The sequence below is a fragment of the Phaseolus vulgaris genome, chromosome 7 (assembly GCF_000499845.2).
Source record: "Phaseolus vulgaris cultivar G19833 chromosome 7, P. vulgaris v2.0, whole genome shotgun sequence".
Lineage (NCBI taxonomy): Eukaryota > Viridiplantae > Streptophyta > Magnoliopsida > Fabales > Fabaceae > Phaseolus > Phaseolus vulgaris.
Window position 1 is genome coordinate 27968489 of NC_023753.2, and position 72089 is coordinate 28040577.

The window sequence follows — 72089 nt, forward strand, 5'->3', positions numbered from 1 at the left end:
CCCATATGTAATGCAACAGTCGGTCATTCATTTTCAGACTATCGGCATTTCTGAGATTTTCACCTTCAACATCTTCATGAGTCATGGACAATAATGTCAGTGCTCGATCAAAATTCAGTTCCTCAGGGATCGTCTCAAGCGTTAACTTAAGACCGTCATACTGGAGATGAGCAATGGTCATCCAATCCATTTCTTTAATATGTATCATCCTTCCGCAAATCTCAATGGCAAGGTGACCAACAGGTGTGATCTTTGCATTTGTATAAAATACTCTTATCAAGTCCTCATAATACGGAAGATTAATTCCAAGGAAAGGTTGTAAACCTTGCCAATTCAAAAAATTTTGGAATTCAAATCCTGGAGCAGCAAAAAAGGGAGTATGCATAACTTTTGGTGGTAATACTGGTCTTGCGTGAAAGTTCTTTTCAAACACCACCATTTGACGCTTGGTACTGAAGTATCTTGAATAATTAAGAACTTGTGGAATCCTCGTTGCTGGAGGAGGAACGTCAACATCTTCTGCTGGAGATTTACCCTTACGAATTCTGTTACGTTTGTGGGATGATGATGCCATGTATAATGCAATTACTACAATAAATAACTAAACAGAAGTTAACATAATATCATAAAACAATAATGCAAGTTCAGAAAGCAAAATATTACATGGCTAATGAAAGTAAAAGTTCACAAAGCAAAATATTACATGTCCAATAACTAACAAAGACAGTCAAATATTACATGTCCAATAATTAAATCTACAAAAATGAAAACCCTATAAAAATATTTTTTAAATCTTGAATTCCATTCTGTCAAAATTAAATTTTTAAAATCTTTTTTATAAACAATTAATTTTTAAATAAATAATTACTTTCTACATTTATTATTAAAATATCAATTAAAAATACCACTTCTAAAATATCAATTACTTTTTAAAAAAACCTACAAATTACAAATTTCTATTTCCTTGTAAAAATATTCATTTTAAATACATTAATTTTTTTTCTTATAAACAATTAAATCTTATAACAAAAATTACTAAAACATTTTCTTTTAATGTTTTTAATGATAACATTAATAATTTTTGTCCAATCTAAAAAAATATTAACCATATAGAATATAAATATTCATTTAATCACTACAACATTTTTTATTTGATAATTGATTACAAATATCCAATAATTTTTTTTATTAATCACTACAACATTTAATCACTATAACATTAATAATTTATGTTTAATATAATAAAAAACCTAAACTTTACAAATTTCTGTTTCCATTTGGTAAATCATTCATTTCATACAAATAAATATTTTTCTTAAATGTTAAACAAATAATAACTATCTACAAAAATTAAAACAATAAATCAAATAAAGAAGTTAATTTAATTAACTAAACTCCTTAACATATTTAATTAACTATCTACTAACTCCTTAACATAATTAACTAAACTAAAGTCTAAACAAATTATATTACAACCAACATTAATTTACTATTTCCTTAACATAATTAACTAAACTAAAGTCTAAACAAATTATATTACAACCAACATTAATTTATTAACTCCTTAACATAATTAACTAAACTAAATTCTAAACAAATTATATTACAAAACCATAATCATCCAAACATAAATATAAAACAGAAATTAAAAAAAATTACTTTACATAAAAAATTTAAAAACCTGAAGATAAGCACTCAAGAACAGCACAATAGGGATGACTGATAGGATGAAGAACACACCACGAGTGCCTGAAAACCACATAAAACAAATTAAGAAACACAGAATTTCACAAAATTTAGAACATAATCGATTATCCCATCAGTTACATACACAGGATAATCGATTATCCACGTATAATCGATTATGTTAGTAGGCAAAAAACAAGCATAATCGATTATGACAATACATAATCGATTAAGACCCTTTTTCCACACTTCAGATAATCGATTATGGGTTGAAATTTTTACAGATAATCGGTTACTGCCTTTACTTAATCGATTATCTACACCATAATCGATTATGTGACCAGTGCTAATTCAACCATAATCGATTAAGCAACATTCAAAGACATGCTCTCACCTGAGATGAACCCAGAGATGAACCAAGCACCTAAGATGAACCAAGCACCTAAGATGAACAACTTATACGTAACTCAAGCCCCTACCACACACTATGATGGCTTACGAATCTCTCCAACCACACTACACTACACACTCTAATGGCTTCGCTTTGTTTGCTTATCTGTGAATGGAGGAACCAGCTTCATGCATCATTTTATATAGCTTCATCCACACCTACCTCACCCACTGCATTCACTCAGCTTTCAAACTTTCACACGGTCAAACGATTCCTGAGCCAAGTCAGGAATTTGATGCTTTTATGTGGCATGCATGCAGGGACACTGTTCTCCTGGATTCCAGCACAAAAGCAAGGGCAACAACGTAACTTCGTATGGATGACGTGGCACTCGCTCTCCTCAGCTTAACTTTCTCTTCATCTGAAAGGAGAACCAAAATTCACTCCCCTTTCTCTTTCCTTCCACCCTCACCTGCAACAATACATGGATCCAAACGGGGTGGTGTTGTGACTTCCGTCGTCGACAACAGTACCACCCGTGGAAGCAAACAAGCCCTAAGAAAAAAAAGTAAGAAGAAAGTTAAGTTTGTTTCAATTGGAGTATTTTAAAAGAAATGTTTGAGAAAAATTTATTCAGATACGTAAATGATGTGGTGGTTGTACACTCAATTCCTTATATAACACTATTTACACTTTTATTTTTTTATTTAGCACCTTTTATTTTTATTTCTCTATCTAGCATCATTTTAAAAGTAAAAAAATTAATAAATTTGATAATTTTAATTTAAAATGCATTAAAAAATAAATATTTTAATGTTTAAAATAGTTAAAAATATAATTAATGAATAAAGAAATAAGTTTTTACAAAATAAAAAAGTAATAAATTAAAAATGTTTAGTTTATTTTTTTTAAGAATGAAGAAAATAAAAAATTAAACCTTATAACAACATAAAAGTTGAATCTATAAACAAAAATTAGTATTTATTTTTATTATTATTGATGATGTAATCATGTTAATTTCAAGTAAAAAGTACTGAAAATAATTATAAAAAAAATCAAAGTCAATTAGTATTAATTAGTAATAGACACAAATAATATTGAAGTGTCTACCTAAATGCAAAATCCTAAAAAAAAACACTAATGCAAATGTTACACTTAATGCTTAAAAATGAGAAGAAAAAAATGCAAAAATAAATAATATAGAAAATAAAAACAAAAAACAGAAATAAATAAAGAATGACAGAAAAAAATAATAACTAAAAACATAAAAGATATAAAATAAAGGCAAAACAAAATAAGATAAAGATAAAATATATATAAAAAAACAAGATAAAGATAAGAGATATAAGACGATACTAAACAGTACATGTTAAACATAAAAAAGAAAAATAGATGAGAGATGATCATTCATTTTATATTTTCTTCAATGGTACATTAAATAGTTTATACGGAATGAAACATAATTAATGACGAGAAGTAGATAATCCAGTAATGTTGGAACACGTTTTTTTTTGTCATGATGTTTGACAATATGAACATTTTTTGTTCGATCATATTGTTCTCTTATGTCCATATCAGTCCTTATGTTTATAGATTCAACTTTATGTTGATGTAGGGTTTAATTTTTTATTTTCTTCATTCTTACAAAAAAAATATTAAACTAAACATTTTTAATTTATTGTTTTTTTATTTTTATTTTGTAAAAACTCATTTCTTTATTCAATAATAACTATTTTAAACATTAAAAATATTTATTTTTTAATGCATTCAAAATTAAAATTATTAATTTTTTTATTTTTATTTTTTTTAATTTTGAAATGGTGCTAAATAGGGAAATAAAAACAAAAGGGTGCTACATACGAAAATAAAAACAAAAGGGTGCTAGATGGAAAAATAAAAGTGTAAATAGTGTTATATGAAGAATTGAGTCGGTGATTGTAAAGATATTTTAAATTACTTTTAATGGTATAAATTGTAAGATTACAAATTTATCTTTGTTAATAAAAAATATTTATTAATTTTGTACATATTTTAGTTTATTAAAATAATTTAAAGTTCCAATTATAAATAAAATAAAAAATAATGTAAAATTCAAATAAATAAATAAATAAATAAATAAATTTTAAATATAATTTTATTATTTTTAATTTATTAATTTAAATTAATATTTTTAATTAAATTAACGTATTTAGATAATTTTAATATTATTTATGATTCTTTAAATTATGTTATATTATATATATATATATATATAAATACAAAATTTGTATTAATCTTAATTTTTATTATTATTAACAAAATTAATATATTTTAAAAAGTAGTCACAATAATATATGAAGTCATTATATTTGATCCGAAAGTCATTATATTTGATTCGGATAGAGATAAAGACATGTTAATTTTTTTGTAATTTAAAATTATGTAAAAATTAAGAACATAATAATATTAATTAGAAAAAAAAACACATCCCCACTAATAATATTTTAATTCTTCTTGTGGAAACCTTCAAACATTTTTCTAGAAAACATATCTTATTCCGTTGTCTGACAATAATTGCATCTCTTTCATCGACAATGTCTTTAATGCACCATTTGAAAAAATTACAGCGTAGAACCATGCAACTTTTAATATGTTTTGAAGAAAATAATAAAATTGAACAATGAATAAGTTTAAAATAACATTCTTAAGTTTGCATCAAACCTAATTGAATAAATTTTACCTTGTACATGGGACAACCCCAAAATCGTTTTCCGACATTTTTTTTTTCTGTTGTTGTTGTTCTCAAGATAACAAACTTTCCACAATCACAAATAGGAGCAACGAAGACACTTGTGCTCCCAGCAACATGAGTAAAAGTATCACGTTTTTGCACACCACAACCGGTACAACTAGACGACAATGTGGTGTGATACGCAAACATTGAAGGCCACTTAAGCAATGCTCTTGATTCTCCAATTTAGGTAATGGAACACAAATTTGATTTATGCATAATAGAAATAAAAAGTTAAAAAAGTTGCATTCAAAACAATATCATTCTCTAAATAAGTACCATGAAAACTACCATAAAACCTTAATATTAAATAACAATTTCCCAATGTTCAATGTGAAAAATAAGAATAACAATAACAATTCATCAATGTTCAATATGAAAAATAGAAATAAAAATAATAATGACAATAACATAATGATAAGACAATCAATGACCTTGATGATGTTGAATATCATTCAGAATATCCTCAATTCGCTTCATCCTTTTATCAACCCTATTAATACGGGTATTGACGTTCCTCATACTTTCTTCCTCATACTCTCACCAAGTCTTCATAATACGGAAGTTTCATTTCAAGGAAATGTTGTAATCCTTGGAAATTCAAATGGTTCTGGAATTGAAACCTCAGTGCGACAAAAAATGGAAAATGCATAGCTTTTGGTGATAAACTGCTCTACCGTGAAACATTTTTCCAAACACCATCAAATATAAAACTCAATTTTAAGTGAACGAAAGTCATGAAAATATCTTAAACAACATCGTGGTAAAGTACATAATGGTTCAGTCATCTTAAATTATAGACCACCTTTTCCGATGAACTTTTAGTAAGCAATATCGTGGTAAAGTACATAATGGTTAATGTTATTTCACCGTAAAATCTTTTGTTGGGAAGACATTCCCTAAATAAGTTGGGAGTTGTTATCTCCTTTGTGCACCTAAAGAGGAAATTTCCTACCCTGGAAGGGTAACATGAAAATGTTACGAGAATAGTCTTCATACCCGCCAAGGTACTTATTCAATATCCACTACACCTGAAGCCTAAGCCTTGGAAACCGATCCTCGTGTCACATATGATGACAGATAAAACCAAAACCAGTTGGTGATACCAAAGAAGTGGACATAGGGAATACAAAGAAGTTCAAGATAGGTGCCACTTTGATATAATCGATGAAGAAAAAAGTAATTGAAGTATTGAGAAAGAATATTGACGTTTTCATTTGGTCGACTGCCAAAATGCCATGGATTGATTTTGATTTTTTATGTCATCGCGTATCTATCGACCCAAAAGGAAAATATATCATCCAAAGACAATGAAAGTTTGTTAAGGTGAAATAAGAGGCGATCAAGGAGGAGAACAAGAAGTTGATAGAGGCCAATCATATTTAGGGAATTCAGTAATCATAATGGTTAGCCATTGTGGTGATGGTAAGAAAGACGAATGACAAATGAAGGATGTGTGTTGATTTCACAAATTTGAATAATGATTGCCCTAACGATTCTTATCATTTACCCAATATCGATGCCTTGGTGGATAACAAGTTAGGGTGTAGGCTCCTTAGCTTTATAAACGCTTATTCATGATATAACTAGATACGTATGCACCATATGAATGAGGACAATACTACATTCATGGTCAAAATTGCAAATTAATTCTATAAAGTGATGCCTTTTGGCATGAAGAATGTCGAAGTGACCTACCAGCATTTGATAGACAAGATATTGTAACTAGTGATTGGGAGGCATGTACAAACTTATGTTGACGACATGGTAGTCACATCCTCAACAACTGAAAATCATTGGTCTGACTTGGAAGAGTTATTCATCATTATCTCAATCCTGAGAAATGTGTTTTTGGTGTAAAGGCGTTAAAGTTTTTTTGATTTTTTGTTTACTGAGCGGGAAAAAAAGGGAAACACGGATAAATGTTCAACTATAATTAACATGAGAAGTCCAACTAATGTGAAAGAGGTCCAACGACTGACAGGTCAGATGGCAAATGAAGTTGTACCTGATGACCCTAGGAAAGCTAATGAGACATGTGGATGACACCATACATTCGATACTTGGAAAATGAAGTTGTACATGACGATCATAAGAAAGCTAAGGAGCTGGAAAAAAATGCTTGTCGCTTCGCTACGATTAATGGGTATCTCTTTAGGTATGGTCACTTTCGGCTTATGCTCAACTGCATCACTCCTTCACAAGCAGATTGAGTATTGAATGATTTGCATAAGTTACATTCGAGGACAAGCTTTAGCCCACAAGGCAATCAGAGTAGGTTATTATTGGCTGACCTCGAGAGAAGACAATATGACATACACAAAAAAATGTGATTAGTGTTAGATGCACATTGATTGACATCGGGCCCCAACTAGATTGGGTATTGATTGAATTCCACAAGGAGATTTGCAGAAGTTACACTGGAGGACGAGCTTTAGCCCACAAGACTATCAAAGCAGGTTATTATTGGTCGACCTCAAGAGAAGACAACATGACGTACACAAGAAGATGTGATCAGTGTCAGATGCACGTTGATTGACATTGAACCCCAATTGAAGAATTACATTCCATCACCCGTCCATAACCTTTTCATGCATGAAAAATTGACATCTTAGGGTCGTTTCCTAGTGATCCGACAATTCAAATTTTTAGTGATGACAACGAAATATTTTATAAAGGGATTGAAGCAAAGTCACTATCAATAATACCGATTTCAAAGATTCAGAGTTTTCTATGGAAGAATGTCACTATCAATATAAATACTTAAATCTATATATCCAAACTATACTAAATCATATTTCTCCATCCATCAAAACAATACATTATGATAGAAGTGTGTATAATCAATAAATAATTATTATAACTTTAAGTTAATTATTATAGAAAATATTATTTACGATTGTTAATATATTTAATTTTCTATTTAAATTATTGGGCTTTGTTTGTTTGACCCAACTTTCCTTTTCTGTTTCAGCTAGGTCTTAATCTTTTTCTTATATATACACCATGTATTTTACTCTCTAATATACAAGTGAATAAAAGTTTCTTTTATATTTATTTTTCTCTACAATTAGGGTTCATCAAAACATCTCTTTCTTCATTACGATTACGTGCGAGCGATTACGTACGCTACATTAAAGCATCACATCAGACAAGGAATATTCATCTTCATTTACTGTAATATGGTATCAGAGCTCTTCGAATGAAGAGTTCTGCTGCGTTTCTCTCTGATTTTTATTTCCCTCTTTGTTGTTCTTGGTTATTTTTTTCCGTTCTCTTTCAAAATCTTGATTGGTTTTAAAAATCTTTTAGGCAATGTTTAATGAAAACCCTAGTCTTCATAGTCTTAATAGTAGTCACACTATTACATGCAATTTTTGTGGTAAATATGGTCATACTGAGGCTGTTTGTTTTCGCAAAGTGGGTTTTCCTTCTGTTAATGTTAAAACCTCAAAGTTTTCTTTTACTAGAAAAGTCTGCACTTTTTGTAATCGTCTTGGCCACACTGTCGACACCTGTTATAAAAAGCATGGGTTCCCTCCTGGCTACAAATTCACCAATTGGACATCCCAAGCCAATAATATGATTACTACTAACACTTTTTCTGAGCTTTTTCCTAAAGAACAGGATGTAAAGGGGATTCAACTTACATCACAACAGTGTCAATTCCTTACCAACATTTTGCGTCAGCAAAACCTTGAGGATCCTGCCCCTCACACTCAAATTAATCAAGTCGGCACCATCTCTACGGATGAAATCCCCAATACTGAACATTCTTCAACAGGTAAGTTTCTCTCTTCACTATCTTCTATAAAAGAATCTTGGATTATTGATTCTGGTGTCACTGATCATGTTTGTCACAATTTGAACGTTTTTACTACTTATACTAAAATTAAACCTGTCTTAATTAGTCTTCCAAATGGTCAAACTGTTTATGCAACATATTCTGGTTTAGTACGTTTTTTTGATAAGTTTTATTTGTCTGATGTGTTATACGTGCCTCATTTTCAATTAAACTTAATATCTGTTTCTAAACTCACACACCAACTTAAATGCACTTTAACTTTCACTTCAACCCACTGCATTATACAAGACAATCTCACCCAAGAGAGGATTGGTACAGTTAAAGCCACCGTTGGCTTGTACCTTGTCACTACCTTGCCTGCTTCTAGTCGTTCTAAACCGCATTGTTTTGCTCCTTTTATTAATTGTAATATCACACACAAAACACTATGGCATTATAGACTAGGACACCCTTCACATGAAAGATTACATGTCTTAAGCAAACAATACTCTTTTATTACTGTTGATACTCATCATGTATGTGACACTTGTAGTCGTGCAAAACAGAGAAAACTTCATTTCACTTTAAGTAATACTGTTACCTCTGCTATTTTTGATCTTGTACACTTTGATATTTGGGGACCATGTTCCATAATTTCTATGTAAGGTTTTCGTTATTTCTTGACTATTGTTGATGATTACTCGCGTTATACTTGGGTTATTCTGCTGCATAACAAATCTGAAGTGCGTCAGCACATCATTAACTTCACTGTTTTCGTTCAAAATCATTTCAAAATTAATATCAAAACGATTCATACTGATAATGGTGTTGAGTTTGCTATGTCAAATTTTTATGCTTCAAAGGGAATTATACATAAAAAATCTTGTGTTGAAACACCACAACAAAATGGCATTGTAGAACGTAAACATCAACACATACTAAATGTAACCCGGACTTTACTTTTTCAAGCAAATCTTCCTCCTATTTTTTGGGAATTTGCTGTAAATCATGTTGTTTTCTTAATAAATGTTATTCCTACTCCATTACTTAATAACATCACTCCTCATGAAAAGTTGTTTGGAAAACCATATGACATTTCCTTTCTAAAAGTGTTTGGTTGTCTCTGTTATGTTAGTACTATTACTGCACATAGGAAAAAATTAGAAGATAGATCTATCAAAGGTATTTTTCTTGGCTTCCCGCAAAATACAAAAGGTTATATTATCTTAAATTTAAAGTTTCATAGCATAGAGATATCTAGACATGTAATCTTTCATGAAAACCACTTTCCATATAAATTGGACAGTGGCTTGCCTAAGGACCCTAACACTTTATCTCTCCCTATTTCTAATGCATATAATTCTGCTTTTGATTTTTTTTTTCTGATACTGCACCTCCTGTCGAGCCATGTGCCTCTACTCCTGCACCCAATAATGTCCCTCCACCAGCCTCATTATCCTATGATCTTCCAACAAATAGTGTCTCTGCTCTTGCATCCAACATTGCACCTCCATCAGAATTATCATCGCCTGCATCTCCAGGAAGCATCTCACCCCAATTTCCAAGAAGATCAGCTCGTCCTCACCGACAACCTGCCTATCTTGCAGATTTCCACACTGCAACCAACACTGTAAGTAGTAGATATCCTATTCATAATTACTTGTCTTACAATTCCTTATCTTCCAATTTTAGAAATGTTATTTCCTCTATCAATTCTCATCCTGAACCTCAAACATATAACGAAGCCTCCAAACATGCTTCTTGGCAATCTGCCATGCAAGATGAGCTTCAAGCTCTTGCTGCTAACAATACTTGGCAACTTACCCCTCTCCCTCCAGGAAAGAAAACTATTGGTTGTAAATGGGTATATAAAATCAAATACCATTCTGATGGCACTGTTGAGCGCCACAAAGCTAGAGTTGTTTCCAAAGGGTTCACCCAACTTGAAGGACTTGATTTCTTAGACACTTTTGCACCTGTTGCTAAACTCACTACCCTCCGCCTTCTCCTTGCTATTGCCACTACCAAAAATTGGATTTTAAAACAACTTGATGTCAAAAATGCATTTCTTCATGGTGATCTCCATGAAGAGGTATACATGACCCCCCCACCTGGCCTCTATCTTCCTTCTCCCCAGCATGTTTGCAAGCTTCAACGGTCTTTGTATGGCCTTCGTCAAGCTGGTCGCCAATGGTACGCCAAACTTTCTACTTTTCTTTTATCAAATAATTACTCTATTTATGTTGTTGATCACTCTCTTTTTCTTAAATATAATAATAATAAACTCACTGTTATTCTTGTTTATGTTGATGACTTTGGTGATGACACAGAGGAAATCAATACAATTACTGCATCCTTCACCATCACTTCAAGATAAAAAATTTAGGTAATCTCACTTACTTTTTGGGACTGGAAATTGCTCGCAACCGTCTTCATTTAAGTCAACGTAAGTATACTCTTGATCTCCTTCAAGAAACTAGCATGCTTGACTCTGCACCTGTGGCCACTCCTATGACTCACACCTCCCGTCTCTCTCCCGACCAAGGCTCACCTCTCGATGCTGATGCCACTTCCCAATACAGAAGACTCCTTGGACGTCTAATTTACTTAACCAACACGCGACCAGACATCGCCTTCGTTGTCCACAATTTAAGCCAATTCATATCTGCACCCACAACTCATCATCAGCAAGCTGTCTCACGCCTTTTGTGTTACCTCAAGGGCACCCCTGGTGAAGGACTATATTTTTCTCACACTAGTTCACTTCACCTCTGTGGTTTTAGTGACTCTGACTGGGCAACATGTCCTACCACACGCAAATCTGTCACTGGATATTCCATCTACTTAGGAGACTCCCTAATATCATGGAAATCAAAGAAGCAGCCAACTATCTCCCGCAGCTCCTCTGAAGCTGAGTATAGAGCCCTTGCCACCACCACATGTGAGTTACAATGGTTGTCTTACCTCCTTCAGGATTTACATCTTCCTCTCTCCCAGGCTGCAACCCTGTACTGTGACAACAAATCTGCCCTTCAAATAGCTTCCAATCAAGTTTTTCATGAACGAACCAAGCACATCGAAATTGATTGCCACCTAGTTCGTGAAAAACTTAACTCTGGTCTCCTCAAACTACTGCCCATTACTTCTGCAATGCAAGTTGCTGACATATTCACCAAGCCCCTTGCTTCCGCACAATTCTCTACTCTCAAATCCAAGCTGAGCCTGAAAAATATCTACTCCCCAGCTTGAGGGGGTTAATATATTTAATTTTCTATTTTAAATTATTGGGTTTTGTTTGTTTGACCCAACTTTCCTTTTCTGTTTCAGCTAGGTCTTAATCTTTTTCTTATATATACACCATGTATTTTACTCTCTAATATACAAGTGAATAAAAGTTTCTTTTATATTTATTTTTCTCTACAATTAGGGTTCATCAAAACCTCTCTTTCTTCATTACGATTACGTGCGAGCGATTACGTACGTTACATTAAAACATCACATCAGACAAGGAATATTCATCTTCATTTACTGTAATAATGATAACTTGTAATTTAATGATGCAATAAATTCCTTTTATATTATCAGTTTTTTATTTAAATTTTTTATTTCAAGATGAGAACAAAATTATTTTATATCCAAAAACATGTAATTATCTTAAAATTATTATATATATATATATATATTCCTTTTTCTATTCAAACCCGTTGCATATTTTAAATTATAAAATTTCATTCAAACAGTGACCTAATATTCTTGAAAAATATAAACCTTATTTGTATTTGGAGAGATACGAAAAATGACTGAATGCTCTAAAGTAAGATCACTAAACATTCAACTGAATCAATCAACTTTTTGTTACTTTACTAAATAATAACATTTTAACACATTTTTTTTAAATAACATTTTATTGATTAAAACCTAATATTACTAAATTGAAAATAAAATTTATTTAATAAGAAATGAAATTCACACATCTAATTACATATACACACACGTATTACGATAAATTATATTTTCAGTTTTTTATCCTTTCAGTTATATATATATATATATATATATATTTTATTTTATTTTAGAATAAATAACGTTTTTAGAACTTCTTTTATATACTCAATGGACAATTTTTAAGAACAATATAATAATAGCAGTATTTGAGTTAATTACTAATATTTTGATAAATAGTTAAATAAGTATTTGTGAATTGATGATATAACTAATATTAATGATTGCTGTATATACACTTTTTTAAAATGTTAAAATGAAGATTACATAAATTTGTTATTAAAAAGTAAATTAATGTAAAAAATTAAAACGTGAGTTATATACACTATATATTGCAGGAGTTTTTGTCATTAATTTTGGTGATTCTATTGTGTCACATTTTTTAAATTATTTTTATATTTTTATTTTAATATAATTTTTTTATTAAAAATATACTTTATTAATGTTTTATTTGAATGTTGGTAATGAATATATATTTCTAAGTCAGAAAAATAATTTTCATTTTTATGATCAAAGATCTTATTTTTAATGTAATAATATCAATATACTTCAATAATTTTTTTTATAAAATATAAAATAATGGAGATTTAGGATTATAGGTAGAGATTACAAAATGCGTCAAATACAGAGTTAATGGAAGTAATGAAAATAATTTTAAAATATGTTTTATTTTGTGATAATTTTGAACTACTAATATATTTAAATTGTTGATAAAGTTAATTTTAAGTAGATAGAAATACCATTTTTGTTTATTTGTATATATAAAAAATTCAAATACATGAATCCAAACTAAACATATATGGGAAAAAAAAGAATAAAATTATAATTAAGTATATACTTTAATAAAGAGTATATTAAAAAATATTACTAACTATCCCTAAATTATATGATTAAACATTTAATTAAGACTTTATGAGGTGGGAAGGTAAGAAAGTGTTTTAAACACTGAACCGCAGTCGGTTATAAATAAGGGAGAAATTTAATGTTTATTTTTCGAAGTGTTTTAATTTCAGTATTTTGTTTCTTCTCAATTTTGTTCACCTTAAACCATATCATGCGACATTAATTAACGTCATTTATTAACATAAGTTGAGTGTCATTTAGAAATGCTTCTTCTTCTTCCATTATTATTTTCTCTTACTTAATTTTCAATTCCAAAATTTGGTATGAGTATGTCAAAGGTTGTTTTAGTAGAAATAATGAATGGGCTAAAGACGGGTTCTTATAAGTTTCTTCGTGCACTCATCAAAGTTCTTCCTCCACTCCCATTATATAGGTCAAATTATTAAATATTTTAAATTATCTAATTTGTTCTCATTTTATGAAATTATTTCTAAAACAACTTGTAAATTCAGAGGATTTTTTCTTTAAACCCAAAACGACCTCGTTTCTGAACACAAAATCAGACAAATTCACCTAGGTTACTCGCATCAGGGCTTGTGTTCGAGTTCTTCGTGATGGTGTGTCTCTGTTCCAATCGTGGTGCCAATGCATATTTGTTTCGATCGTAGTGGTGTTGATGATCGCTTTCGTGGTGACGTTTGTACTCGTGTTCTGTCTTACGTGGCCGCCTGTTCTGATCGTTGTGGTGCGTTGTCATCTGCTATCTCCGTTCGTTGTGGTTGTTTGGTAAGATTATAGATGTAACATAGTGTTTGCAGAAGCAAACACTAATGCAACATACGAGAAAAGTTATTTTTTAATAGAAAATATTGAAAGAATAGCGCAATGACATATTCACATATATTTAGAGGTTTTTTTAATTGAATTTTATTTTTAATTTCTGAAAATTCTATCTTTTAAATTTATGTTTTTTTAAAGTATATATAAGAGTTCATAAAATTCAAGTGGGACAAGCAAGCACATTTTCATCTATTAAAAGAATGTAAAAATACTTAAAAAAATAATTCCAAAATAAGTAAACATGATTAGCTGTTAAAAGTATTTAATTATACATTTAATTAATAAAATCAACTATGATGGTTTGGGTAAGACACAAAACAACATAATTGACTAGATTGTATTTTTTAAATTTACCATATCTTCTTTTTAAGTGTCACTAATTCAAGGTTAAAAAAAAGTTGTCGAACATGAAAAAAAGAATTGAGGTGTCAAAATTTTAAAAATAAATATTTTTACCTTATTTTTTAGTATTTCAAAAATTTCTTTTGGAATGTTATATAATCAAGATCTTTGGATGACATTTATGGTTGGTCGAGTATGTGTCAAAAGGATATTTTCAGAGTATTAAGAACTAAAGTTTAAGAGTTAAGTAAAAGAATGACATTCTTTAGACGATTTAAGCGTTGACCATAGGTTGCTTATTAGATAATGTGTGTGTCGATTATAGGACATCATCTCAATCAGGTGTAGCGAGATTAGCGAGAAGGCTATTGTGTCACCAAAATTTTGGGATCTTGAGTAACAATTGAATCCTTGAATCCCATAACTTGTTTTCTATTGCATTACATCTTTCATCTCTTGAATTAGTTTTATGATACTTAAATTAATCCTATGAGCGCTACTAAGAGAGGAGAAATTCCTATAAATATAATACGTCCTAGATAACATAAGACACTTTTGAACTCATTGGCTTAAAGTTACTAATTTGAGCTATAATGAATTGGCGCCTACCGTGGTACTAGGTAAAACTTTTCCTACCTCCACAAGAGAGCACATAGGTAACACCTTCTTAACTTTAGCAAATAACACAACAACATTACCCTCCAACTTTGTATCAAATCCTGGACACCATGCGGGAGTTGCAGCGGGATAACACGAAGGCTAGAAGAAAACCAAGAGAAACTCAGGCAGAAAAAGGAAGCTTTAAGAGCGCATGAAGAGTTGTAGAAAACAAATTAGGAGTTACAACAAGCAATGATTGAGAAGAAACCACCATTAAGTGAATTGTATTCCAATTGGCATAATAGAAGGTGTTAGAAAACCTTAGAGGAGGTAGCTATCAAGGAGAAACATCTAGAATCTTCTTTTCTTGCTTTCCATGTTTGTAACAGCTATCATGTGTGGCTAATTCTACCCTTTGGGATTGGGAGTAATATTTTCAAACTCTTATGTATTGAGGTGATATATAAACACAATATTTTGTTCTTGATTGATGATTGATATTATTGTTTTGTTTGTAATGCTTGGTTTTCCATGATATTGAAACTTAAATTTGACTGGAAAGTACTTATAAGGTTCTGACCTAAACGATAAAGCTTAACTTATTTGAATGCTAGGAATAAATATGAAATGTTAATTTCTATCAATGTCTAATCTCAATGATAAGTGATTTTTATAAATATGCGAGAAATCAATATTTAGGAAGCATCTTAATAATTTTATATGCGAGGAATCGATATAAATGATTTTTATACGAGCATTAATATCAATCAAATGACACAATATTGTCATGCTAATCAAAATACAAAAGAGTGAAAAAGAGTGAGAAAGATGAACCTCAATCTCTATTTTTCCAATTGAAGCAACAAACTCTTTGACTTGTTTTCTTATTAATCATTGGCATCATAACAAATCCAACAAACTCTATTATTCTGTTTTATATTTAATGAATATTTTACTTGATTATTTCTTTGTGGGTTTGATATTCGTCCTTAGCGACATGATTCCTTGTGGGTTTCGATACCCACAATGGAGATTTAGGATTGTAGGTAGAGGTTACAAAATGTGGCATGTATAGAGTTATTAGGAGTAATGAGAATAATTTTAAAATATGTTTTATTTTGTGATAATTTTAAACTACTAATATATTTAAATTTTTAATAAATTTATTTTAAGTAGATAGAAATACCATTTTTATTTATTTTTCTATAGAAAATTCAAATACATGAATCCAAACTAAACATATATGAGAAAAAAAAATAAAAGAATAAAACTATAATTAAGTGTATACTTTAATAAAGAGTATATTAAAAAATATTACTAACTATCTTTAAATTTATTTGATTAAACATTTAATTAAGACTTATGAGGTAGGAAGGTAAGAAAGTGTTTTAAATACCGAACCACAGTGGTCATAAATAAGGGAGAAATTTAATGTTTATTTTTCAAAGTGTTTTAATTTCAGCATTTTCTTTCTTCTCAATTCTGTCACCTTTAACCATATAATGCGACATTAATTAACGTTATTTATTAAGATAAGTTGAGTGTCATTCAGAGCAACAGAAGACACTATTATAAATTAAAGACTGAAATAAACTTAATATGCTGCTTCTTCTTCTTCCATTATTATTTTCTCTCAATTTTCAATTCCAAAATTTGATATTAGTAGGTCAAAGTTGTTTTAGTAGAAATAATGGATGAATTAAGGAGGGGTGCATAATTTATAAGGTGTTTCTTTCTCCACCCATAAATAAGTAAAATGATTAAATGTCTACCTAACTTGTTTTCATTTCTGAAAGTTCTTATGGAATATCATATAAAAGATATTCCAAAATGTATTATATATGTTTCAGAAACCATTTTTTAGAATACATTTTTTTGAATTATGAAAAAGTATGTTATGGAAAAAGCTTCCAAAAAAGATAATTCCTAAAAAAAGGATAAGACAATTTTTTAAAAAATTGATGGGGGTGGAGAAAATTCATTTGGCTGTTTAAAAAGAGATTTCTTTCTGTACCCATTTTTTTTTTCACTTTAATACTTTTAAAAATATTAAAAATATTTATTTTAAATTGTATAATTTATAATACAAAATTTGCATTTTGGAATGTACAATTTAAAATATAAAATTTGTATTTTAAATTGTAAACTTCAAAAAATAAATTTTATAATACAAATTTTATATTTCAAATTACACATTCTTAAATATAAAAAACCACAAATTTTAACTTTCACATATAAAATGAACTCTTCTAATTTCACATTTTAGAATTAAAAATATTTAATAAATAAATGTCGAAAGTAATTTAAGTATTTTTTTGAAATACGAGGATATTAAAAAGAAACAAATGGAGGTACAAGAAGAATTTTTGAATAAGAATGAGTAACAATTTAGGTAAGGAGTGAATAGGTATATATATGGGCAAAAAGAAGAAAGTTAGGGTTAACTATCCTCATTTCTTTAGCGGAAAAAGATATTGAATTTTGTTTTAGAGGTATCAAATTTTATAGTGGTCAATTTTTGAAGTAATAAAATAACTATTTAACCCTTTAAAACAACATAAAATTACGCTTATATTTTCTCTTAATTTCTTGTAAATTTCACTACGACCCTGTAATGCTAGTACTTAAAATTGCACTCTTCAAATGTTATTTGATTTAATATAACTTAAAACCAATAAAAACAGATATAAAGTATTCTTAGTTATGTCTTCTATATATAATGTGTTTAAACGGAGTGTTGTGATAGTAAAATTCAATTTTTAAATAAATTTAGAATACCAAATGTCAAAATAATTTGTTTAGATATCAAATTTACATAAATTTTAAAATATTCAAATTTTGCAGAGATTTTTTCAAGTAAAACGAAAAAATTTAAATAATACAAAAGATTAAAAAACTTGAATTTTTTTTCTTCTGAAGTTTTATTATTTATATTTGAAATGAAAGGAATAGAAATTCCATATAATTTGCAATGAAATAATTCATTTTAATCTACTACTTCAAACTTTATTCTTTTAATTCATTTTAAAGTAGAATTTTTCTTTTAAGTTTCATTGATTTTAAATTCCTCATATCTTTTAGACTATTTTTTTAATCTAAATTATTTTATATTCAAAACACACAGCTTAGAGAAAAAGTTCATTCTTTCAATATTTCTAATTATACTTTTTTTTTCTCTTTTCTCATTTTCTCGAGCATTTCATATAATATTCCTAAAACTAACAATTTTTTCTCAACTACCTTAGACTTCTCCATTTATCACTATTTATATATTTGATTTCATGACTAGCTATACCTTTCCACGTGCCCATTTACCTTCATCTTTAAATTGAATTTTAATTATTATTATTTAAAAAAAAGACTCACATAATGAAAAATAACCAGCTGGTACTACAAATTAAATTCTTCAATACAAGTATAAAGATATCAATTATATATTAAAAGATATTTATTTATGATAAAATTTAATTATACTACAATTAAATAAGAAAAAAATATTTATTTCAGTTATATAAATAAATATTTTATAAACAAACTAAAAGATTAATAATATACTCTCCTTTTTAAATCTTTACTAACCCCTTGAAAAAAATATAGATAAACATATTTCATTTTTAATACAACAATTATATACAAAATCTGCTACTAGTATTTTTTATTTAGTAATTGTAACATGTGTGTTTATTATAAAAAAAAACAATAAACTAAATTTGAAGGAAACTTTACTTTTTTTTTCTTTAAAATACCCTAAACTCTAAAGATATGTTACTAAAGAAAAAAACATATATTCAATTCCTTTTAACTATTAACAGATCAAATAAAATTAATAAAATAAAAGAAATAAAAGAAATTTTGTACTATTACTGAATTGACTATTTAACGGTAAATATTATTATATTGAAATGCTTTATTTTTATATGAAACTGGTATATAACTATTTTACATATGTATGCATCCATTAGCCCACAAGTTTTGAACAGGTGGGGTCACTTGTGTTTCTGCATTCATGATTATGGCCACCATCCTTCCACACCTGCACTAATCATATTAACTCTCTTTCACACCCTTCTCTCTGTGTGAAACCTCTTTTCCTGTGGCTGTCCCATTTGTCCTCTTCCCATTATACATGGCTGCCATAGAGAAACAATGCTTTTTAAGTGCAGTGATTTTAGCTAACCATTTACTAGGCCTTTTTAAAACAAAGGAAAGAACCTCCATAATTGATTCTTCACACAACCGTTTCATAATCGACACCTAAACCTTTATTACATTTCTTTATGAATAGAGCTTGCAATAAGCTATTAGCCTAGTAGTTTCATCTACTTTAGCTTTTACAACAAAAGCTACTTTTAAAAATTGAAATAAAGTAAAAATGTTAGCTTGAATATCATTATGTGTCATGGAAAGTTATCACTAATGGAAGGCAAAGTGAAAGGAAATTGCTGTATATCGAATATCATTTTCAGTTTCAGTTTCAGTCTAAACTAATTATGGTAAATTAATGCAAATTGCTTCCCATGTCTCCAAACTCGATACAAGAATCTGCTGTGCCTTAACCTGCAAATAAAGTTTAGAGTAACAAATATGCCATCAAACAAAGAAACACTTTAGTAGAACACCCTAAGAAAAAGGTTTGGCCTAACTAAATCATAGTTGTGCTATGGGATCTCATTCTTTTAGTTTTGACACACTGGTCCACATTGAAGTCAGATCCTCATTACTAGGGAGCAGAAGATGGCATGCCAAGAAGGAGAAAAGAATAAAAAGTTATGCACATTTAAGATTCTTTTACTATTTGATTCTAAGCTGCTTGGTGCTTTTAGTTCTCTCTAGTTAGATAGGAATATATTGCAGAGTTACATAGGACCACCTGCCAAATGTACTTATTTCTTTGGAATGAGAAGCTGTAAAGCCTGTAACTTTGGTTCAGATAAAATGATCTTTTATGAAACAAAAATGATCAAAGACAAAGTGATCGAATGAAATGAAGGCCACACCCACTTAATCAAAACGTATGAAATTGCTGATTACCTACCATATTACTCTACCATACAATAAAAATTGAAGGCCTCATCATGAGTACCAGATCGATGCAATCTAAGACCATGATTGTTCCAACAGTTGTCACATTGAGTAGCTGTGATGATCACATTAGTGTCTATATCATGAGCTGATGCCAAATATTCATTTAATACATACACTATTGGAGCTATTATATTCACCCGTCCCTTAACTCACGTCCTTTTCCTGTTCTCCAATTAAAAGTTACATATGGTTAAGATGTAACACTCTTTCCCGGTTGTTAGTCTTATTCTTTTCAAGAGTTATTTCTTAGTTGAAAAGATAAGGGTATAGGAAATTATGATAGGTGATTTGGTTCCGGAGATGACACAAAACCACACAGGTCATTTGGCCTTCTTTTATGACTTAGACAATGCACTAAACTTCAGTAGTCATAGTTTAGGTATGCAAACCAGTTACAAAAACACTTTAAAGTAATGGAATTGGAAATTTGCATCAGGTAAAATATCCATTACTTTAGTCAATGACATAACACGTACGTATGTGAGCTAATCATATCTAATATAGCACGGTTCTCATAGTATCATGTTATCCAACTCATCATTTTAATTTCCACTTTTGTGATCTTTACACATAATAGGAGTTAATTTATGCTAAATTTATGTGTGTAGCTTTGGCTAGCCATTATTACAACTCCCAAAAGCAGTGCAACACATCCGAATTCCTGCAATTTCTTAAGTCAAAAACCGTGTAAAAGAAAGAAAAGTCCACTTGCTCACTACCTTTCACCGAAAAGTGCAAGCACACCTGCGTTTTTCTTGACTTTAGATTATGTTCATTATAAACGCTCATAAAGTACGTTTCAAAACCACCTCCATCCCTTCCTTCCCTCCCTTATAGCACTGTATGAGTTCATCTGACTTCAATTCTCCTCAAGAATCTCCCAAGAGAATGGTGCACACAGTTTTCTAGTGGCTTTGTTTTAATTAACTGGCATGAAGTAGAATGCTAGGATATCACAGTCACTTCACTCATAGTGACAATTCTTAGTGGGGTACAGTGGGATCATAATTGACAGGTTTTGTTGAAATGGGAGTTGTCACTGTCGGAGAATTAAAGCCTAGCATCTCTGGGAAGAGGACCTTTCGTCCTAGTTCAAGCATAAGGCATGCCACTGAATGGTAAAATATTCTCAATCTTGAAAATGAATTTTGCTTTCTTCATTATTTTGGGTATAATAATTTAGTTTTGTTTCTCCATAATGTTTTCGGCTAAATTAATATACAAGAAAAAAAAATGTCTGGAAGTAGTATTTAGACCCATAATTAAGGGTGATTTTTCCTTTACTGAGGCAAAGAAAATAATTGTGATGAGGATTTGAATGGGCAAAAGGCCACACATTCACTTCCAGAAATTGATCTAATGACCCACCCTTAAAAACAAATCCTTTTTCTTTTTCAATGTGTAGTCGTTTTCAAATATCTATAATTAGATCTTGATCACATAATTGGAATCAAGAGCTCCACGTTAAAAAAATATAAAACCATTCATGTGGGTTACCTATCAGTTTAAGCTTTTGGGATTAATGATTCATGACATGGTATTGCACTGTCCACACTTGAAGCGCAAATGGCTCTTGATGTTCATGACACTCCAAGGTTATTTTATTTCTCAGCGCTTTCATTTTGGTGGGTCTAACTGTCCTTTTCCTATGGGATTGTGAAAGTTCAGTTTCTGAGTAGGAGCATCACCTGGGGAACTTTCATTTTGTCTTGTCGTTTGCTCGTGTGTGTGCATCTCTTTTGTATTCATTCAAATTTCAGTTTCTCACAACTTCTGATCTGACATGGTCCTTACTCACCACAACCTGTGCATTTTTATGGTAGAAACACTCTTAGCATTCATGGTACAATTTAAGCAGTGTCATAGGTAGATAAAGGTGTAACGTGTAATCTTGACTTTGATGCATAGTCATGTATTAATTAAGTAGACACCAGTATGGTGCTCCGTGGTGAATGTCCAATCCTGATCTGTCTTCAATGAAAACGCCAATTCATGTTTGTCTGTCAATTATTCTCCAGCTTTTGTTATCTTTAGGCCTATGGATATGTTTGGATTGGAGAGTTTTGAATGAGTACGGAACTGCAGTAATAATAAGGGCTCACCGACTAAGGGAAAGCATTTTGATTCATTGAAAAGTAAGATGACATGAAAATAGTTCTCACTTAAGAGCTAACTTTTGAAGTTGAGTTCAATTTAAATTTTAAACTAATATCAAGTCTCTCTTAAAATGATTAGTTATTACACATGTCTAATATTGTAACTTTCACGTTTGAGACACCATAATAGGCTTAGACAGCAACAGGACATTGCATGTGTGGCTTAAATGGTTTTCCTTTCTTACATGTGGTGGTCACTGGTCAATGACTTGGAACAATGGGTTCCACAACATAAACAATCGTGCAGTATGGAATTGGACTTAAAGGTCGTGTAATCGTATTGTCTGAGGTACTGCTAAAGTAGTCCCACTCTTTCAGTATTTATTGAGTTGGGGGCCATTCACGCCTACGTACTTGATCTTGGAAGATTACACTGTCTTCGGGTGTGTGGTGTACAACACACATACGTTCAATTCCATCTTGTACATTTAGTTGCACATACATGCTGCACCAAAACACTCTTTCTAGTTCTCTAATAATTTCATTTTGGTAGCTAGTAATATGCTTAGCAGCAGTTGTTGCTTTACATTGAAATTTCCATGTCTACGCCATGCAATAATTCAGCCAGGTTTGTAAATTACAGGCCGATATCTGATGTCTCCAGTGATCTCACCATTGAAGTAGGAGCTTCAAGCTTTGCACTTCACAAGGTAAAAAAATTACAACTTGCCTTTCTGATAGGCTACTTCATATTCAGCATAGTGATCTTTCCCTCTCATAGTTATTTCTTTGTATATAAATCACATTTTCCTGTGCAGAATATATCAGCCATATGTATGAATATAAATGCTTTTCTTTTTGTGCACCAGTAATCCCTCTGAAGAGAATTTCAAGTTCAACTATAGTACAGTAGAGTAGACATTAACAGCTGGAGATAAAATCGTGAATATATAATCCATGAATCATTTAAAAAAGGGAGGGGGATTACTATCCTGTAAGTCCTAAGTTGTTTGATTTTTTTTTTCTACAGTTTCCTCTTGTTTCTAGGAGTGGAAGGATTCGGAAGATCCTGTTAGAAGCAAAAGATTCAAAAGTTTCACGGATTAGTCTCCCAAGCGTGCCAGGTGGTGCAGAGGCATTTGAGCTGGCTGCCAAATTCTGTTATGGAATCAATGTTGAGTTTACCCTCTCCAATGTTGCCATGCTAAAATGCGTAGCTCATTTTCTAGAAATGACAGAAGAGTTCTCAGAGAAAAACTTGGAGACACGAGCTGAAGTATATCTAAAGGAAACGGTGCTACCAAATATATCAAACACAATATCTGTTCTTCACCGTTGTGAAACTCTTATCCCCACTTCAGAAGAGATTAGTCTTGTCAGCAGACTAATCAATGCAATTGCAAATAATGCATGCAAAGAACAGCTCACCACTGGTTTACAAAAGCTGGACCACAACTTCCCTTCTAAAACCACTACAAACATGGAACCCGAAACACCCACAGAATGGTGGGGAAAATCTCTCAATGTTCTTAGTCTTGATTTCTTCCAAAGAGTTTTGTCTGCAGTGAAGTCAAAGGGACTAAAACAAGACATGATCAGCAAAATTTTGATAAACTATGCACATAATTCTCTTCAAGGGATTGTTAGGGACCACCATGCAGTGAAAGGGTGTTTTCCCGACTTGGAATTGCAGAAGAAACAAAGAGTCATTGTTGAAGCCATTTCTGGCTTACTACCAACACAATCAAGGAAAAGCCCGGTTCCAATGGCATTTCTCTCAAGCTTGTTGAAAGCTGCAATAGCTGCATCAACATCCACTTCTTGCAGATCTGATCTGGAGAGAAGGATTGGTCTACAACTTGACCAGGCAATTCTCGAAGACATCCTAATCCCAACAAATTCACATCAAAATACCCATGGCACTATTTATGACACGGATTCAATTTTGAGAATTTTTTCCAATTTTCTGAACTTGGATGAGGAGGACGAAGAGGATAATAGTCACTTGAGAGATGAAAGTGAAATGGTTTATGACTTTGACAGCCCCGGATCCCCAAAACAAAGCTCAATTCTGAAGGTATCCAAACTGATGGACAACTATCTTGCTGAAGTAGCACTAGACCCAAACTTGTTGCCATCAAAGTTCATTTCCCTTGCTGAACTACTTCCAGATCATGCCCGTATTGTGAGTGATGGACTCTATAGAGCTGTTGATATCTTCCTTAAGGTGAAAAATTGCTTCTCCCTTTAACTACCATTCCATTGCAAGTCTTAATTCTCTGGTAAACTACTATTATGTTATTTGCTAGTTCTAGCTACCAATTTAACGGTTCTTTAAAATTTCATTTACATTATTGTTCAATTACAAACTGGTATACATAATATAAAGAATTGAACTGTTCTAATGATATAGGTTCATCCAAACATAAAGGATTCAGAGAGATACCGCCTGTGCAAAACCATTGATTGTCAGAAACTGTCTCAAGAAGCGTGCAGCCATGCAGCACAAAATGAAAGACTACCAGTGCAGATGGCAGTGCAGGTTCTATACTTTGAGCAAATAAGGCTTCGCAATGCCATGAACGGAGGGCACAACCAATTTTTCTTTGGAGGAATGAATGGTCAATTCCCTCAACGTTCAGGAAGTGGTGCAGGAAGCGGAGCCATTTCCCCAAGAGACAACTATGCATCAGTGAGAAGGGAGAACCGAGAGCTGAAGCTAGAAGTTGCAAGAATGAGAATGAGGCTCACTGACTTGGAGAAAGACCACGTTAACATGAAGCAAGAGCTAGTAAGGTCTCACCCTGCCAACAAGCTATTCAAATCACTCACCAAAAAACTAAGCAAGCTCAATGCTCTATTTCGGATCAACAGTATTAAGCTAAATGGCTCTGAGAGTCGCTTCCCTTTCCCCAAAAGAAGGCGTCACTCAGTTTCATGACCAAAAATATGTACATATTTCCATGTATAGTATGTAAGAAGATGCATGCATGGCGTGATTTGTCACTACTTATTTTCTAGTGGATAGTATTTTTTGTTTATGCTCCTTGGTTTGGTTGCTTTGTTTCGTAATGAAATCATTGCTCAAACCTTGGATGGACTAGTTTGAGGGTGGGATGATGCTCAACTAAACAACTATCCTCTGGTTGAGAATTTTTTACAATATTCTTAAGTGTAATATCTATAGAGCTAAGCATCTGGGAGCAGAGAACAGTTCAAAGACATCACACTTTTGCCTTGTGTTCTCAGACACCATGCAAGTTGATTTGATTAACAAAAATTTTAGATTAAGAAGTTCAATGGGAGTAATTTCTCCCCATGAAAATTAAATATAAAAGGATTTATGAGAAAACAAAATTGCTTAAAAATTATTGAAGATAGACCTATTACTCATGAAAAATTGGAATGAGATGGACGATATTGTTGTTGTCATTCTATCCCTAAAGATAACACATTCAGTCTTGTCTGGTGTTGAAATTGGAAAAGGAGATTTGGAATATGCTCGTGAAATTATACGAGGTTAAAGTATTTTTATAATAACTTTTTCTATAAAGGAGACTCAACACTTTTTCTAATGAGTGAATTACCATGGTTACATATCACATCAACAATGTAAATATATATTTGCTTAGTTGACAACTTCAAATTTCAAAATAGCATAAAATGAACGTGCAAATTTTCTATTTTAGAGTTAGACTGGTTCTCAACTCATCATAAATAAATAGTACAATTTATATAGGATTTCACAATAGTGGTCAATGAAACATGAACTTAGTGGGAGTTAAAGTAATCTAAATCAAAATCTTAGAATGGAAAAACTTGAAATGCTATAATTGTGGCACGAATAACTCTGGATGGTATATGAGTTATGTTCTTATGTTTTGATGAAGTAACTTGATCATCTAGTTGTGTCATGTTTGATCTAATAACTTTTTGAAGTTACAATATTAACTACATCCTACGAGTATTTGTAGTTCTATTCACATTAGATAGTCTGATGAAAGTGTTAAAAAAGTAACATGTTTAAATTACAATTGTTAAACGAAATCTTATGAAATTATATATTTACAAAACAATTTAAATTAAAAAGTCAATAGTAAAAAATTTATATGGTGTAATTTAAAAGAGATGAATTTAAAAGTTTACCCAAATAATTTAAGTGAGAGATTATTGGAAACATGAGGCTATTTTTTATGACTTAAAAAAAAACCAATAAAATATATAATAAAAAAATCAAGTAAAGTCTCGATTTTCATATTATATAGAAGAGTAAGTAAACATGCTACATGGAAGAAGAGTAACTAAAGGAAAACAATTCTCTTCCTTTTAAGAAAAAAAACTAAAGGTTTGATGCTCTTTAATTTTAGTATAAATACATGATTGCTTCTCCATTTTTAAATTATTCAAATAGATTGTATATTTCATCATATTTCAGGAATATTACGTTAAAGAGAAGAATTGATATAGGAAAAAAAGTAAAATTTTTTCTATAAAGTTTTCTAGTATTATTTTTATTTTTCTACTTAATAAAATAAAAATTTAATTACATTTTGGCTAAATTAAACTTGAGTTTCAATTTTTCTAGCTCTATTTTAGTTACAAACTATATATATATATCCGCGCATGCACAAGGTGAGTAACATCATTTTCACGTTGTTATTAGTAGCTCCACCGACACATTATTTCAACTTTATAGATGAGTTGCAGGCAGATCTTATAATATGTTTTACGAAACAAGTTGTGTTAATTATTACATCACGTTTTTTTTTTCTTGGTTTCAATAAGCAAGCACTTATTAAAATAAAAAAACAACCCTTGAAGTATGACCCAATTCTTTCGCTTTTTCATTCTTGATAAAACCAAACAATGTTTTAATATGATGTTTGGGTGTGAGAGACAAACCAAACCCCTCAATCAATTGATGCAAAGCATGAACAAAAACTAGGTTTCGTAAAATGTAAATATTAAAATATTTAATTCTCATACACATTTAAATGAAATTATATTATTTTTGGCTATAATGATCGAATTAAAACATGTAAGATAACAAAGCTTATCAATCGATTTTAAGATTTATGTTACGGAATGAAAGAAATCTAGCACTTGAGTATTGTTTTATGTCGTTTTTAATTGTTTCTATGCCAATTTTAAAAGATATAAAACCAAATTAAAGACAAAAACTAAAAGATTAAAATATAATTTAGTTAAAATTTTATTATATTACACAATATACTTATTCAAGAATTTCCCTGTGAGGAATTGGACATGCCATCAAAACAAACTTACACGTTTGTTAATGTCATATCTGCTTTAAATTAATTTTATTTTAAGAACGAAAATTTAAAAGACTATTTGATTCAAATTAAAATAATATTTTTTTTATGATTGGTCGATCATTCCATGAATGTTTGCTAAAAGTTCACGAAAAACAAATATAATTAAAATAGTTAATTATTAAATAAATTATATTTTTCTAAAATAATATCAAAAGGGGCTTCATGGCCCAATGGATAAGGCGCTGGTCTACGGAACCAGAGATTCTGGGTTCGATCCCCAGTGAAGTCGAAATCATCTTAGATTTTTTTGTTTAACTAACCGTTAGGTTTTTTTCGTACAGATGACGGCGTCGTTTTGCAGCGTTGGTTTTTGTTTATACTAACCCTTGTCGAAAGGCACGACGTCGTATCACTGCGATTCTCCAGGCATTGGATTCCTTTTATAGATTGATATAGGGTTGTAATGACGGTGTCGTTTTGCAGCGTAATGAAGAGAAATTCCAAATTGATGATAAAGGTTCCTTCTTGCCACTTGGGTATGTTCGACTCTGACATTTTTCTATATGCTATCCTCTTTCCCAATCCCCAATCGCATGTGTTTTGTTATGTTATTATGAAGTACTGGACCGTGTTGATAACTAATGCATCATGCATTCTATTATATTTGTAAGTCATACACTCATTTTAAGCCAATCAATCTTTTTCAATCTATGTAGTAATATTTCTATATTGTGAGAGACACCACTGATTAACTTTTAATCTTTACCTTATATATGTGTGTTTTTGTATGACTTTGACTTAATAAGGTGGTTCTTCTTAGCACTTGGACAAAATTGTGGTTGGAAGGTAATTTAAGGTGGTAAGATAAGTTCCTATCGAAAACTAGGTATATATATATTGTTGAAGCTCTATTATTGTTGGCCCTTCCAACAAAACTGAAAGGTACAGTGGCATCTGCGTTTGTAGAAATTAGTGCAGATCAAAAGTAGGTGGTGGGTAGTGCGAGGTCAGTTCTTGGCATCACACTGGGGACTAGGGATTCCTCGACATCTGGTTCTGCTTGTGAACGTGATGTTTGTATATATTTTCTTTGTCCTTTCACTGTGACCATTCTATTAGGATCTCCCACGTATACGCTGAGGAATATGTATGAGAAAGCTATACTATGCCATCCTCCCCTTTGACAGATATTTATATCAGTGTTTTGGTGTCTTGCAACCTCCTTATTAAGAAGAATTTGAGTTAGATGAGGAAATGTTTTGTAGAAGCTTTTGATTCACTTCGTAGCTAGACTAATTGGGTATAGAAATTATTTCATGCATTGCACAGAAATTAAATAACAGTCTTACATAATTGCAGGGATTTATAGTGACTCTTGTTTGTTTATTCATTTATGGATTACAGTCTAAGAAATCTTCGAGGAGTAAACATACACAAATCATTAACATACATATTTACATGATCTATCATTCTTTTTTTATTTTTATACACATTTCAAATTCAAATTCCCTGCCTGGTTTTTCTTACCCTGTTTATTTTTTTCCTTTTTAGGAGCTTTTTGTGGTTAAGTGCCATTTTTATTTATTTCATTTTTAGAGTCTTAGATTATGATTTGTAGAAAAATAACTTGTTTCTCATAACTTTTGCTCAAATAATATTTTCGGATTCCTAACAGAAAATCAAATACACTATAACTTGTTTATGGATCAAGCAATCTGAGATGCCTTTATTGGTTTGGTTTAATAAACTAAAATACATCATTACTCTTGTACTTGAATTGAGATACCTAGTATAACTCAAATGCAAACACTTTTATTATACACACTTTTATTACTCACCTCTTTGTATTGGTCTGACTGAACTATATCCAACTTAATGTTATTTAGAAAACTAAGCTATCGTTTTTATAACTTTTTTGCCTTTTATGCAGGGTGAGTATTTGTCAATTTTCTCGTACGATGTTAATTTTTCATCCAAACGCCAGCTTTTATGAAAATCACAATATATTTCCTTTTATAAATGAAATGAGCTTTGCATTTGATAGCATGCGCATGCCTTGGCCCATGGTCATGTCAGGCGTAGACTTGACTTACATTACACAAAAATTGAGAATGAAGTTGTGTACCAGAAGAAGAAGCGAAGAATTAAGAGTACGAACAGACTAGAAAAAGCTATCACTAAACCTGATATATAGTTGTCATAGCTAGGCTGGTAACTACATAGAAATATTATTAGCTTTAAGAAAACTAGAGCCTCCTTTGTTTGATCCTCTGAGGTGATTTTGCATTGCATGGTTATGTACTCCAAATAAATATAGCTCCAGCCCTTAAAAGCAACTGGGCAAGCTCGTTTTGGACGTTGAGCCTTATGAGTTCATCAGCACCACCTATAAGTTGTTGTCCAATGAACACTGCTGGTACAGTTGGGCGACAACCCAGCTGAATCAGTGCCCTCTCTATTTGCTGTCCATTTGCCATGTTGTCAACCTCTATAACGTTCATGTTGGCACCAAAGCTGCGTATGAGAGCCTTCACAGAATGGCTAATGCAGCAATTGCTCTTGCTGAAGATCACCACTGGCTTATCAGCATACAAAGATGCCAGTAAGTCCATTGCCACAAAATCTGAGTATTTTAAAGGTTAACTCTTAACTACGGTACAAGGGGCTTGAAGAATTTTTGTTTTGCTCTGTTGAACTTGAGCTCCAGAGAAGGTCTATTTATATTAGCTTCAGCTGGTTTATTCTGGTAGCTGTGCATGTAGAATAACATCTAAAAAAAGGTTCTAAAAGTTTTGTAGTTAGTGAATTCCTAATATTCCTTCCTTGATTGTTTGATGGTAACCACCCATATGCTTTGCCAAAATGAATGAGGAGCAACTTATGGTCGCCTCATTGTATCCAACCCATGATCGTGGCTATGTTAAGCTTATAGCTCCATTGCCAATCCAAAAGAAAGATCTTTAGTCACTAACATATTGTTAAAACAAGTGCAGGGGAATTTAGCACCCTGGATTTAAAAATGTAGCAACATCTATAGCATGTTTGCTTTTGTGTTTTACTAAAGAGAGACTCGTGTTAGAAGCTGCAAAGAGTGCTTCTCCGTTGAACGGGGATGTGATATGCTGCATGTACCTTTCATGTTAGATTTCCAAATACAAGCTTACCCTCTTGTAGGGAATGGAGGAGAGAAAAATGTGAAATTTGAATTGGAAGAAAAATAAAAAGAAAGAAATTTCTTAATTTGTGTCTACAAGTAAATCTTTTCTTCAACACATGATTTTTGTTTTTTCCCATCTCTCTCTCTCTCTCTCTCTCTCTCTCTCTCTCTATATATATATATATATATATATATAATTAATGTCTTAATAAGAATATATGCGTGAGATGGTAGGTATATTTTTGTTAATCTAGCCCAAAGATGTCACTAAAATATACACTAGGATCGCACAGAAAATGGGAGCAGAAAGCCTTATGTAGGGGAAGATGCTGAGAAGACGTTCTGCGTTTTAGAGCATATGAATTTTACCGAACAGTGGCAAACTGTGGCATATTCCTACCAATCTTCCAATGGGTGGTAGTATATTATTGAGTTATTTATGTGCTCCAAATACAAAAGTATTGGATATAAGTAGGTTTACATTATTTGCTTCCCCAGTAATTTTAGGTAACTTTATAAGGATCAATCACCCTTTCTTAGGCATCTTTGTTTGTTTGGTATAATTAGAAACTTTTCTAGACAACTTTAATCTCATACAGAGGTTAAATTCTCTATAGGTAACTCTTTTCTATGAAATTTGATTATTAAGGAATGAAAGTTGAATCTAAGAGAAAGGTGAAGGTGAAACTCCATGGGAGGAAGAGAAGTAGCTAAAGGAGTAAGTGACGTTTTCATGTTGTTGCCATGTGCCAATAATTATTTCAATCGCATAGGGTTAATCTATATCTTAGGATAAATATGATAAAATCAGATGAAAAGTTATGAAAAACAGTCATTACTGAAATCGTAAGTATAAAATCTCCCTTAGAAGAAGTAACATTTCTCAAAATAGAAAATAGAATAGTAATCTAGCCTTTTAAAATGATTACTGAAAAAGAAAAATTAACATAAAAAATATTCAGAACATTGATAAAAGCAAAGAAGAAAGTTAGAAAAAAAAAGTAAAAATACGAAAAACGATACAATTTTTATGCTTAAAATTTTCTCTTTCTCTACATTGACACTATTTTTTTAAAGAAAATTAATAAATTATATATAATTATGTAGGTAAACTATATTTTAATATATATATATAACACTTACAATTTCTTTATTAATTATTAATATTAATTTTCATATAATAATAAAATAAATAATAAATAAAATATTAATTTTAATTATTAATACATATTTTTATTTAATTTAATATTAATTTTTTATTTTAAATTATTTTAATTCTAATATATATTTTTAATATTTTTTATAATAAATTCTTTAATAGTTTTTTAAAAAATTTATTATTTATCAAATTTGTAAACTTACATTTTATGCATTTTAAAAAATTAAAAAAAATCTTTTTCAATATCACATCAATTACAAATTTCAATAAACTTTTTTTACAAATCTCCTCTAATATATCCCAATCCAAACCATCTCACTTTTCTATCAAATCATTATAAATCCTCTTTCTCAAATTCCCTCCCTAATCCATAAGTAACAATAAATGAATAAGGCGTAGAAAAACCTTATGGAGAAAATTCAAAAAATAATAATCGAATAGAAAAGATAATAATCTTTAATAAAACCTTTTTAAGTTTTCAAAAGAAGAATTAAGAGACTTAAAAATAGGGAAAAAAAACTAACTAACACGGCTTTGGACAAAATAAATTAAAGATTACTCTAGTAGAAGAAAAATGATTTGTATTGTGTCAATTGATATCTCTTGGTTTCATTAAACTATTTTAGTTGTGCTTGATTTCTTAAAATTGTAGTTTCAAGCCGATTTTTTCAATATAACATAAGTCTATATTAAAATTTTGTAAATTGAAGTAGTTAGATAGAAAGTATGATAGGTACAAATCACTCTTTCCTACTTCATATGTTACTGGTATCTTAATTGATGTTATTTAGACTTAAATTTGTTTTTGTGTCTATTTTGTATGTCTACCTTAAGTCATTTGTTGTGCTAATTGACATGTGTTGACATTGGATTTCATATTGTTCAACACTGAAATTGTGACAGCTAAAGAAAAGCAACTTAGAATTCCATTATTTTGTTTTTTTTATTATGTTATGTTTTGTGAATAATTGGAATGTTTTCAAAACAAATAGGACATGAAATGCAAAGTGATAATGCATATAATATATTTCAGGGTGTAGATTTGATAGTAACAAATTCAAATTGTTCGAATAGATATTTATTGGTGAGATATTTAAACTTTTGTTCTATACAATTCTTTAAGACAAAGTATGTTATGCTCTACATCTTTCCATGGTCAACATTAAAAACTTGGCGACTACACTATTTTTTTTTTATCATCTCTCATTCTATTTTTAATTTTGATAAGTTGTGTCAAAATTAATAATCTTTGAAATTATGATTTTCGAATATAAATTTTATTCATTCTAAATTTTTTAATTTGTTATTAAATACCGAAATTGAATTATCAGTCATATTACTTTTTCATATTTAATTACATGTATCAAAACAATGTAATTTTGTAAATTATTTTTATTCAAAAATTTAAAATCATGGTCGCATTTATATAAAAATATCATGTGCATTGCACGTACTCAGAGCACAAATTCTCTTCATCCAAAAAAATCTTGTCTCCAACTAACCATCTTCCCATCCAACTTTTTAAGTAAGAAGGTGTTCAATATATACACAATGATATTAAAGTTTTTATTTTAATTCAGTTAAAATATCTTCCTTCTTGCATTTATTATGATAGAAAATTAACTAGCCAATAGTTTTATACATATTTGAAAGAAAAATAAAACAACCAACATACCAATAGTGTATTTTTGTTATTGTATCGGTAAGTACCAAATGAGTTTTTCTCGGTCTCGAGTCTAAAAACATAAAAGAATAGAAATAAAAGTCCAACAACAACATGATGACATTGAATGAGTCAACCCACATTCTGGAATATGCGAAAAATATCTCCAACGTAACAAACTATCTCTAACGTAACAAACAAAACCGAATAAACTAAAAGATACACCTCAAATATGAAGGAACTGCCATGCACGTCAGTTAACAATTGATCCAGCCCATAAGGAACAAAGTCCATAAATCAAGCACTATAAATAGAGCCTTCTATGGAGAAGTAAGGTACGTTTTTGACATTCTATAAAAGTATACCTAAATTCTAGCACTGACTTGACTGTCAGAGTGCAATCACAGGCACCTCCCGACCGACCGAGCATCAATATTGAAGGAAGGAGGCTTAAAGACATTTGGAGATCATCGACACGTCAACAATTGTGCATTCAATCACAAGTACTATCTAGGCCCCTTAGCCTATACATGTACAATTGGTGCCCACCGTGGGGCCGAGATATTACTCAATTTCCAGTAGGAAATAGAAGCCAACAACAATGATATCAACAAGGAACAACACTAACAATGATCGTACAACAAATGAGCAGATAGCTATGATCCAAGCCCTTCAAGCACAAATGGAGGAATTGCGACAAAAGGGGATTGCAGATCAACTACGTATTGAGGAGGATCGACATCGACATGAGGAAGAGATGTCCCTTTTGAAAGAACAAAATAAATGTTTGCAGCAATGACTTGATGGACATGAGTAGAAAGAACAATCCCCGAGCACCACCAACCCATCAAACCCATCCAACCCATCAAACATATCCACCCGCACCAACTCTTCAAACCCATCAAACTCACCAAAGCTCCAGAAACAATCATATCCCGAATGATGAAGAGGACCCAAGAGTACACCCGTTCACAGATGAGATTATTGACACACCATTTCCCGCCAAATGGAAAGGGTTAACCATCAAACTGTTCCATCGACCCGAACGAACACTTGAATGTCTTCAATACACAAATATCCTTATATACAACCAACAAGTCGGTATGGTGTAAGGTTTTTCCTACCTCTCTCCAAGAGGGACCATTAGGTTGGTTCACCGGTCTTCCTCCCAACTTCGTGGGAAATTTCAAAGTCTTAGCACCAAAATTCATCACGCAATATGCGACAAGTCGACCACATCATACTTCATCCATATCCCTCCTTAAGGTAAAACAAGAAAAAGGGAGAGTCCTTACGAGCATTCACTACAAGAAAATGACCATTTAGTCACCGAATTCAGCGACCGAAAATTAGTGGTCGCAATTTACGACCGAAATTGTCACTAAATATTCTCAGTCTCAAATCTGCGATCGAAATTGCCACTAAGTATTCTCAGTCTCAAATCTGCAATCGAAATAGCGACTGAATGAATTGTTAATGATGTTAGTTAGTTTAGCGACTGAACATGAGAGTGACAAAACCATTGGTCGCTAAAGTGGTGGCTGTTTTCAATAAATTGGAAAAAATATATCTGCGACCGAATTAACGACCAAAAATGTTTATTTTTTAGCCACCGATTTTCTTTCAGTCGCTAAATGTAATTGTTTATTTTTGTCACCGAATTAGCGACCGAAAATGTTTATTTTTTAGCCACCGATATTCTTTCAGTCGCTAAATGTAATTGTTTATTTTTGCCACTGAATTAGTCACCGAAAATGTTTACTTTTTAGCCACCGATTTTCTTTTGGTCGCTAAATATAATTGTTTATTTTTGTCACCGAATTACTCACCAAATATGTTCATCTTTTAGCCACCAATTTTTTTTTCGGTCGCTAAATATAATTGTTTAATAATAATAATAATGATAATAATAATAATAAATAAATAAATAAATAGGTTGAATGTGACAATGATAAAGAGATTTAAAAATTAATTAGTAATGAAGATGAATGATAGATTATAAATGTAAATATAAAACTAAATCATCATTACTAAAAATACATGTTCTTAAATGTGAATACAAAATAATAAATATAATTAAAATAAAAAATTTTACTAAAACTGCTATTAAAGTTAAAATAAATGTAGATAAAAGTGTGTAATTTTTTCTATTACAAAAATATTAACTACTATTATAGAAATTTTAAACGCCTTCCAACCTCACGTTCCAGCAAAACCCAAAACCTCAAAAATCCTTAATCCCAAATTTCATCCTCCAAAGCGTATTCCAAATCCCAAATCCCTTCGAACTCCAAAACTACTCCCAGATCCGCCCACACATTGATAGTTTTCTTCAAATGCTTCCATGGTTTGGTTCTTTTTCGATTCCTTCTTCCAATTCACGTGCTACTCAAGCTCATGGTAGTCATCGTCTTCTTCTTCGTTCTTCTGCGGTTCGTTCTTCTTCATTTTTTCTTTGATTTTCTCATGGTTAGGATTTAGGAATGAGCTTGTTTCCAAATTGTGTTTTTAATCCTCTTATGGAGAAATGTTCCTAATCTCTCTTGGTCTCCCCCTTCCCCCTAAAACATTACAATCTATAAAGCTTCAGAAGCATCTTAGTGATGAAGATCATCCATATCATAACTTTAGCACAGGTCAGTGGTTGATTTAATTTCTTTTGTTTTTTAAACTCGTACAATTGAACTTTGAACTTTTGCACTATCCTACTTGTGGTTGAATTATTTTGTCAAAGAACTGATAATGAGTTATCCTTGCTTATGTGTCCAAAATCTTTTAAAAAATCCAGTATGATAATTTTTCATAATTATTATTTTAATATTAAGAATAACTGGCTACTTGATGAATATGATAATGAATGCTAGGAGCTAGGTTTTATATTTTTTTTTTCGAGTTATCTTTTTGGCTTGTCAGAGATTGACGACATGTGGAATATTTTTCCGCCATACCGAAACATTAGGAAGTATTTTCAGACTGGTGCTTTGTAATGCTCCTCCTGACATGCTTTCTTTATCATCAAGTTAATTGCTTTCTTGCTTTATATTTCCTTTTCTCAACTCTTGTAGTCTCACCAGGATAATGAAATGATTGGACAATTTCAAACGAAGTTAAGTATTGGAAAAGCTTCTCACAAGTTTTGAGGTCATGTATATGAATATGTTGTGTAGGTGAGTGGATTAATATCTTGTATGAACTACAGTTTAGAGAAGAATTTTAAACTAAGTCCATTTATGTGTCAAATATATGCATCTCTCCAAATTACTCCTTGTACAGCTACTACCTTGAAGTAATTGAACTTTGATTATTTTAATTCTCATCTTATATTTTGAAAATAATTGAAACAAGTTCACCAATTATGCAGCTGCATACTTTCATTTATTTAATGAACTCAGTTGTGTCATTGCTAACATATGCATGCCTATGGAATCTTGAGGAGATTCTTGCCTGAAGAGAAGGTGGAGGTTGTGAAAGGTCTTTCACTCACTACTGATGGAAATGGTGTTGTTTTTTAACTACCAGCTGAAGATATAGATACATATCTTAGTGGTAAAGTTTCACTTGACTATTGAACTGGAATTTTGTTCGTATTTCAAATTTCAAATAACTTGACTTAGGATTTGAGCTTTTTCTGCACTAGAGTATGGGACAACATTTCTGCATATAGCTTTTTATCTTGGTCATGTTTTTCTTTGAATCACATTTGTCCTTCAGGTAAGGAAAATGAAGCTAATGTAAGTCTAGAGGTGTTGAAAGCCTTGCCCCGTTTGCAACAGAGATGGTGAGTTTTCACTCTGCTCCGTCTGGTACATTGCTGCATAGCTGCCACGTGGAAATGAAGAAATAGTTGATGTTGGCTAGGATAAGGAGGATTCAAGTAAAGATGGATTCAACGTGTACACCCATTAAACATGTTTTATGTTTTACTGTTTTGTTATTGATACCTTTTTTGTATTTTTTTTATGGGGAAGCTTAAGTTTAGTTTTTTAGTATGTTCCTTGATTTTCACAGGAGAAAGTTTTATGTATTAGTATATTTATATATGCTATATTTTTTAGAATATTTTTTAAAGTTCATTCTTGTTTAGTTTGATTGAATTTTGAGTATCTATAAGCAGGTTTTAATATTTTTTATAAAATGATCAAAATACCATTTTAAATAGATATTAATAATACATATAAAAATAGTCACCGAAACCGATTTGGTCGCTATATCTACAAAGATGTTGTTTAGCGACCGAAATAAAATCGGTCGTTGTAGTTAAAAAAAATATTTAGTCACCGAAATCAAATTTGTCGCTATAGGAGTCTCCATTTAGCCATCGAATTAGCCACCAATTTTTTTTAATTAATTATTTTAATCCATTAGCGACTAAAAATGGTGGTTGCTATCACCTTCTATTTCAGTCACCGATTTAGCCACCGATTTTTTTTTATAAAAGTTTGGTCACTAATTTGGTCTCTGAATTTTGGTGACCAAATTTTCTGCAACCGATTTAGTCATCGGAATTTCGGTTGCTAATTTGGTTCCTGAATTTTGGTAACCAAATTTTTTGCGACCGATTTAGCCACCAAAATTTTGGTTTCAAATTAGCAACCACTTTATAATTCGGTCGCTAAAGGCTTTGCGACTAGGGTTTTCGCTTCCATCTTTATTTAGCGACCGATTATAATGCTTTTAGCGATCGAATTTGGTTGTCGCTAAAAGTGATTTTTTTTGTTGTGATTCATTGATAGATTCAACAAAGTATGCTTGGGTATAAGAAATTTGATGCCCGAGATATCCAGGCATCATCTGATCGGAGTAATCCTTCTTGGCTGATTCACTGAAAGCTTAATCAAACGACCAACCAAAAATATGGAAGAATTGAGGAATCGTGCCACTAAATTCATGCAGATCGAAGAACATATTGACTACCATAAAAGTCATCAAAGTGAAGGTGCCAACAAGGGGAAAGAAAGGAAAAAGATAGAAGCAACCGACCCTTGCCAGGTTGGTCTGAGCAATTCAGAGAAAATCAGGGTCCCCAATTTCTTAATTACACACCTCTTACCGTCCCGAGGGGATGAATCTTGGATGAGGCATTGCAGGCCAAGCTAAACGTTGTCAGTATCACGGTAACTATGATCATACGACTGAATGATGCCATGCGTTGAAAGATAAAATAAAAGAACTTGATCAAGCTGACCACTTTCAAAGATTCATCAAGACCAATACCAATGTGTATTGGTCCCCAAAGAGGGATCGCTATCCACCCAGAGGACAAAGAGAAAACTACGATAGGTCTAGGCGAGGAGACTCACGTCGACATGATGACAACCAACGTTCAACGAGACAAAATCGAAGTGAAAGTCCAGTAAGAAGAATGTGATCGCAAAGTGAAAGTCCTGAGAGGAACAACTGGACTAGACGTAGGGTCCAAAAGGTTATTAACACTATTGTCGGACCAGTCTCACTCGACGTACCTGGACAAGAAGTCAACATCATAGTTGGAGGTTTTACGGGAGGTGGATGCTCTAACTCAGCTAGAAAGAAACATATTCGAGCCATCCAGTCGGCCCATTCCACACCCACCAAAACTGATTGAGGATGCCCTCGATTACTTTTACCGACGATGATTTCACTGCCATAGATCTTGCACAGAACGACCCCATGGTAATCACAGTGGAAATAGACAAGTTTGCGATCAACAAAGTCCTGGTGGATCAAGGTAGTTTTGTGGATATCCTTTACTGGAAGACTTCTAAGAAAATGAAGATTCATGAAATAGAAATCCAGCCGAATGATGAACAGATTGTCGGATTCTCAGGCGAGCGAGTAGTTACTAGAGGATTTATTGATCTATATACTACATTCGGGGAAGAAGGGAGTATGAGCAAAACCATTAAGATCATATATTTATTGGTTAATGCAAATACTTCTTATAATATACTCCTTGGACGATCGACCATAAATCGTCTTAAAGCGATAGTCTCCACCCCTCACCTAGCCATGAAGTTTTCATCAACGACGGGAGATATCGTCACGATCCATGTAGATCAGAAAGTTACTCGCGAATGTTATGTCGCAAGTCTAAAGGTTGAACCAACCCGAAGACTATATAGAGCATCACCATGCGGTCGGTCTCGTGAAAGATCGGGACGATCGACCGAAAGACAGTCTCGTGACTAAAGCACGAGAGAGCACATGATTGCACTTATTGATTTAGACCCCCGTCTTGACGAAGCCCGCATAGATTCGGGCGAAGACCTTCGTCCCTTGCCCCTTCGAGATGACGATCATAAGACACACATGGGAACGTCCTTGTCTCAGTCTCGGTCACCGGACACCCGAGTCAATCAACATAAAAGAATAGAAATAAAAGTCCAACAACAACATGATGACGTTGAATGAGTCAACCCACGTTTCAGAATGTGCGGAAAATATCTCCAATGTAACAAATTATCTCTAACGTAACAAACAAAACCGAATAAACTGAAAGATACACCTTAGATATGAAGGAACCGTCGTGCACGTTAGTTAACAACTAATCCAGCCCATAAGGAACAAAACCCATAAACCAAGCACTATAAATAGTCCTTTTGTGGAGAAGTAAGGTACGTTTTTTTACATTCTATAAAAGTATACCTAAATCCTAGCACTAACTTGAGCGTCAGAGTGCAATCACATGTACTCTCGACCGAACGAGCATTAGTATTGAGGGAAGGAGACTTAAAGACATTTGGAGATCACCAACACGTCAGCAATTGTGCATTTAATCATAGATACTATATAGGTCCCTCAGCCTATAAGGTACAATTATTATTAGCCTAAACACCTCTTCAATCTCATGAACATGAGTCAATTTATAGTACTTGAAAATTTTCACCATAAATTGCCTAATACTCTACCTATGCTAAAGGAAAAAAAAACAAATTTTATGCACTTCGTACCTAAGTTCTAGGACATATGCATCCGTCTTGAACATTAGAATATTTATAATTTTATACATTAATATTCATTTTATCAAAATAATCTTTGATATTTTATAAGTGCATGAAAAAATAATTGATAAGATTTTTGAATATGTATATAACATACATTGTACATAAAATTAATCTTGTAGTTTTATTAAACATTTTGTATTTTTTAAGTCTAGACAGAGTGCTCGGATGTTCGGTGCACAGGTGTGAGTAGGTCAGCTCGGTTGTTGGGCCCAAAGGGTGGGTCACGAATTTGGCCAAATTATGTTGATAAGCCCGTTAGAGACTAATTAAAATAATATTTTTGTTATATATTAAAATAAGATTATTAGCAGAATATGTTTTTTAACCTAATAGATAAGTGTGTGTGGTTGTTAAGATACGTAAATACAAGCATACAGTTGTTGGTTGAAAAGATAAAGTTTTTAAATAAGAGAAGCATCGTAAGTAAGGGTGCCCACATAAAACATAATATTTTCCTGCTGTTACACCTGAAGTGGTGCCCCGTTGGCAGGTGATTTTCCTGTTATTGTTTTATTCTTCCAGTAGAGATAAGATTCTCATGAGAGAAAACTATTATGAGAGTAGTTATAAAAGGGGCTTGAGCCCCCCGTAAATGTACGTTGTTTCTGAGACTAAGATTGAATACTTATTTGATTTTAGTAATCTCTCACTCACTTGATCATCGGAGTGTGATCAACAGGTAGAGTCTCCTCTGTTTCAACGAAGCCACATTCCAGTGCAAAGAGAAGACGTAGAAAAGATTTTAGAGGAGACAAATCAAAAGTGAAACTTCTCACGAGAGTCAATCAGCGAAAAAGTCAATCGACGAGAACACTTAATATGATACATCTTAAAAAATTAATATATATATATATATATATGAATAAATTAAATGTCCTTGTAACTTGAAAAAAAAGTTTAAAACCTTTCGAAATAGAAAAATAATTCACACATATATTATTTTTAAAACTAGTTTAAATAATTCACAATAATTCTCTCTCCCTATATTATTTTTTTAAAATCATTATTTAAATTAATTACAAATTCTTTTTTTTTTATAGATGAAATAAGTTGCTTTTGTTTTATCTAATAGTGTTTTAAGACTTTATTTCTGAAGTGTTGGAAACAATTATAGCATGGAAATCTCTAAATCCAAATCTGCTTAAATATTGTTCATAAATAATAACTATTATTAATGAAGTAAATATTTTAATTCATGAAGCAAAATTTGTGATTGATATATTGGCTTAAAATATATTATTTTCTGTACAAAAATTTAGAATTAAAGTTTTGATATATATATATATATATATATATATTTACTGATATTTTCTCATTATTGTTATTTGTATAAATAATTAATAACATTTTCTAATATAGTTAAGACTGATAGTAAAAACGTACGTGGAAACAACACACACAATCATGAATCAACTGCAGAAAATAAACAACACAAGATTTAACGTGGTTCGGTCGCCAACTACAACCTACATCCACACGAGCAACTATTAGATTTTATTTCTTTCGTGTTGCGTACCAAATTACAAACACAATGATGTCTTTAAATAGAGATAATAAAGGGACACAATAATTAAGCTCACTCACTAAACATGTGTCTAGTCAACCCAACCTAATTGGTCCTGGCTTCATACCCAACAATCTCCCACTTAAAGCCACGGAACAATGTTCACCTACGCTTCAACTGTGTACATGTACTTCTGTAATCTGTCGATGAAACTCAATGTTCTACCTCTAGTTGCCACCAACCTTCTTAATCATTTTGAAGACTTCGTTAAAACTCCCCTGAGTTTCAACACGTCAGTCACTGACCCGTTCTCTGTTCCTACCGACTCCCACTTACAGGAACTGTCGGATCCTGAAACAACCTGAGAACAAACACTCTCCATATACCCGTTCTCTGTTCCTACTGACTCCCACTTACAGGAACTGCCAGATCCTGGAACAACCTGAGAACAAACACTCTTCATATTCCCGTTCTCTATTCATACTGACTCCCACTTACAGGAACTGCCAGATCCTGGAACAACCTGAGAACAAACACTTTCCATATTCAACAAGAAATTTTCTGGAGAAGTTTCAACCACTGGAATACTGGTTCTCCTAACCCACTGTCGTTTAGGAACTTTAGCTGAAGCACGACCCGTGCTCCCACTGCCACAAGTACCTCTGACTGGTCTACCTAAACCTTTCCATGCTCGTTCATCTTGAATCTGACCTGTGGCTCTGGGTTTCTCTCTTGTAAAGACAACCCTCTTCTGCCCACGAGATTCTGTGAACCGGACTTTGTTTATCTTATGACCTGGGATGGTCACTCCCTCATACGGTAATCCGACCATATACAACGAACCTTTCTTTCTTCCGCAGGCCATGACAAGATTTCCCTTGACAACCTTCCATTGCTGATTTCCGAACTTCACTTCATGTCCCTGTTTATCCAACTGCCTAACAGAAATCACACTTTTTGTTAAGCTTGGAACAACTCTGACATTCTTCAAAGTCCAAAAACCAACTGGTGTCTTCAACACTATGTCACCCATGCCCGTTACCTTTAGAGTTCTATTGTCCGCTAGTCTTACCTTTCCAAAGTCCCCTATAACTAGATTCTGCAATGCTTCACTGTTGTGGGTAGCATGAAATGAAGCACCAGAATCCATGACCCAGGAATCCACACTACTCTCCGCGCAACAGACTAAGAGGTCCTCGTCCGCGGAATCTTCTACAATTCTGACTTGTTTATCATTTGGGCATTGATTCCTGAAATGCCCCACCTCCTTGCAGTTCCAACATGTTACACTTGAGCAATCCCAAGTCTTTGACTGACTCCTTCCTTTGTTCTTGCTCCCACTATCTTTGATATTTCTCTTACCTCTCATGACATATAGCGATTCACTAGATAATTCCCCAGAACTCCTTCTTCGGATATCCTCGCCAAGAATGAAATCACGAATCTTCTCAAAAGTGAATCAATCGGATCCCGCTGAACTGGTAACTGCTGTAACCGTTCCGGACCAACTGTCAGGCAAAGACGATAACAGTAGTAAAGCTTGAACTTCATTATCGAACTTAATGCCCACTGACATAAGTCTGGCTAAGATCGAATTCGTTTTATTGATGTGCTCAGTAACTGAACTATCTTCCTTCATCCTTGTGTTTACCAATTCTTTAATCAGAAACACCTTGTTTGCAGCAGATGGCTTCTCGTACATGTTAGACAATGCTTCCATGATACCTTTCGTTGTCTTCTCCTTCAAAATGTTGAACGCAACATTCTTACTCAAAGAGAGTCGGATAACGGACATAACTTTCCGATCCAAACCTGCCCACTCTGCATTAGACATCTTTTCTGGCTTGTCATCCAAAGCCACGTCCAAATCTTTTTGAACTAGCAAATCCTCAATTTGCATTTTCCACAAACTGAAATCTATACCATCGAATTTTTCAATTCAGAACCTCCCTTCTTCTGTCATCTCAAATGACTAGACGAGATACTCGGTACAACTGATTTCAGATCTTGGCAATCTTTTTTTTTTTTAAATCAAGAACACAAAAATTGCACCACCCAAAATCACTCACCAACAGGCCTAGTCGCAGTCCCCACTGCCCTTGCCGCTGTTGTGAGGCAGATCTGGGAGCCTCCTCCTTGCACCGCTGTGAAACCCTAAGCCTTGGGACGCTGCTGCAACCCCTGCAAAACCCTAGCTTTGGGATGCTGCTGCCGCCTCTGCGAAACCCTAGCTTTGGAACACTACTGTAGTCGCAATTTTCACGTCTCGTCGATTAATTTCTGCTGATCGGATCTCTAGTGTGTGAACGAACCAAAGCTCTTGATACCAGTTGATAGTAAAAACGCACACAGAAACAACACACACAATCACGAATCAACTGCAAAAAATAAATAACACAAGATTTAACGTGGTTCGGTCGCCAACTGCAACCTACATCCACACGAGCAACTATTAGATTTTATTTCTTTCGTGTTGCGTACCAAATTACAAGCGCAATGATGTCTTTAAATAGAGATAATAAAGGGACACAATAATTAAGCCCACTCACTAAACATGTGTCAGGTCAGCCCAACCCAATTGGTCCTGGCTTCATACCCAACAAAGACTAACATTTTTAGGTCAACTATGCGGTGCTTAATGTCATGTTTTAAAGAACTAAATGCTAAACATCTTAATACATGCATAACTTATCATATAACTTCAAATCTTAGCAAAGTAAACTTTTTTTAGAAAATCCATTCCAAGTTTTTAGATATTAATTTATGTTTGATTATACTTTTGACCCTCCAGTTTAGTGTTAAAAAAATGTTGGTTTTCATAATTTAATTTCTCGATTTTAGTCTGTACATTTAAAATATAATCGATTTTACACAATTTTAATTCCTCATTGTGTGGTATAAACAATTAAAAATGTGTAATGTTATAATTCCATTGTTTACTTATCATTCAACTTTAATAATTAGACTCCGTTTGCGTTCGCACGGTGGCACGGCTACTCCATCACGGTGGCACGCTGCTTATGAACGACAGTGCTCAAGCTGAAGCTGAAGGCTATTCGAGACTTCTCCCTGACACGCTGCTTATGAACGACAGTGCTCAAGCTGAAGCTGAAGGCTATTCGAGACTTCTCCCTGACACGCTGCTTATGAATGACAGTGCTCAAGCTGAAGCTGAAGGCTATTCGAGACTTCTCCCGTATGAAATGCACTCTCTGAAAAACGGTTTAAAATTTTCTCAAAATATTCAAAACCTTAACGATTAAGAATTTTCAAATAAATAAAAATTAATTGTTTGCGTGGGCTTCACCTTCAGAATTTAATTCTTTGTTTAAATTTAATTTAAAATATTTAGCGTGGGCTAAACCTTCAAACATTTAAATTTTTATTATTTTTATACTTTTAATAGTGGCCGTTCCACCCACACAACTTATTTTTTTTTTTTTTTAAAGTTTGCGTGGGTATAACTCACGCTTTCTCACATTTTATTTGAATTTCATGAATAGTGAAGGCTTATTTAACACTATTTAGTGTCGACCTAAGACCTTAGGTTTTTTTTTTTTTTTTCAGCTAAATAAGCAATTTCTTGTAGTGTAATTGTACCGGTACGGGGCGAGGCCGGGACCCACCTGGCTGCCCGATGCCCAGTCAACCTGACCGAGACCAGGGGAACCTGGCTGAGGCCTTAGAAGACTTGGCCGACAGGCCGAAAGGTCGAGACCTTAGAAGACTTGGCCGGCAGGCCGGCAGGCCGAGACCTTGGAAGACTTGGCCGACTGTCCGAAAGGTCGAGACCTTAGAAGACTTAACTAAGACGACCGAGACCGCAAGGATTTGGCCGATGGCCGACCCACACCACGGGAACTTGGCCGATAGCCGAACCCTGTTACAATTAACACTCAAACAAAGGTCAGTAAAGCTAATCCATCATCAAGAAGTAGGTAATGCAACCCTAAGAGGTATCTACCTCGATAAACGGGCCCAACAAGGTAGGCCCATTAGAATAATATAAATAGCGCGCATCCCAAGGAGTAAGGTATGTCATTATTACTGTTCACCTACCTGAGAGCTAACCACCCGCTTTACTGACTTGAGCGTCGGAGTGCCTTCGCAGGTACCCCCACCATCCGGTGTTCACCCGACGACCGAGTCCCGAGTGCCGAAAGATAAGCAGAAGGAAGAGAAGGATCCCAGTTCATCACTCAACCACCTGCCCGACCGAAGGAAGGAGAAGAAGACTTCAACAGTTCTCTAGGTCCCATCTCCCTATCAGGAACAGTAATCTTGATCATACGTTAATTCAATTAGCTAATTCATTTTAAATTAGACAACGATACATCTTGATTTATGTTGTTAAATTTTTTTTATCAAGTATTATAGTATATTTGATTTAAATTTTATACGTTAAAAATATATAAAATTATATTTTATTTTTTATTATCCCTAAGTTATGATACTGTGATCTTTTAAAATTATCTTGTTTTTTTTAAGAAAAATAAAATAAATAAATGAGTTTCTTTATAATCTAATATTAATTTATTGAAAAAAAAATATAGAAAAATTATAGGAGAGAATAAAATCATCTTTACTTTAGAAATTTTAATTTTAATTTTTTTCTAAACATATCTTATGTATTATTTAACAATTATAGTTCTCTAAGTGAAGAGGAGAAAGACTTAAAATTTTTCAAAGTTGTCTTCATAAATTTTATTTATATATTTCTCCTGGCTGATAAAAGATAATAGACCCACCGTTAATATATGGGTTTTGGTCTAGTCCCCCATATTTTTGTATTTTCTTTCTTTTTTCTTTTTTTAATAATATTTTTTTTATGTGATGGCAGATGATTGTTGTTACTTGAGGTGTCAGCTTAGTTGGGATGTCAAGTTGCATAGTGATGCCTAACACGAAAACTTTATAAAAAATAAATAAATAAATATTGTTACGTGCCTGACGCACGCTTCCATGCTTCCACTCGTTCCAAATATGAAAGTTGCACGAGCAAGACACGAGTATTCTTCATGTTGATATGAACCACAACATTTAAGAGCATCTCTTGTAACAGAGGAGATATTTCTACTATCATAAGTTTAAAAATCCGAATTTTATAAGATACTTTTCATCGATATTATAATAAATTCAAGATCTAGAATTTTAAAATTATAGAAATAGAAAACTTATTTTTTATATTAAAAAAAAATTATATAAGATAAATATTCTATATAATAAATAAAAAATCATTTACAATAGTCAATAAAAAATATTTTTTAAAGTTGATATAAATAATATATTATGAAATAAGTTCTTGTATCAGAAAAAAAAATGAGATCTTAAAATTAAGGTGACATAATAGATCTCAAAAAATAAATTAGAAGTTACCACTTCATTAATGCATATAAACTAGATTGATAATGTGTTTGGTTCACAATAGAAAATACTAGAATTAATTTTGCTTATAGTCTGACTTTAGTAAAAAAGACAGATGTTAGTTAGTAAGATAATTATCTCCAAATTTCGGTTTAACTAGAAATAAATAAAACAATTTTTACACTGATTTCAGAATTTTTACACTAAATTTTGGAAATAATGATATAGGTAAGAACACTGTCTAAACATAAATAATTTTCTCTACAATCAATTTTGAAATGATATATACTCTCAACTTTTTGTTCGTACTAGACAAGCATCCATTTAGTGTTTTGTTCTCCATTGAAAGGAATGAACTAATTGTTTCAAGTTTAAAATGTTAGGAAAATACGTGTCTTTTGCATCATGGTTCCAAAGAAAAAAAAAATCAATCAGCCAAAAAAGTTTTAAGATTGGTAATTGGTGTTTGATGAACGGAAATGATTTTATCTATAACCTCTAACAGTGATAACAACACGAGGGTTTTTCTATGAAGCTACCATTTTCTTTCTATATTCTTTTCAATTCAATAGTATATTTTGATTCTTTTAATAACGCTATTGAAATAAAAAGTGATTTATGTATGAATCTCTTACGTTTAGGTACATGTTTTGTTTATATGTGTTGTTCTTATTTTTAATTTCAAATATCTACGGTTGGGTATGAAGCCATGATCAATTGAGTTGGGCTGAGTAGACACCATGTTTTAGTGAGTGAGCTTAATCATTGTGTCCCTTTATTATCTCTATTTATCTCTATTTAAAGAGATCATTGTACTTGTAATTGGTGTGCAACAGAATAGAATGAAAACCTAGTAGTTGCCCGTGTGGATGTAGGTTGCAGTTGGCGATCGAACCACTTAAATCTTGTGTTGTTTATTTTTTTGCAGTTGATTTGTGATTGTGTGTGATGCTTTCGTGTGCGTTTTTCCCATCAAGTGGTATCAAGAGCCTTGGTTTGTTTACACACTAGAGATCCGATCAGCAGAAATTAATCAACGAGACGTGAAAATTGCGGCTACAGTAGCATCCCAAAACTAGGGTTTCGCAGGGGTTGCAGTAGCGTCCCAAAGTTAGGGTTTCGTAGAGGCGGCAACAACATCCCAAAGCTAGAGTTTTGCAGGGACGACAACGACATCCCAAAGTTAGGGTTGCATGTGCGTTCTGCAGGTGTGCTGGTCTGAGACGGCACGGAGTGCAGTGCGACGACGGTGGTGGTGCGGAGCGCGAACAACGGTGGTGCGCGTCCTGGCAACTGCGGTCCAGTGCGGCGGAGCGCCAGTGCATTGGGGACTGCAACCAGGTCTGTTGGTGACTGATTTTGGGTGGTGAAATTTTTGTGGTCTTGATTAAAAAAAAAAAAGATTGTCAAGATTTGAAATTAGTTGTACCGAGTATCTCGACTAGTCGTTTGAGATGGCAGAAGACGGGAAGTTTCGAATTGAAAATTTGATGGTACAAATTTCAGTTGATGGAAAATGCAAATTGAGTATTTGCGAGTTCAGTTAATGAGCACATCAATATGATCTTAGCCATACTTATGTCAGTGGGCATTAAGTTCGATGATGAAGTTCAAGTTTTACTACTGCTATTATCTTTGCCTGATAGTTGGTTTGGAACGGTTACAGTAGTTACCAATTCAGCAAGATCCGATGGATTCACTTTTTAGAAGATTCGTGATCTCATTCTTGGCGAGGATGTCAGAAGAAGGAGTTCTGGGGAATTATCTAGTGAATCGCTATATGTCATCAGAGGTGAGAAAAATATCAAAGATAGTGGGAGCAAGAACAAAAGAATGAGTCAGTCAAAGACTCGGGATTGCTCAAGTGTAACATGTTGGAACTACAAGGAGGTGGGGCATTTCAAGAATCAATGCCCAAATGATAAATAAGTCAACATTGCAGAAGACTTCGCAGACGAGGACATTTTAGTCTGTTGTGCGGATAGCAGTGTGGATTCCTGGGTCATGGATTCTGAAGCATTGCAGAATCTAATTATTGGAGACTTTGGAAAGGTAAGACTAGCGGACAACATAACTTTTGATGTTACGGGCATGGGTGACATAGTGTTGAAGACACCAGTTGGTTTATGGACTTTGAAGGATGTCAGAGTTGTTCCAAGCTTGAGGAAAAGTTTGATTTCTGTTAGGTAGTTGGACGAACAGGGACATGAAGTGAAGTTCGAAAATCAGCAGTGGAAGGTCGTCAAGGGAAATCTTGTCATGGCGTGCAGAAGAAAGAGAGGTTCGTTGTATATGGTCGGATTACCGCGTCTGAGGGAGTGACCATCCCAGTTCAGAAGATAAACAAAGTCCGGTTCACAGAATCTCGTGGGCAGAAGAGGGTTGTCTTTACAAGAGAGAAACCCAGAGCCACAGGTCAGATTCAGGATGAACAAGCATGGAAAGGTTCAGGTAGACCAGTCAGAGGTACTTATGGCAGTGGGAGCACAGGTTGTGCTTCAGCTGAGGTTCCTAGACGACAGTGGGTTAGGAGAACCAGTTTTCCAACTGTTGAAACTTCTCCAGAAAATTTCTTGTTGAATATGGAGAGTGTTTGTTCTCAGGTTGTTCCAGGATCTGGCAATTCCTGTAAGTGGGAGCCGGTAGGAACAGAGAATGGGTCAGTGTCTGACGTGTTGAAACTCAGAGGAGTTTTAACGAAGTCTTCAAAATGATTAAGAAGGCTGGTGGCAACTAGAGGTGGAACATTGAGTTTCGTCGACAGATTACAGAAGTACATGTACACAGTTGAAGCGTAGGTGAACATTGTTCCGTGACTTCAAGTGGAAGATTGTTGGGTATGAAGTCAAGACCAATTGGGTTGGGCTAACAAGACACCATTTACACAGTTGAAGCGCAGGTGAACATTGTTCTGTGACTTCAAGTGGGAGATTGTTGGGTATGAAGCCAGGACCAATTGGGTTGGGCTGAGTAGACACCATGTTTTAGTGAGTGGGCTTAATCATGTGTCACTTTATTATCTCTATTTATCTCTATTTAAAGAGATCATTATACTTGTAATTGGTGTGCAATAGGATAGAATGAAAACCTAATAGTTGCCCGTGTGGATGTAGGTTGTAGTTGGCGACCGAACCACTTAAATCTTGTGTTGTTTATTTTTTTGCAGTTGATTCGTGATTGTGTGTGATGCTTCCGCGTGCGTTTTTCCCATCACCTACGACATCACTCAAAAAGGAAAAAGAGAAAGATGAAGATGAAGATAATATATACATTTAATGAAGCTTTGTTGTTCAAATGGAAATAATGTTTTATAGCATAAAAGTTAAGGTTGTGTAGAGACATTATCAATTTTAAATATGACAATTAGAGAAATCTAAAAAAATAAAAATAAAAGTCTAAGAAGAAATTTGTGGAAGATTTGCAAGGAAAACGAACAATATAATTAGTTTGATACTAATATAACATGAAAAAGAAACATTGGAAAATAATTAGTTTTTGGAATGATACTTGGTTAGGAACAATAATGTTTGTCCTAAGATATCGATACAATAATTCAAACTCGAAAGAGACCATTATAGCATATCTTGAATTTTGGGATGGAGATATATGAGAATGGAGATTTGTTGGAAGAAGAGGGTAGTATTCATGGGAAGTATATCATTTGGACTAAATGATGCAGGAAATTACAAACATCAAAACTAATAAGACATGGGATGACGATTGGGTTTGGAAGGGAAGAAAGAATGAAGGATACATTGTTAAATGAACCTATGAGATTATACAAGTTGTGCGAATCAAAGATGTATCTGTAGTGTTCTCCATGTTGTGGAAAATTAAAGTGTTACCCTCATCCTTATATTTTGTTTGGAGAATTATGTAAACACAAGACAACCTAGCTAGTAAAGAGTGTTGGGGGAGAGTGACATATGTGTTATGTGTGGAAGTACTTAAGAAATGGTAAATAATTTGTTTTTTAGTTGTAGGGTGGTAAATAAGGAATGCAATCTTTGTTGGCAGTGGCTAGGAGTATATATGGTATCATATAATCAATCCATGGACCATTTCCTTCACTTCACACGGGATTCAAACAAGAATTCATGAAGGAGGAGGTTCTAAAGGATAGGTGAAGCTGGAATGCAAAGAAATTTGAGAAAATATATAAGATAACGTCATATAGGCAGTGTACTTATTCATACGTGGAGGTTTTATGAAACATGTTAATGATAAATGTTGCTTTGTGGTTTGTTTTGTTATAATATATGAATATACAAAAAAAAGTTGCATAAAAAATAAAAGTGAATTAGTATGGTTGGTGGAGAACTTGACACAAGGTACTCATTCATTCATTCATTCATTCATTCATATATATATATATATATATATATATATATATATATATATTATAAAATCCATGCATAAATTACATTTTTTCTTCTCGAGATGAATTTATCATAAATAACTTGTAGAAATTTTGATATTTTAAGTTATTAGGATAGATGAGATGAAGTTTCAAAAAAAACTTTTAGTTATAGACCTTATTATATTTTCATTTAACACGTTACAATACATAATGTTTTGGTAAAATGGAAGAGGTAAACAAAAGAAAAAGAAAATCAAAGCAATGGCATGTGAAATGTTCATTTATGTATTCTCTTAAAAAAAGAAGTCATAAAGTGCTGACATGATATGCTCTTTACTAGAAGAATAAAAATATATATGAAGTAAATAAAGTTTAAGTTGTTCTATAATGACTTTAATTTAATCCTAAAACCTATAGAAATGTATGAATGCGAACTATGATATATATAAACAAATAGTCACAATTCAAAATCTTTATTCAACTGTCATTCATTGTTCTTATTTGGTAGTTGTAGTAGAAATTAATTACTTTTAGATTCAAATTTATATACCCTTGGTATTAATGAGTGTACTGAATAGGAATGATCGGGACTTCGATCTAAGCATTTGGTTGTGGTCAATTCAACTTTGGGCCCAAAAACAGGTCATGGGCTCGGCCTAGTTTTAATGGTAAGCTTGATAAAAGAGCAAAAAATATTAAGTTTGGTTATAAGGCATGTGTTAGTTATGTATATATGTGAATATAAAGTTGTTAGTTAAGTATATATGTGCATATAAAGTTGCTAGTTAAGTATATATGTGCATATAAAGTTGTTAGTTAAGGATATATGTGAATATAAAATCTATTAGTTAATGAATTTATATTAATGAATATATAAGTTGTTAATTAAATGTAAGTCAAAGTTGTTGGGAATTAAATAGTTAGCACCCGAGAGTGATGGTGCACATGTAAAACAAAATGTTTTTCTGTTATTAGCACCCGAAGATAAGAGAGGAGCATGTGAATAGGTGATTTTTCTGTTATGATTAACTGTTTTTTATTGAGATTATATTCTCGCTAGTGAAAGTTGTTGAAGGGATATCTATAAAAGGGGTTTGAGTTCCCCGGAAAAGATATGTTGTTTATGAGTACTAGAGATTGAAACTAATTATTATTTTGTATGCTCTCACTGACTTAGATTGTCGGAGTGTGATCAATAGGTAGAGCCTTCTCTGTCTCAACGAAGCGTTGTTCCAATGCGCCAAGAGGAGACAAACCAAAAGTGGAGCTTGTCCATCCAGTCAACCCGATGTCAACCAGAGAGAACAATGACTAATGACACTAACTCGTTCTGAAGATGTAGACTCATGACTCTTTTATATCCACTAATAAGTTGTAGACTCATGACACTTAGTTGACACCCAATTTGAAGAAGTTTTCTTTCAATTTTTTGTCCATTTGAATTTAATCAAGCTTATAAACATAGTGTTTGCCCAAAGCTACATATCAGTGAAGTGATGGAGTGGCTTAAGTCACCACAGGTCTTTTAGTTATCATGTTTGTGATTAGGTCCATGTTTAGCTAGGGAATTTATAACTAGAATAATATTGCAAAGTAATAGATCAACTTATGAAGAGTGTTTCAAACTGAATTACCTTAAAGAGTTATTTGTAAGTTGTTTCATAGTGGTAGGAGTTGCACTATTGCTCGAGATATCACAATATTGGAAAAAAATAAGATCACACGTGAAAATTTCGTTGGATTCCCTACATTTATGTTCTGTATTGAATTGTATATGTTGTAACAAAGTTTCCTATTTGTTGAGGAAAATCTAGTGAACCTAAAATTTTCTTAAGAATAAGATTCACGTGCATGAATTAGACATATTTTATATGTACTACATTCAACATATTGGATAAAACTTCATGAAACATTTAAATAGTATAACACTAAAAATGTTTTGTAAATAGGATAAACAACATACTTTTAACATTATATATATATATACCTTTTTTTACTTTAATTTCCTTATTTTATATAAAATGTATGCAATGACTAAGCCTTAATTCAACTACTATAACATAATAAGAGACGTGAATCCAAAAGCAACACATTAGATTGATGAGATTCCAAGGAGTAAAGGACACTTGTATGGGATGAATAACGATGTTAAGAAAACATGACGATAAACCTAGATAAATCCATTAATTTAGTTATGAAAATAACTAAAATCTTTCATGGTCATTGTTACATTTATTAGGTTAACAAATTTTTTATTAAGAAAGGAAGAAAGGTGACCACAATGAAAAATGTTGTTCATGTCTATTCTAAAGTTGCAACAAAGACATTAGAAGATGCTCAATTAAAGAAAAATATTCGAAAAGTGCTTGAATTTAATCAAGCTCACATTAAATATTGGTGGAGGAGATAATCAAAACAAGAGGGGTTCAACTAGGTAAAAAAAAATCATTGCGAGACTGGACAAATTGTAGTGCATTTCAAAAACTTCACTTATCATGTTTGCATATGCAAACACATCCACCATGACTTTGACATGTTCATCAACCTATACAAGTTGGATGAAGTTATGAAAGTCTCTGATAATTTGTTTATGAAGTTGAGACATGAAGAATAATGGCCAAAACATGAGGGCCCACATGTGCCCCAATCTTCAAACTATAAGAAGTTTCATGGGTTGCTCAACATCCTCTAGAATCAAGGTTGAAATGAACATTAAGGAACAAAATTAGACCAAAACGTTATTCATATTGTTAAACACCCGACCATATATGAAATAGTTGTCCCAACCGTTCTAACTTTAGGGTCAAGTTCTAACAATTAACATTACATTAGATTCAACCGTGTATTTTTTTAACTTGTAATGAAAGTAATAAAGATTTTATTTTGGTACTTTACACTATTTTTTACTTACTTTTTTTTTTCTTTATAGTGAACAACCAATTTAGAAAAAAAATGAAATCTTTCATTTTCAGAAATATTAGCATCAAGTAACTTGAGTGTTAAATCTTGGCAACAAAGAACAACTCACGATCTACAAATATTACATACATTTACCTAAATATTTTTGAACAAAAAATGGTACCATTAAATTCATTAGTAGAAAACTACAAACAACAATCAAGGTTCACATAAATTAACTCTAGTATTATACCAAATAAATTGCAACATATTCTCCATGTCACCATCCACATGTCATACACATAAGAGTCACCTAAATTCACATCTTAGATATGTGCATTGTGTTTAATTCACATATTGAACACATGACAACCACTTCAATCTACATTTTTGATAACTGACATTTACCTCGATCTCCATGCTCAAAATAGACAATGTCATTGACATTATCAATAATAATAATTTTTTAAAATAAATTTATCTAATTGTCCAGATCTTATTATCATTAATAATTAATTATATTTAATAAAGGTATGTAACAAAATATTCATATTAACTAGATTTATTAATTTATTTAAACTAAAATATAAATTTATATTTAAAATATTAGAATTTTTTTTAGTAACGTTCAATGTTTAATTTTAAAAAAAATCATTATATTAAATTTCATATTTTTCAATACATAAATTGGACTCACTTAAACAATTTAAAAAAAAACATATTTATAAATACGATATAAAATTCATTTTAATACATTTACCCTTATATTTATATTTCAAATTTTATCTTTATTTTAATCCTTATCATTTTAATGATAAAATATAAAATATTAATATTAAAAATAAAATTATACAAAAATACAACATATAACAATTCCTTTCAAATTTTAATTTTCAAAAAATTTCCTCCCAATCAAATAAGTTAATAAATTATATTCAACAAATTTTTATCTTAATTATATTTTAAAAATTAAATAAAATAGTAATTAAATTATAATTATTTTAGAAATATATTTTAACACTTATTCCAATCTTAATTTTAATTTATTTATTAAATTCAAAAACATTTATTAAACTTAAGAAAATTATATATGTTTCATTAATTAATTATTGAAAGAAATTTGGAAATATTTTTTTTTTTTTCCAACTTTTGATTTAAAAAATATAGAAAACAGGCTAAAATTTGATTTCTCATAACCGAACTGTGAGCGCGACTCTATATATACATAAATATACATGGAGACTAAAATTCTATTTTTCATATACTGGATTTTGATTGGGCCATTGCACTCTGCATCCCATATAATTGATCTTTCACTCCATAAAAAATAAATTTCTAATTCTACTCTTCATATTCAATTTTTTATAAACTGAATTTTGATTGGACCATTGTATTTTGCATCCTCATATAATTGAATTTTGATTTTACCATTGCATTTTGCATCCTCATATAATTGATGTTGCAAGTCCATAAAAAATGAATTTTCAATTTTATTCATGTATTTTGGATTATGTCTGAAATTTATTTTCAGATAAAAAATGCATACAAAACTTCAAAATTCTAGAACCTACTCAGATTATCACACAATCCAAAAAAAGAAAAGAGTTGCTTTATAAATCTGAAGTGAGATGTTTTCAACATTTTACAAGGGATGCACCTTCAAATCATGGGGTGCAGAATGTAATGGCCTTCTGGCTGTAGGAAGTAAATTGTGTCTCTAAGTAATTGAATTTTCTTCCTCCACAATTTTTAAATTCTAAAATTACTCTTTGACAAAAAGGTGTACGACTTTTTTTTGTTTTTAAATTGTATTGTCCGTATATCTTTCAAACTTTAAAATTTGGAATATAAGTATTCTAAATTCTAAAAATTGAAAAGTATTTTCAAACTTAAAAGATACATTTTAAATTCTAGAATTTGAAATATAATTTTATTTTTTGAATTTTTATTTTTAAGAGTTTAAAATTTTAGAATCTGAAAGAAAAAAGAAGAGGGATCAATGAAAAAGATGAAGAAAAGCACAAAGTTGTCATTTCACGTCTTCTGTAAATATGCAAGATGAAAACATAGAGGAGCAGAAAGAAATTGCCTTACCTCAATCTAAGTTTAATCTCCCACTGCAAGTCTTGGGCCTTCATCAGTTTATAGTTTGTCTGATTCTCCCTGCACCATATATGATCTACACCCAACACATTTATGTGAAATGTCCATTTTATCCTTAATAATTTTAAATTTTTGTCTTTTGGATATTCATATCCGTAAGTCAAATTACAAAGTTCCGGATATACAAATTTAGAACTAATATGTCACTTCTGGATTTCACCATCCAGAAACTTATTTAGACAGTATAAATGACCTTCCGGATGTCAAGATCCATAAGCAAACATAAATGAGTTATGGATCTCAATCCTCAACATCATTTACAACACACCATTTTGGATATGAAAATCCAAAACTCATTACTCACTTCCGAATATGACCATCCAGAAGCTTAAATAAAATATAAAAATGACCTTCCGGATTTCGAAATCCAGAATGTATTCCAAATATTGAAATCCGTAAGTAAATGTGTGAAAATAGCATAATGGAGTTTTAAAATTTTCGTTGGGTGCAAGTCAAAATTAATTGGGTGCAGGAAGTAATTGCCTTATACTTTTTATTATTATTGGGCTTTCGTTGCTACCAATTGCATTTTGTACTTTCCATATTTTATTTACGCACCTCCCATCACGGTGTAATTGCAAAATTAACTTTTCAAAAAATTTAAATCTTTTAGAAAAAGTTTTAGGGAATGTGTAATACCAACAATTTGTTGGATCTCTCGGAAAAGAACAAAATAAGATTGCACTCAAAATAGCAAATCAAGCAAAGTATTTGTAGTGGAGGTAAAACCCTAAATCAAAGAAAACACACAAAACGACATTTAATGCAAAATCAAAATAATTTCAAAAAAAATTATTGACATATTTCGTCATATTAGACATAACGCTTTTCTGAAAAGGTAAAAACTTTATGTTTGGGGCTAGTGTACCAGCAGGATTGAGAGATGTGACTTAGAGGTCATACCGAGAATTACATATATATAAAAAAGATAAAATAAACATTGTAGTAAGGCCCAAGTTATTAAAGGTCCAGATTAATGGGTGTGCATAAAGTAATAAAGAGGTGCAGAAAGAAAGGCCCAAATAAGGTATAAGTCCTACAAGAAAATTCTATAAATAGAGGATCAATCCAAGAGATAAGATAGAGTGAATTTTATCTGATAAATGTAAATTTGTTTCTTACTTTGGCATCTAAGCGTCTTGCAGGTACACACACCCATCCGTGAGAACAGAAACCGGAAATCCAATCTGGAGAGAAGCCGAAAGTCCAATAACTGAAAGATCAGTGGAAGAAGTTTTTTGTCAATTTGAGTGTTCTCGGTCCCTTTTGCAAGAATAAAATGTATTAAAAACAAACTTACGCATTACAAATCCTAAAGCTCACCTGAAAAATAAATTTTAGAGCAAGGATTTCAAATATTTGGAAAAATTGAAATGTATAATCTAGAATTAACGTTTCTGAAAACATATCAGAAGGATTATTCAGGAACACCCCCACAATACAATTTTTTGTTACATAATAATGTTTCTAAAATAATTTTAAAATATTTTGAAATATTTATTCTAGAAACATAAGAATATGAAACATTGCAGAATATCCTTTCCGAACAACTCTTTAAAAGCTTCTAGAAAGCTTCTTCTAGAATGACATTGTGAGTTATTCTAGTGTTTCGGGACAATGTATTTTGACTTCGTTGTTTGGCTCGAATATATGAAGGTTTGTTAGCATATCAGAGTTCTCCACTAATCTTCAATATATGTTGATAATATATTGTATGTCAAAAAATACCTCATAATCATATTAAATTCATTGGTATTTGGCTAAAGAAAAATGTTTAAACAATATCGTGTATTTTTTATTCTCATCATGAACACATTTCAACTTCCAATAGAAAAAAAAAAGAAAATGAAAATATTTATAATAAAAAAATTGTTTTTTTTTTCATTCTCTTATAATCTACTCACTCATGATTCACTACTCATTTAAATGAGAGATAATCTTTAAAAAATTATTATTCTTTATTAAATATTATAAAAAATATAGTTTTTATATTCATTCAACGCTGGCCAAGTGTTTATATGTTTTATATAATTTACTATTTTATATTTTATATGTTATGTTTATCTATCCACAATTACATCTTTTATCATATATTATATATTGATATACTTTTTAAGTATATTTGTATAGAAAATATAATAATTCTAATATCTTGAATTGTGACATATTTCATTGAATTTCATATATCCAAAATATTCTTCTGCTTTACTTAGTAATTCTTGAATGAAGGTTGATACGAAAATCTTGAACTACCTAAACTCTTAACAAGAATATAACCTTTTGAGACTTTAATGTGTGTGCTGATAAGTTGACTAATTTAGGATTTATTAATAGAGAATCATTTCATTGGTATAATAGACTTCAATCTAGTTTGTTCTTAGAATTCTTTATGAATAGGTATAGTCTACCTATATATCGTTTTTGTTAACATGAGTTTTGGCCTAATTCTCTCATATTTTTGTATTTTCTTTCTTTTTTTTCTTTTTTTAATAATACTTTTTTCATGTAATGGTAGATGAATGTTGTTACTTGAGGTGTCAGCCTAACTGAGATGTCAAGTTGTATAGTGATGCATTTTTATAAAAAATAAATTAAAATTCTTACAATTATTATATTTGTCTAATAACTAACAATTGGGAATGAGTTTTCGTAAGTTTTTAAAAAGCTCTCTAAAAGGGGAATTACCAAAGTTTTTAAAAAGAGCATTTTGAAATAAATATTTTAAAATATAATCTAAATTATTCTGAAAATGTCATTCCATGTTGTTTTAAAATTTATTTCTAAGAACACTCTCATAATATATAATTCAAGAGATTTTTATTACATTTAAAAAATATTTTCTTGAAAACTATAAAGATTTTAAAACATTCATTTTATTATTACACTATATCAAGAAAGTGCATGAAAGAAGATCACTTACATAAAATCAATTACCCTATCATTATTACTATTTATTGGTCACATATTACACCAACTAGAACGTGCGTTGGTCACATATTACACCAACTAGAACGTGCGTGGTGGACCTCATTCGTAATATAATCATTAAGTATATCCAATGTAGCATTTAGCTTTTTAGTACACATTTTCTGTACACTAGTGTAAAAAGTTTTTTTTACACTACATTAAAGAAAGACGCTTTTATAGCTAGACGTTGTCCTTCAAAATGCGGTGAGATTGAATTACTCTATAAAGGCGGCTATGAGGTAAAGTTGTATTCTTACAACAAAGTCGTCCTTATAAAGTTTTTTTTACCCTAACTCATAGCACGACAGTTACTCTTTTTCATATTTCCTTTGTCTTGTCGCTTCGTTCTCCTCTTCTTCTCTATGTTTCTTCTTCGTTTTCCTCGAGCCATTGTCTTCTTCATGCCATTGGATAAGTTTCTTTCGAGCTCTCTACTTCTTTTTCATCATTGCTTTTTTTTTGTTTATCTTATTTGTTTCTTTTTTGTCATTGTTGTGAAGGTCACCATTCCTACTATTTCGTTGTCTTTAACACTGTTCTTTGGATTTTCCTTATGCCCCCATTTGCTCCGTCGCTGTTGTCGCCTGTCGTTGCTGCTGCCATTGCCACAGCTCTTCACCACTACTGTTGTCTTCACGCACAAGGTTGGTGGTGTTTTAAATTTTTAGGGTTTAGGATTTAGATATAGATAGGAATATAGACAAAGATATATGTTATTAGTGTTTGTAATACACTTTTATCAATATATATAATTTGATTATCTGAATTTATGTATTTGTCTGACTGAGTTATAATTGAAACAGTTTAATTTAGATGAGAATTAACATTAAACAGAATGTACTAAAAAAAATTACCATCTACAAAGACGATTATTTACCATAGCCGTCTTCTTAAATGCTCCGCAATGGTTTATAAGGGCAGCTAAGACAAATAGTCGCCCTCTTTGTTTGAATCTAAGAAGAAGACTAAATAGCCTCCTTCTTTGCTTTGGGACATAAGACTATACGTTGATTAAAGGCGGCTAGAAAACCTCCATTTTACCGTTAAAATAGTTATCGTTTTTAACCTTTTTAAACCAGTAATATCCTTTAATATCACGTATGATGTAAGAATTTTATATATGTTTTCTGCAATAGAAAAATTTAACTTGGATTATTAACTTCTTGATTCTCCATTTTTATACTTAGTGTTTGAGTGCAAACTTGTTATTATGAAATACTAGTTATACATTTTACATTCACAACTATTTCTTTAATAAAAATAAAAACAAAAACAAATTTTTAATTTTTTATCAATAATAAAAAATTATATATAAAAACGTTTTAAATACTAGAACCCTTATACAAACAAGTTATATACAATAGGAGATAATAAGTTACACATAATTTATACTCTTCTCTTTCTAGAATATATCTCTCTATAACATAACGTGTTCTAGCTTGATAATTCATCATTTCTAGTAACAAAACAACTCACACTTACCCAACAAGACATTTAAACACATGTTGACAATATTGAATGTCTTTAATCTTTTCCTTCTTTGATTTGAGTTCATATTCCAGAGATATGTATAGTAGTTGTTGAGGTTGATTATCCTTTTCAAGTCTCCGTCATAGAATAATTCATGCATCATGCAACAATCTCCTCTTTGGTAATTGTCTCATTATGAACCAAACTCTTTGATGAGGGATCGACCCATTTGACCTACGCCATGGGATACTTATGTAGTCTACAAAGATCTTCTCTCGAATAATTGCCCCACAAAGAATTGAACTTATGACTTTGACTCTAATACTAATTATTGGATCAAGCGCTTATTATTAGGCCAAAAGTTAGAGTTGCAAGTTAGGATGCAACTTTTTCTACTTAAGAGCATAACAAATCAATTATCATGATCTAACTCCATCTTACAAGACCCCTTAGAATGTAGAAGGCTCATTGGAAGATTGATTTACCTTAACAATGCTAGACCTATTATATCAAATGTCATCCAGAAACTCAGCCAATATGTTTCTTGCTCTAATGATATTCACAAACAAGTTATTTATCGCATTCTTCGCTACTTAAAATCCACTTTAGGAAAGAGTATACAAGCCTTCAATGAATCTGATTGGATTGGTTACAAAAACTTTATGCAATCTACCACTGGATATTTGATCTGCATAGGTAGTTCTTGTTGAACCAAGTGGTGTTCAAGCTTTGAAGAATCCAAACCCTTTGAAGGATGTTGAAGCCTTGGTTGAGCTTGCTGTTGCTGTGCTGTTTTAGTTAGGATCTGGGGTAGATTGTGTATGTAATCCACCTCTTGATTGAATCCAAAGCATAGGCATTCTCAATCTTTTTGAAAGAAAAATGTTTTTCAAACTAAGTTAAAAACAACCGATTGTTTTGTCGAAACAACCGATTGTTTATACTTAGATGTTTTTAGAAAAGATTGAAAACTGTTAGAACCAAAACAACTGATTGATTCGAGGAAACAATCGATTGTTTGTTTTGGGACCATAACAGAAAACTTGTTTTATCTTTGACTGAGCTTTGAATGTTTTAATTGCTTACGCTCCAGTCATTAAATGCTTTGACCAACCTTTAAATGTAATTTAAGAGTTTGTTAAGATTTGATAACAAACAACATCTTTGAATATATTCAGAAAAACAGATTTGAGTAACAAGATTTTGAATTGAGTTCTTGAGTTTTTCAAAGAGCTGAGATTGCTTAGAGTTTGTGATTGATCAAAGTGTGTGGAATAGGATTCTGCTTGTATTGATTTCAGATTATCTTCTGTAACAAGTGTAATCCTTGTACTCTGTTGAACAAGTTTTGTTTGTGTATTTGCTGAGATTGGTAGTGTGTTCTTGAGGGGATCAAGATCAACAATCTTAGTGTTGGTGTGTTGGCTAAGAAGAGTGTGTGTCTTGAGGTGATCAAGGTCACTTTCTTGGTTGTGGTGTAAGTGATCAAGGTGTGATTTCTTAGTGGATTTCCTCAGAGGTTTCTGAGAAGACTGGATGTAGCTCTGGGTTTGGAGTGAACTAGTATAAACATCTATGTACATTTTCTCTATCCCTAACTATTTAATTTCAGTTTTGTTATTTGTTAACTGGTATAAACAACCGATTGTTTCGGTAAAACAACCGATTGTTTCGGTAAAACAACCGATTGTTTCGGTAAAACAACCGATTGTTTTTACTAGTGTTGTGCTTTTTGCTTTATGTTTTGAAAAACTGATTTCTTAATCAAGGTTTTCTCGAAGTAATTTCATTCAAGGCTGAAAAGTTTGCGAAAACTCTCTTTAAACAATTCACCCCCCCTAGTTTAAACAATTCACCCCCCCTCTAGTTTAAAGCCATATATTCTAACAATTGGCATCAAGAGCTTTGTTCTTGAAAGTAATTCAAGTTGATCCAAAAATCTTTTTTCTATGGCTGGAAAACTATCATTTGAGGAAGGTGCTTCAATCTACAAATCACCTTTATTCTGTGGATTGAATTACAAATATTGGGAAGCAAGAATGAAAATCTTTATGGAATCTATTGATCAAGGAATTTGGGAGTCAATTGAGAATGGTCCTTACATTCCAAAGTTTAAAAAGAATGGTTCCTTAATTGCAAAACCTTGGTCTCAATGGATCGATGATGAATGTAAGATGGCCAAACTTGATTGTACTGCTCAAAACATAATAGCATATGCACTAGATACTAATGAGTTTTTCAGGATATCAAAATGCAAAACTGCTAAAGATATGTGGGACACACTCAAGGCTGCTCATGGAAACAATGAACCAAAGGAGGCAATGTCAAAGAATCAAGCAAGAAGAAAAAGAAGGCAAAATAAGAAAAGTTTCAACCTTTGCTTCATGGCCAGAAAGGAGGATGATTCAAGTAGTGTAAGTTCATCAAACTCCTCAAACTCTGAAAATTATGGTCAATTGCTTCAAGCCTTTCAAGAAACACATGAAGAAGCCAACCGATTGGCTCTCTTGAACAATCGGTTAAAGGAAAAGAACAACTGGCTTGAAAACAGAGTAAAGACATTGGAAGAGGAATTAGAAAATACAAAAACAGATTTTGAAAATCTTGAAATCATCTACAAAAACTCCTCTTGCAAGTGTGATGCTCTAGTTTGTGAAAATTGCGAAAATCTTGAAAATAAGGTCCACTATCTTGTTAAAACTGTGGATAAACTTTCTAAAGGCTAATCCAACTTTGAGAATGTCTTGGCATCTTAAAACTGTGTTTTTGGAAAAGTTGGATTAGGTTTTAACCTACAAAACAAACAAGATAAATTTTCAAAATCATTTTCGAAAATGCCAGAAAAACAATTGATTGGACCATCAAAACAACCGATTGTTACATGCTTCTATTGCATGAAAAGAGGCCATTCTATGAGGTTCTGTAAAATCAGAAAATATGTTGTTCCTAAAGGTCCTATGAAGTGGATTCCTAAGGGTAATAAAGCTTTAATTAATGAGTGTAAATCAAATGGACCCACATTCATAAGGGGACCAAATCTTTGTACTTGAAAATCTTTTTTGTAGGGAACCTTGGAGGAGAGCAAGCAACTGTGGTACTTGGATAGTGGATTCTCCAAGCACATGACAGGGGACAAATCAAAATTCCTGAGTATCTCCTTTAAGCAAGAGGGTCATGTCACCTATGGAGACAACAACAAAGGAAGGATTGGGAGAGGATCCATAGGAGACAAAGACATCTTGGTGATCCATGATGTGCTTTATGTAGAAGGCCTAAAGCATAATCTGCTGAGCATTAGCCAACTATGTGACAAGGGATATCAAGTGATGTTCAAATCAAACACATGTGAAATCTGTCTACCCAACACCAAAGAGGTAATGTTGGTAGGTAAGAGAGTTAATAATGTGTATCTTCTAGATATCTCTTCACCATGTTCAATTGGATGTCTTCTATCCAAGCAAGATGAATCTTGGCTTTGGTATAGAAGAATTGCTCATATTCACATGAATCATTTGAACAAGCTAATTTCAGAGGATCTTGTGATTGGGTTGCCAAAACTCAAGTTTGAGAGGGATCACATTTGTGAAGCATGCCAAAAAGGGAAACAAGTGAAAAGTTCTTTCAAAATTAAAAAAGTTGTTTCATCTTTGAAACCTCTTGAACTTCTTCACATGGATCTCTTTGGACCCTCAAGAACTATGAGTCTTGGTGGAAATTATTATGCTCTTGTTATTGTTGATGACTATTCTAGGTACACTTGGACTCTTTTCTTGGAATCAAAGAGTGATGCCTTTTCTGCATTCAAAAAGCTAGCAAGAAGGTTGCAAAATACAAAGAACAACAACGTAGGTTTTATTAGAAGTGATCATGGAGAAGAATTTCAGAATGAGAAGTTCAGCAAATTCTGTGAGAAGATGGGAATTCTGCACAACTTCTCTGCTCCAATAACACCACAACAGAATGGAGTAGTAGAGAGGAAGAACAGGTCTCTTGAAGAGCTAGCAAGGACAATGCTTAGTGAATCATCACTTCCTAAGTACTTTTGGACAGATGCAGTGAGCACCTCATGTTATGTGATGAATAGGGTGCTTATAAGGCCCATTTTGAAGAAAACTCCATTTGAACTCTTCAATGGAAGGAAGCCTAACATCAGTCATCTCAAAGTCTTTGGCTGCAGCTGTTTTGTTCTCAACAATGGAAAGGAAAACTTGGGAAAGTTTGATGAGAAAGCGGATATTGGCATCTTCATAGGGTATTCACTCACAAGTCATGCATATAGAGTCTACAACAAGAGGTTGATGATTGTAGAAGAATCAGTTTACGTTGTCTTTGATGAGGTATATCGCAGAATCAATCAAATCCCAAAGACCAGTGCTGAAGAAGATGAACAGAGCATCAGTTTGGAGAAGCTGGAAATCTGTGCAAAAAAGCAACCGGTTGATTCGCAGAAACAACCGATTGAAATTCTGCAACAGAGTGAGCTGCCCAAGGAGTGGAGGATTCCTAGAGATCTGTCAGTGGATAACATCATAGGGCAGATAAAGAAAAGTGTCTCCAAACGTAGCTCCATCTCAAACTTCTGCAGGCACATAACTTTTTTCTCTCAAATTGAACCAAAGTAAATTGAGGAAGCTCTCAAGGATGAAAAGTGGGTTGAAGCTATGCATGAAGAGTTGAATCAATTTTCAAGGAATGAGGTATGGTTTCTTGTTCCTAAAACTAATGAAATGAATATTATTGGTTCGAAATGGGTTTTCAGGAACAAGCTAGATGAAGATGGTGTGATCACAAGGAATAAAGCAAGGCTAGTTGCAAAGGGCTACAATCAAGAGGAGGGTATAGACTATGGTGAAACTTTTGCTCCTGTTGATAAATTGGAGGTTGTGAGGCTGCTGCTGGCTTTTGCGTGTATGAGTGGTTTCAAGGTCTTCCAAATGGATGTCAAGAGTGCCTTCTTGAATGGCTACATCAATGAGGAAGTCTATGTAGATCAACCACCGGGCTTTGAAGATCATAAGTATCCCAACCATGTCTTCAAGTTGAAGAAAACTTTGTATGGACTAAAGCAAGCTGCAAGACAGTGGTATGAGAGGCTTAGCAATTTCCTGCTATCTCATGGTTATGAAAGGGGAATGGTAGACAAGACTCTCTTCATCAAAAAGTCAAATGCAGAAATAATTCTTGTGCAAATCTATGTTGATGACATCATCTTTGGTGCTACACAAGATAGTTTGTGTGAAGAGTTTGTGGCTGCAATGAAAGGTGAGTTTGAAATGTCTACGATGGGAGAACTGTCTTTCTTTCTTGGATTGCAGGTTAAGCAAACAAAGGATGGAATCTTTCTATGTCAATCAAAGTATTGCAAAGAGATTCTCTAGAAATTTGAAATGGAGAGTTACAAAGAAGCAAGCACTCCAATGTCATCAAGCTGTTACATGGATGCTGATGCTGCTGGAAAGAGTGTAGATCAAACAAAATACAGAGGATTGATTGACTCTTTGCTTTATCTAAAAGCTAGTAGGCCGGACATCATGTTTGTGGTGTGTCTATGTGCAAGATATCAAGCAAATCCTAAAGAGTCACACTTCAAAGCTGCAAAAAAAGATTCTGAAATATCTCAAAGGAACATCATCTGTTGGGTTATGGTATCCTTCTCACTCTCCAATTCATTTAATTGGTTATTCAGATTATGACTTTGCAGGTTGCAAGCTAGATAGAAAGAGCACAAGTGGCACTTGCCACCTTCTTGGCTCAAGCCTAATCTCATGGCATAGCAAAAAGCAAGCATGTGTTGGTTGAGCTTGTTGTTGCTGTTTGAAGGATGTTGAAGCCTTGGTTGAGCTTGTTGTTGCTGTGCTGTTTTAGTTAGGATCTGGGGTAGATTGTGCATGTAATCCACCTCTTGATTGAATCCAAAGCATAGGCATTCTCAATCTTTTTGAAAGAAAAATGTTTTTCAAACTAAGTTAAAAACAACCGATTGTTTATACTTAGATGTTTTTAGAAAAGATTGAAAACTGTTAGAACCAAAACAACCGATTGATTCGAGGAAACAACCGATTGTTTGTTTTGGGACCATAACGGAAAAACTGTTTTATCTTTGATTGAGCTTTAAATGTTTTAATTGCTTACGCTCCAGTCATTAAATGTTTTGACCAATCTTTAAATGCAATTTAAGATTTTTTTAAGATTTGATAACAAACAACATCTTTGAATATATTCAGAAAAACAGATTTGAGTAACAAGATTTTGAATTGAGTTTTTGAGTTTTTCAAAGAGCTGAGATTGCTTAGAGTTTGTGATTGATCAAAGTGTGTGGAATAGGATTCTGCTTGTATTGATTTCAGATTATCTTCTGTAACAAGTGTAATCCTTGTACTCTGTTGAACAAGTTTTGTTTGTGTGTTTGCTGAGATTGGTTGTGTGTTCTTGAGGGGATCAAGATCAGCAATCTTAGTGTTGGTGTGTTGGCCAAGAAGAGTGTGTGTCTTGAGGTGATCAAGGTCACTTTCTTGGTTGTGGTGTAAGTGATCAAGGTGTGATTTCTTAGTGGATTTCTTCAGAGGTTTCTGAGAAGACTGGATGTAGCTCTGGGTTTGGAGTGAACTAGTATAAACATCTATGTGCATTTTCTCTATCCCTAACTATTTAATTTCAGTTTTGTTATTTGTTAACTGGTATAAACAACCGATTGTTTCAGTAAAACAACCGATTGTTTTTACTAGTGTTGTGCTTTTTGCTTTATGTTTTGAAAAACTGATTTCTTAATCAAGGTTTTCTCGAAGTAATTTCATTCAAGGCTGAAAAGTTTGCGAAAACTCTCTTTAAATAATTCACCTCCCCTAGTTTAAAGCCATATATTCTAACAGTTCTCTTGTCCCGTGGAAATAAAAAAAAAAATCTACCATATCTGAAAGCTCTTTTGAAGTTGAATATTGTGTTTTTGCCTCCATAATGCGAAATTCAATGGCCCTCTACTAGATCTTCAAATACATTATGAACATACACCAAGTCTTTTTTATACAATTAATTCACTCTCAACATTACTTCAAATTCAGTCTTTCATGAAAGAACAAAGCATCAACATCTGTTCCAATCTAAAAATGATAAATCTTCACTCCCATCTTAAGGGGAAATCTTAGATGGTATACTTGTTTACGTTACTTGTTTGTTCGTTATCTTTTATGCTTCATGCTTTAACAATCTAATAGTTTGTGACATGCTCGATTTAATGGTTTGATATCACATTCTAATAGTATATGTTTTGTCTAAACAATTTGATGGTCTGGTATCATTGTCTAATAGTATATGTTTTGTCTAAATGGTTCAGTGAGTGTATGTGCCTTATTTAGACATTATCTTTTCTTTTTTGTTTTCTCTTCTTCTATATAATAAGCTCTTCCATTAGTTTTTTTATAAAATAAAAAATATCAATACTAAAACTTTTGTTTGTACTTATCTTTTTGGTTCTCTTCTTTCTCTCTTTTCTTCTTGTTTCTTTGTGAATATGGACACAAATAAATTGTCTGAATCATCATCCTTTAGTAAAGTTCTACAAGTATAGCTTCTTGTTTAATTAACCAAAATATTAAAGTGTTTTTTATTATTTTCAAATCTAATATGCAATAGAGGGACTTTGCACTGAATGTTTGTTTTCATAGTTACAAGTATCTTTTGGTTTTCCATAGCACAATATAGGAACGATGCATTTGAGTTGCTTAGGTAACGTTATCAGATTATGTGAGAGTATAAAAAGAAATGTATAATTAATATTTCTTTCTTTTATTTCCTCTGTACTTATATTTTCTCTTCCATTTGTATAATTCTTGATAAAAAAATAATTTTTATTTGTTTTAAAAAAATTGAAAGCATGCATGGTGGGAGTATAATGTAAAGATGTAAGAATAAGTTAGATTTTAAGGTATAGACGTTTAAATTGATGGTAATCATACAATGTGCAAATCCACGTCAATGGATTCTGTTGGAGGAATCAGAGTAGTTGGTGTTGAGTTCACGTGAAAAGTTTAGGGTTAGTATGATGGTGAATCTGCATATGTCATCTATCTCTTCAACATCATGCTTTTCATTGGCCCTTTCTTATCATTATTGCTTGCACTTGCATACACTTCACCTCATTATTCCTAATAAATACTTTTTTTTCTTCTATTAAAAATCATAACAAGAAAGATTTTTCTGCATTTTAATATTTTTAATTTTTTAATTAATATATTTAAGACCCAATGTTTGTCTTTAGTGAAATAATGGGTTGTAGATTTTTTTTAAACTTGCAATAGTTTAATAACTTTGAAGCAGCTATAAAAACTTATAGGCTAAGTAGCACTATTTACTATAATAAAACAACCATAAAGCCCTCAATAATCAATAAATTTATACTAAAAAAGACACATAATTTTTATATTATGTTTCTTCTATATTTAAAATATTCGTGGATGGTTTTATATCATATTTCTTACACTAAGCAGATACTTATCATGTGTCTACCTTCATTTTATTAAAATTAGGACAAAATTTATATAAATATCTTTAATATTTTTATTATTACTTTTATTAGCAATGAGTAAATTAAATTAAAATGAGATATTTTAAGTAAGGATGACAATATGGGACGGGTCATGCGGGTTGACTCGTAATCACTCAAAAAGTGTGGGACGAGCTCACTAATCTAGCTTGTTTTGCCCTGTCTCGCATAACCTGTAGTCTGTGTAGGCCAATAACGACGCGTGATGGGTTGGCCCGTTGACCCGCATAAATAAAAAAATAATTATTTAATTTTTGTAAAAATAATCGTATCTCATTCACCTATTATTGTAGTGTGACCTTTATTTATTTTAAAAAAAATATTGTTGTCCCGTACCCGGGCGTTGACAAAGTCAAGGTCAAAGTCAACATAAAGGTCAAAGTCAACGTAAAGCGTCGCCAAGGTAAGGCGTCGCCTAGCAAGGCATCGCCGAGATAGGGCGCCGCCCAACTAGGTGTCGCCAAGATGGAATGGCACAAGGGCAAGGTGACCACAGCGCTGCTCCCCGATACCCATGGGTAGGAAAGACCATGGAGGGCGCGACGCCGTGGGAAGGCCCCAAACCCTGGATAACCAGGGAACAATAATAAAGAGGAGAGAAAGGTGGCTTCAAGGCCATAGTAACAACACCAGTGTAGGGCAGCCTGACTCGTGAAGTACCCCTGCCGCTCCAGAGACGCCTTTGGGACAAATACGACTCAAGAGGAAGGTCACGCCCAGGGTAGCCGGGTGCAGGGTACAAGAGGAAGGCAGATACGCTCTCAAAGTGAGTGACTAGATGGTTGGGGGCATGAGTTGGCACCCAAAAAGTCACCCCTAGCACAGTAGCACTCCCAGGCAGGAGGACTCACACGTAGAGACGTCCCCAAATGGGTAGAAACGCCCCCAGATGGGGTCATGGCGTCGTGAGGCCCTCCACGTGTACGACAGCCAGGTCAGAATGGAAACACCCTTTAGTCAGGTGCCAGGTAATTAAAGTCATTCAATACAGTTTCCGTTTCGAGCGTTCAGGTACTATAATGGCTCCCAAGCGTTTCAACGTCTTAAATGCGCTACGTTTTCTAATTAGACGCTTTAATTGAGCGCGTTACGTTTTTTATTAAAAGCGCTTTAAGGCGCTTTAAATGCTTGGGTAGTTTAAATAGCGCGGAGAATGTTGGGAAAGGGGGTGGGAACTTTTGGCAAATTTCCTAGAAACTCTCGAGTTGCTTGCTCGACCCTTGAGGTTATGCGCAAGGGACTAGGGAAAGATTTTTGCTAGAAGAGAAAATATACACTAGACACAGTTTCCTTTTTTACCACCTTCAGAGTGCCACACGCGGTGCTCAGATACGGAGGTGCACAGTTTGGTGTTTCTTGCTGGCTGACTTGAGCGTCGGAGTGCAAACGGCCACTAGGGCGCCCCTTTTGTCCTCTTTTTGCAGGAATCCACAGGTAACCAGTGGGAATGAGTCCCTAGCTGACGGTTGAGGTCGCGCACGAAGACGTCCCAGTCAACCGGACGGAACAAAAAGGAATATTTTATTTTAATCATCTAAAGGAGTTAGTATTAAGAGTGACAATTGATTTAGTTTTAAGTAAATTTTTATATTTAAAATTTGTTAATAAAAAATTAATATAAAGAAGAGATTTCAATAAGATAGTTAAAAAATTAATCATCTTCATTAAAATATTTTGTAGCAAAACTTTGATAAGATACTCTTATGCATTTATATATATATATATATATATATATATATGTGTGTGTGTGTGAAAAAATAGATACAAAGCAAAACCTTAATTATTTTTAATCAAGTCTTCTAACCATCCTCATACTTGAATTTATATTTTTTTTTATCTTAATTGAATAATTGAAACACGATAAAATTTTAATTTTAAAAAAATATTTTTCTTATGTGGATTGGTCTACGGATCCACGGATTACCTCTTATGCGGAGCATTCCAGTAAAATGAATCTGCACTCCTTGCATAGGACGGACAAAATATGGGACGTACCATACCTAACTTTAAGTATGTTCTAACTCTTAATTTCTTTAAAAGAATAATTTGATTTATTTTTTTATAACTTATTAATTATAGGATCTACTGTTTTTCGTGCCCAAAATATATGCACCACTGTTTGACAGTAAACATTTGCACGATTTATG

The 72089-nt window shown here is 32.4% G+C and overlaps 2 protein-coding genes, 2 long non-coding RNA genes and 1 other non-coding gene across 9 annotated transcripts; 4 read left to right on the plus strand and 1 right to left on the minus strand.

The window, feature by feature from the left end:
- Positions 1-21053: 21053 nt before the first annotated feature.
- Positions 21054-25661, plus strand: LOC137829626 (BTB/POZ domain-containing protein At1g03010). 5 transcript variants are annotated; one of them, XM_068636473.1, is made up of 4 exons: positions 21054-21461; positions 23083-23149; positions 23470-24666; positions 24853-25661. In XM_068636473.1, exons 1-4 carry the CDS (start codon positions 21370-21372, stop codon positions 25378-25380), a joined length of 1884 nt encoding a protein of 627 aa, XP_068492574.1. In that variant the 5' UTR covers positions 21054-21369; the 3' UTR covers positions 25381-25661. The 5 variants fall into 5 exon arrangements, with proteins under 5 accessions (XP_068492574.1, XP_068492575.1, XP_068492576.1 ...); XM_068636474.1 differs by having other exon boundaries at positions 21151-21461; positions 24871-25661; XM_068636475.1 differs by lacking the exon at positions 21054-21461 and adding an exon at positions 21793-21938.
- A 2270-nt stretch (positions 25662-27931) lies between these two features.
- Positions 27932-28004, plus strand: TRNAR-ACG (transfer RNA arginine (anticodon ACG)). Its single transcript has one exon. It is a non-coding gene; the product is annotated as a tRNA-Arg (tRNA).
- A 2-nt stretch (positions 28005-28006) lies between these two features.
- Positions 28007-37747, plus strand: LOC137829630 (uncharacterized). Its single transcript, XR_011084052.1, has 3 exons — positions 28007-28251; positions 36769-37240; positions 37406-37747. It is a non-coding gene; the product is annotated as an uncharacterized lncRNA (long non-coding RNA).
- LOC137829629 (uncharacterized) lies at positions 28246-28970 on the plus strand. The gene is made up of 2 exons (XR_011084051.1): positions 28246-28381; positions 28522-28970. It is a non-coding gene; the product is annotated as an uncharacterized lncRNA (long non-coding RNA).
- Positions 29770-30382, minus strand: LOC137829628 (monothiol glutaredoxin-S1-like). Its single transcript, XM_068636478.1, has one exon. The coding sequence runs from the start codon at positions 30325-30327 to the stop codon at positions 30010-30012; it is 318 nt and encodes a 105-aa protein (XP_068492579.1). The 5' UTR covers positions 30328-30382; the 3' UTR covers positions 29770-30009.
- Positions 37748-72089: the final 34342 nt, after the last annotated feature.

What these genes read in the sequence shown, in the direction of transcription:
- LOC137829628 (XM_068636478.1), bottom strand. Translation starts at nt 30,327, where the DNA reads ATGGACTTACTGGCATCTTTGTATGCTGATAAGCCAGTGGTGATCTTC.
- LOC137829626 (XM_068636473.1), top strand. Translation starts at nt 21,370, where the DNA reads ATGGGAGTTGTCACTGTCGGAGAATTAAAGCCTAGCATCTCTGGGAAG. An exon ending in ATAAGGCATGCCACTGAATG is followed by an intron (nt 21,462 to 23,082) that starts GTAAAATATTCT and finishes TGTAAATTACAG; the next exon opens with GCCGATATCTGATGTCTCCA. An exon ending in CTGTTGATATCTTCCTTAAG is followed by an intron (nt 24,667 to 24,852) that starts GTGAAAAATTGC and finishes CTAATGATATAG; the next exon opens with GTTCATCCAAACATAAAGGA.